Consider the following 72,089-nt stretch of genomic DNA (forward strand, 5'->3'; position numbering starts at 1 on the left):
AAAATAAATTTATCAAAAACATGTAATATATGAGAACATATTATAATATAAACAAGTATTGGATTTAGTGGTAAAACATATTGCACCCTAAGAAAATAATATAGGTTAAAATCTTGAAGACGATATTGTTGAGAGATATAACCAATGAATCATGAACCCTGAATATAAACAGTAAAACAGAAATAAAACATTTAAAAACATATAATACATGGGTAAAACGACCTCTTTGGTCCCTTATATATTCAAATTTAAGCAAATTGGTTCCTCTAAAAAAATCAGAGCAATTTAATCATGTCAATTTTGAAAGCAAGCAATTCAGGACAAGTACTCACAATGTTGATGCTTTTCGTCAATTGTACATAATTTTAATTTGTATAATAACAATTTTAGCCCTATATGTTTACATATTTTGTTAATATGGTTTTTTTCTGAAAAAAAATCAACAAATTTAACATCAACATTCGCACAAATAATACAGGCTAAATTTGTTAAATCATGACCAAATTAATAAAATGTGTAATTATGAGAGCTAAATTTATTATTATACCAATCAAATTTGTGTAAATTTGACAAAAAATATTAACGTCATGAGTAATTGTCCTTAGTTGCATACTTCTGAAAATGACATAGATTAAATTGCTTCAATTTTTTTTTGAGAGAGATCAATTTACTTAATATCAAAATTGACTTTGAATTAGGTTGATTCATGTTATTATACATATGAAATGACTATCTGGTTGATGGATTGACTATGGTGAATTGTGTTATTGAACTATATTTGGAATTGAATGGCTATTACCCTATTAACTGTTTGGGCAGGGTCGGATATAATTGGCATGCCATAGGATATCAACTATGGGTTACTTTGACCACGTGTTGATGAGTGTTGGGCACAACTTTTACTTCAATTATACCAATGAGAACTGGGCACAATTTATTTACTTCGAAATTGTCCGATAAAGCATTGAGTGCCAAACTGGTTTGTTGGTTGGATCCGCGTATCCGTTCAGGTCTGAGTCAAGTTAATAGGGACTTTAAATGTAAAGTCTAAAAATGGTGTTTGAAATGAGCTTTTTTGATGAAATATTTTGTAAAACGAATTATAAGCTCGGAAGATTGATATGAATTTGGACGAATCAAATGATTCGATTTGGAATATGATATGCTAATATGATTCCTCCTAATTTAATTTTTTTAACATGATAGATTGAATCATATGGCATAAATGGTGCATGTAGTAATATGCTTTGCATTTGATAAAATGACATGATTATTGATTTGTATACATTAGCTTAATTGCAATTGTTATTTGAATTGTAGAAATACTATTGAATTTATCACTTAGTGTACGATTTTGTTAATTTCCAATGCACAAGTTAAATTAAATATAACATCCCTAGCATTGACTTCAGCATCCAAATAGAATCCAGAACTCAACAAAGTTGGTGAATTTCTTTTAGGTAAATTATACCAACAGTCACTCAACTTTGAGAAAATAACAAGACAATCACTCAATTTTCAACTCAATCACTCAACTTTAAGAAAATAACAAACTAGACACTTAAATTTCTTTTAGGGTGAATTTCTTTACTCATGTTGCAATAATAATTAGAACTTTTTATTAATACTATATTCAAATTATCAAAATAATTTACATATTAATTATGTTAATTAGTTTTCATTTTAAATAATATTGCTTTACATTAAATACATTGAGTAAATTTATATTGTATAATCATTACGTTAAAAATGTTTTAATAATGATTAATTTTTTAATTATAATATATGAATTCTTAAATAAGTTGATATATTTTAATTATATTCAAGAATTCTAATAAATAATTTTATTTTAAATTATTTATGGTAATTAAAAATAGAATATTTTAAAAAAATATTAAAAATTGAACATGGAAACTCACGTACATGTGACATAAGAAATTAAATAATTAAAATGCATGATTACTTGTATCAAGAATATAGGCTATCCACCTAAGGTTACTTACCATATTTGTATGTACCATACTTTATAATACATAAAATTACAAAATTAATAATTTATATTAGGTTAAAATATGATATAGGATTTTATACTCTTTACAGATTTAGAATTTAATCTCTATACTCTTATTTTTAAGAATTGAGTCTTATTTTTTAGATTTTAAAATTCAGGTCCAATTGTTACCATAATTAAGTTTTTTTTTTGTTAAATTTGTTAGTGTGGCATTTTAGAATTTTAAAAAAAGAATCACTTAGTAGCAATGTAATTTAAAAAATAATGCTGTAATGAATTTAAATTTAACAAAATAATTTTAACCGTGTTAATAGTTTGACCTAAATTTTGAAATCTAAAAAATAAAGTGAATAAATTTCTAAAAATAAAAATGAACGAACTAAATTCTAAATCTACGAAGAATAGATGAACTTAATAAATACTAAATAGGTAATACATCTGTCTATCTTCCAAAAAAGGTAAAAAAATCATAAAAGAATAAAAGCACATATTTGGAGTAAGTATGAGATTATCACCATTTTTTTTCTATACATTAACTATCACCATCTCCATGAATTATGTAAGTCATACTTTGCAATTAAATTTATACCGTATAGAAATAGAATAACAAATAATGAAGTGAAGTTTGACCTTAAAAAATATCTATAACATTTTATTCTTGCTTGAAAACCTCCTATAAAAAGGATGCACTTCTTTATTTTTGAACAAATTAAAATACATAATTAAAAGCATTAAGAGAGAATGGCAAAACCAAAAGTTGCATATCTTATGGTTCAACAAATTTTGAGTATAATATGCTTGATTTTAATATCAAATTTAGGTAAACACTGATCTCATTATCATCTTTATATTTCCATTGAATCTTGAAATATTCTCTGTTTATATATATATATTGTGGTTGGTGAAATATTGTATGATTGAATTGCAGGAGCAATGGCAATGGATCCTTTAAATATGCCACATTGCTTGGGGTCTTGTTCAACGATTGAAAACTGTTTCCATGACTGTGTTGCCCAAGGTTTCCCTAAAGGAGGTACCTGCATAGGAATTAGGCTAGCACATATGGATTGTTGTTGCAAATGGAGCTAAAATCCACCATTTTTCTCATTAATGTTCTATCTCCATCTTCATAACTTGTTCTTGAGATTTTATCAATTAATAAATTAATTTACATTATATTTGTTTATCATTCTCCTTATTACTCTTTTTTTCTTTATATTTCGTAGAATAATTTCTTCAAATTCAAAGTGTTTTTATTGCATATTTATCTATATTTTTTAAAATATAATATTTGCCAAACAACATAACAAATGTCGATATATATATATATTAGTTCACCACATATTTAAAAAGAATAAATCATATCAAATTATTTGATGGAATTAATAAAAACAGATTCATCTTGAACTAAAGATACACATTTCAAATATATATATATATAGAAGACTAAAAATATTATATTATATTAGAAAAACTAAATTCATCAAAAACATGTAATACATGAGAATTAATTATAATAGTAAACAAGTGTTGGATTTAATGGTAAAAGGCATTGCACCCTAAGAAAATAATAAAAGTTTAAATCTTGAAGACAATATTATTGAGAGAGACAACCAGTAAACTACTAACCTTAAATATAAGCTGTAAATCGAAAATAAAATATTTAAAAAGCATATAATACATTAGTAAAAGGACATTTTTGGTCCCTAATAATTTCAAATTTAAGTAAATTGGTCCCTCTAAAAAATTCAGAGTAATTTAATCCCGTCAATTTTGAAAGTAAGCAATTCAGGACAACTAATCATGGTGTTAATGCATTTCATCAATTGTACATAATTTTGATTTGTATAACAACAATTTTAGTCCTATATGTTTACATATTTTGTTAATCTAATCTTTATTCTGAAAAAATCAACAAATTTAACCTCAACATTCACACAAATAATACAAATTAAATTTGTTAAATCATGACCAAATTAATAGAATTTGCAAATTATGAGAGCTAAATTTGTTATTATACCAATTAAATTTATGTAAATTTGTTATTAATAGAACTTAGGGTCCATTTGTTTGCACGTAAAATATTTTCCGTGAAACATTTTCATTGTTTTACGGTTTTTGTTTGATGGAAAATGAATTACGAAAGGAAATTATTCTCTAAAAAAAAAGGAAAAAAAGGGTAAGATCCAGACTTTTTTTTAAAGAAAATGTCTTTACCAATTTTTTTTCTTTAAGATATTTTTTGAACTGATAAGACTGTTCATTGTCTTCATTGTCGAAGAAATAAAAAGGAGAAGCTCTCTTCACTGTCGAAGAAAATAGTCCCTTATGATTTAGTCCTTGAAATCTTAATTTTTACTATTCTACAATTTAATTCCTCAAAAATATATTTTCTTTGAATATTATTCTACAGTTCAGTCCTAAACCTCGTTTTGTATAGTTTTGCAAAATAGTCCACTTTCTAAAATTTCCAGATTTTTTAATTTAGCCCTTACAATTAAATTGTCAAAATTTCCAAAAATTAGTCCTTGATTTTTGAACAGTTAAACTTTCATATTCTATTTTCAGAATTGTAAATTCTCAAATAATGTAAATTGATCCTAAAACTCAAGTTTTGAAATATGTACAATTTAACCCCTATAGTTTCAAACTTTACTATTTTATGCTCAACTTTCCAAATTTTTATATTCCATAATCATATAATTTAATTACTACATCAATGTTTCACATTTCACTACTCAAACCCTTAAAATTCAAAAATCTATAAATTTTACAATTTAATCCTTACTTCAATTTTTATTAAATTAAATCATTTTTCAACTTACTCACCTAACTAATATTCAAAATAAATATTTATCCCAATCAACTTAATATACGAAATTAACAATTAAGTCTTAAACATATGTTCATTTTTTCCGGAAGGTATTTTCAGACAACAGCCTTGACCCTTTTTTTCTTTTGTTGGGCCAATTATGGTCTTCCTTTCGTTTCTTTGTCTGGCCTTGTTTAACATTTCCTCTCTTCTTCCTCTGCGACTTTGTAACCTTGTTTGTTCGTCCATGGAGGAAGGCTTTAATTTAACTCTTCCCTAACTCTCTCTCCTTATGCACAAATAAAATGGCGCAATCACCGTTCACTCTGCTTCTCCCTAAACGCCTTACTCTCTCTTCTAAAACCCCACTTAAATCCCATAACACTTTTCCCCTTCTAATTTTCACTTTCATTAAGCCAAAGCTCTTCTCTTCTGTTTCCCCACGACCTGAGGGCACCGCCAGTCACGAGCCACTTAAACCAACCTCTCTCTCTGCTCGTTTGAACTTTGTGTTCGACCAAATTGATCAAATTGAGAATCGACAACAACAACAATCGCCCGAAAACGACGCCACCCTCCAACGTATCCGAGCTTGGCGTCAATCAAGGAATGAATCTCATGCAATCCAACAGCAATTTCAACCCAAAGACCCTGATTCTGGAATTGCTGAAAATAATGTTAATGCTACTGAGTTTAGATTGCCTTACACGCCCAAGTTAACCGAGCCACAAAACGGGGATGCCCTCCGGCGAATTCGTGGTTGGAGGGAGTCCAAGTTTGGGGAGAATAAAGAGTGCATAAAAGGTGAAGTTGCTGAAAATGAGTCTAATGCTAGTGTTTTCACTATTGATTCAGTGACTGAGCTAGAGCTGGGGAGGCAGAAGGGAAAGGACTTGGAGGTGGTGCATCCATGGCCGGAGTGGATAGAGTTGATGGAGAGATTAGTGCAGCAAAATTACTTTGACCATAAAAGGAGAGACGAGGGAAAGATGGTGGAAGAGTTAGGATTTGATATGAGTGATGTTGTTGAGGAAGTAAAGGATGATGCTGGAATTGATTTCAAGGACTTCAAGATTGTGCAAACTGCTTGTCTTAATTTCGGGAAGGACCGGTTTGATATATTGAGGTTTGTAAATAATGATTGCCATTGTTTTTTTTCAAACAAGATGGATTGATTTAGTTACATATATGTAAATTGTTACATACAAATCGATATAAAGAAGTGATAGAGCTTTGTATGAAGGCTGGAATGCTCCTATGTTGCTACTGAATTGCAACAAATTGCATGATTTCATATTTTGATGCTCCTAATAGAAATGTTATTTAATCTTTATCCTTTGTTTCTTCTGTAATTGATATAATGGTGCTTGAGCTCACAGTGGGTTTTTCTAAGGATTTTTCTTGCTAACATGGATAGTAAGGGAATCACTCTTCAAGCTTTGCCGAGACTATAGTGATTGTTCCTTATGCCAAAGATGGGCAATGCCTGAGAAAATCCTACGTGATTAATGTTTCTGATTGTCTTGGCTTCATGCTTTAGCTGTTTCAGTCGTTGGTTTCTTATGTTGTTTAATGACTTCGATCTCTGCCCTTCCTCAGGCAGTTTGTTTTGTCTGTCGCTGTCTTCTGCTTCTTTGGATGACTTAATGAATTCAATTACCCCAAAAATAAGGCTTATAGGAGTTATTTGGAACATTGTTTGATTAATGCTACTTTGCTGAAACAGAAAATTATTTCAGGTCATTGTTGAGACAGGATATCCAAAATCTGGTTGGTTTTGGATGTCCAAGTGCAGACAAGAAGGTGGTTTTCTCTGCAAAACTCTTGAGGAAACATGTCCACCTTGATGAAGGAGATGTAAGTATTAATCTCGATTTCTGCTTTTTTGTTTGCTCATATTGAACAAGCATCTACTGTTGTTTCTTCTTTTACTTTTGGCTGTTTAATTATTCACGGTTGATGTTCTTCATCATGTATCACTTTTCTGCACAGAATATTATCTGTTTTTTTTTTCTCTTTTTCATGTACGCATATAGTGAACAGTTCAAGGAATTTGTGTATCAGGTTTGTAGTTCTTGCAGTTTGAGGAATTCTTGTGAGAAAGCATATCTTCTAACGAACAAAGAGGATGAAGCGCGAACTGTTGATGTTATGCGTGTCCTATTGGCCTATGCTTTCCATTACATGGACGGTTCTGCAGTAAATGAATCTGTTTTGAAACAGAAGTCTGGAAAGACTGTTATCCGTAAGTTGCTTTATGAGGTTGTTAAGTTGAGTGCTGTTCCTATAGACCCGAATCTTCCCCTTCCTGTAATAAAGAAACCTCCACCAAAAGTGAAGCAACCTCCTCCTCCTCCAAAGAAGCGAGTAGGACGGGATGATGTTGAGATGAAAAAGGGCGATTGGCTTTGTCCCAAGTATGTTGGTTCCGTAAGAGTTCTGAGTTTCAAGAACCATATGGAACCTAGTTTAATGCTTCAGATTCATCCTTTTAGAAATTTAAACACGCTTTAATCTCTTACATCATTGAACGTTTTGGTCTCAGGTGCGACTTCATGAATTTTGCAAAGAATACGATCTGTCTACAGTGTGATGCTAAGCGTCCAAAGAGAGAGCTGCTTCCTGGGGAATGGGAATGCCCCGAGTAAGTTTACTTTTCTTTCCCTTGCAAAATCCATTATAGATTTTAAGGTAAATCACATTTGCAAAAGTTCATTTATTGTGTATGATTTCTTCTCTTTAAAAGACAGAGATTCGATTTTTTTACAATTTTGTTCCTTCTGATCCTCTATTGTAGTTTAATATGTTTAATTGTCTGCGTTGCTTCTTGTTGTTATTGTGCTATGGCAGGTGCAATTTCTTAAATTACAGGAGAAATATGGCATGTTTTCACTGTGATTGCAAGCGTCCCCCTGATGCATACATGGAGAGTAAACTACAAGAAATTCAACCTGGTCCAAGAACAAGATTGGAAAAGGTTGCTCGGCAATTGGAGGTCTCTAATGGTTGGAATTTTGATTTTGATGATGATGAATCAGATGGGGCAGATGTTGCTGTTTTTGAGTTCGCAGATTCTTCAGTAAAGGGTGAAGCTTCTCCCTTGGGCACTCAGACCCGTCGAGGGAAGTTTAGAGGGCCTGAAGATGATTTCAATACAGCTGACCGGGCCTCAAGCGTCCATAAAAGAATGTATTCGGACATTGATAGCAGCAAACCTGGCATCGGGTTTGATGATTTTGACGATGAAGATGATATTGACAGTTATGAGATAGATACTCCACGAAATAATCCCAGGCAGAAAGCTTCTTCGAGTGTTTACTCCGATAGTGAGGTGTTTTCTGAATTAAAAGGTAGTGATGGTTCCGATGATAGTTCTGCTGCTGGTCGAAGAACAAGGTTTCCATCTTATGATAAGCCATCTAAGCACGCGCATAAAAAAGTAGCGTTATTTGACTCTGAGGATGAATTAGATTTTGATTCAGACGAAGACCTTCTGAACTGGAAACCGAGGCATGTAACTGACGCTATGCTCAGGGGTAGAGGTGTGTCAAAGGACTTAAGTTTTGACTCTGAGGACCTTGATTTGGATTCCAATGATGACGATGATTTTGACAGTTCCGGATCCAAACGGAGAAAAGAGAACAAAGGGAGTTATGGTAGAGGCAATTTTCGTAACCGAAGTTCTGGTTTCCAAGGTGGTTCCTTCTCTGGTTCAGACCATGAAAAAGATGCCCCACATTCCAGGAAAAATGAGTTGAGACAGAGTAAAGTAGGATCTAGCAGACGAGGAAACAATATTGGTGGCTATGGTGATTATAACTTCAGAAACAATTCACGAGCTAGACTGAACACCAAGATGGATGGTGAAAGAAACAACTCAGATAATTTCAATAGATCATATCGAGGGTCCCGAGGTGATAAGAGGTTTGGAGATGGTGACTATGGAAAGCAGAGAACGAATAATATGGAGAAATTGAAGGGAGGCAAGAAGGATGGAGCATTTGGAAATGGGTACCGTGGTAAATCTCGTGAATATAGTAGGGAGATGGATGATGATGCTAGTGAATTTAGAAATAGCAGGCGTGTTATTGAAAGATAATGGCATATTTTCCTCTCTCTTTTTTTTCCTTTTTATGGAAATTCTATAGAAAAAATTGTATTTAAGTACATTCAAATTTGCTTATTGAGTCTTAGCTCGACTGGTATCGGCATTGTTGTCAGTGTAGTAGTATGTGGGTTCGAGTGCATTGAATCGCATTATTCTCTTATTTAAAAATTAGAGAGAGGTTATAGATACTTCTAGTTATTGTTCAAAAAAAACAAATATAATAAGAATTTATAATGGGATTAATGTTAAAAAAAACTATTTAACAATTAAAGAATCTAAGCTCTGCCTCCGAAGCTATAATAAAGCTTTCTTGATAGCATAAATTTCTGCTAAACGATGATCCCACACATTATTTACATGGCCCGACAAACGTCTGCATTCCATACAAGTAAATTACGATGAAACCAAAGGCTCCAAAGAAACAATGAGTTGATACAAGCTCGAAGGGGACTGCAGATAGCCCATTTGCTGCCAAACTGCTTGAGCAATAGTACACGACACTAAAACATGATCCAAACCCTCCACACCGAGGACAAGTAGTAGCAACATTAACCCCTTTATCAACCAGCCTACCATTCGTCGGGACAGAGTTTTTCGGACATCACCAAATGAGATCTTTAATTTTTGGCGGTAGCTGTCTATTCCAATCCGCAGCTAAGGACCTTCCTCCTCTAACTGAGCTATATTAGTGTACAAATCTGTACCTCGATTTCAGCGAATAAATGCCATTAGAAGGCCAATGGCACATTGATTGATCAGATCGTGTCTGTAAACTAATTGGTACTTTGTAAACCCTACTAGAATCGTGAAGGGTTAAGATGCCCTCAACCAAAGTAGATCCTTCTTCACTCGACAAAGCCAGAACCTTACAATTCTCCACCTCCGACCAAGGAGTAGAATCAACATAGAAATTATCATCATCCCCTAGTATAGATTCACCATCTCCCATGCACCATCTAAAAGCCTTTATTAATAAGATGCTTAGTACTTAGTAGCATGAACAAAAGAAGAATTATTATCTTTTTCATCACAAAATATTTAAAAAATTATTTGATAAATTTATTAAGGTTGATAAAAAATTTGAATTGTCACTAATTTTATGTACCATTATTAGTTAATCAACTTCTATGATCTACAAAAATATTTTATTTTATGATTTTGATTCTTTAAATGTTTTTAAAAAGCACGATGACAAATAAATAATTATAATTTTATTAGTTAGGTGATATGGCAAAAGTCTCTCATATCTTAATAAATGATGAAGGGTTTGATCCTCTGCACCTACCTCTTAATGAGCCTACAAAACGTAAAATATTAATTACTGGGCTCGCTCCTATAGATACCTTGAGAAATAAAAAAAAATAAACGATTTTCATATTATTTATGAGGTTAATTTTAGTATTTAGAAAAAAAGTAAATATTATCTAAAGCAGTTTAATTTAATTTTCATTATACATTTCCCTCTTATTAAAAGCATAATTTTTTCAATAATTAATTTTTAAAATTATTGTCAACATTGATTTCTATCTAAAAAAGATTACTGACTATTAAGTATAATATTTAAAGCTATTTAAGAAATTATTCAGAATCACTAATCTATGTAATATGCTTCTATTCTTTTTATTTAACGAATAAAAAGCGTTTGAATTATATATTTAACTTTACCCAATAATTTAATTTATTACTTTTAAAAAAAAATCATGATATAATATTTTTATAGTTAATTGTTTATTTTTTTCATAAAATTATTAAAAAGTACTAAACATATAAATTAATATGTACAACTAATTCGTGTACTGTAACATCCCTAACCCGTATCCGACGCCGAAACAGAGTTACGGAGCATTACGGACTTATATCTTAATCAATCAAACATTTCATATATATTTCTTATTTTAAATCTAAAAGCATTCAAATTCATTCATATAGTCCCTAATACGAGCCCTTGAAGCCCTAAATAGACATTAAAAGTGGTTCGGGACTAAACCGAGTACTTAAGGAATTTTTAGGAAAACATGGAAAATTTTCAAAGTGTAGGGGACACACACCCGTATGGCTAGGTCGTATGTCTCACACGACCAAGGGACACGCTCGTGTCTCAAGTTGTGTGGGCATTCGAAATGGGATCATATCGTCGTGTCCAAGCTCGTGTCCGACCCCGTGTAACTCACTGACTTGCGTCATACGGCTAGACCACATGCCCATGTGCCAGGCCGTGTACCCTTCGAAATGGCCTCACACGCCGGTGTGTCTGGCCGTGTGCTAGGCCATGTGAAAACTAGAAGGTATATTGACTTCTGCCACACGGCCAAGCCACATGCCCGTGTGTTAAGCTGTGTGAAGCTACTGACTTTGTTTCCAAATAAGTATCAGGGGACACATAGCCGTGTCATTTGGTCGTGTGTCACACACGGTTGAGACACACGCCCGTGTCTTTACTCGTGTGGACAAAAATAGGCTATTTTCCAGGTCATTTTTCTTACCCAAAATGATGTCAACCTAGGCTCAACAATGCACATACAACCATGGCATAAATAAGCACTTAAACCCAACCAATATCAAGTTTGTATCATGCACTAACGACCCATACAACATGATATCCGTATATACATTCAATTGCTCACTTTAAAACATACCAAATATATATCCCAAAATAGACCTAAATGGTCAACCTCACATATGAGACCTTGTGCCTAAATTCAACATGCATACCACATTTCAACTTCAATCATTTGGTACCCAAAATACCGACTCATACCAAGGCATTCATATAGCAACCATATAACATATACCATAAGGTCATATATACACATTTACATGACCAAACACCAATCATATTCAAGCCAAATTAAATGGCCAAAACACAACAAAACATATAGGCTACATTAGCCAAAACACCTATACATGCCATTTAACCCAAAATATACAAAATCCAAAGTACCAAAATAAGAGTTTCATAGTGCGATGCGATCTCCGACAACTTCCAAACCGAGCGAGCTTCCGAATCACTATAAACACAGAAATTAAAACGGAGTAAGCAATTAAGCTTAGTAAGTTCGTATAACTAATAAATACATCTTACCAATTCATCTAGAATTTAGATAAGCATAATTAAAATATAGGTAAATTCCAATTCGGCCCAAAGCCTAACACATAATCACAATCATGTTAGCCATGTATAAATACATCAACTATGACTTACTTCCCATATTCCACATGAATACCTGTATTGGTTCGTATCAACAACCTTGTATCATTATCTATGCCCATTGAACCATTTGGAATACTATCGGATAGTCAGGTATCTTGCACACTAAGTGCCAATACGTGGTCAAAACCACATCTATCTCATATCTCATATAGATGCTCACTCTCGAGCCATCAATAGGTCTGGTCACACAAGCTGTCAGTCAAGATACAACTACACGGTGCTGCTCACACAAGCTGTAAAGTAACCGCAACACATGCCAGAAACTCAGCAACTGGTAGGACGTACGAGACTAGCACCCAAAACACAGTAACACCTAATGACATGTCATTCGTATCCTATCTATTCCTAAGGTTTAACCGGGATCCATACTTTGCCTAATATTCGTCGAATAATTTTGTGGATCATACTGTCACAAACATAATAATAAAGCATTTAAATACATCTAATTTAATTCTTATCAACATACAAACTTACCTCATATTTATACGAAGACAATCGACCGATCAATCTACTATTTTATTTTTGCCTCAATCTAAATCCGAACGTGGTTTTTCTTGATCTAAATCATCAAATTTAACTAATTCAATACGTATTCTATTCAATTCAATCCAATTTCATGTTATGGCAAAATTATCATTTTGCCCCTATACTTTTGACTTTTTTACAATTAGTCCCTATGCTCGTAAAAATGAAATTCATGAAAATTTCTCTACACCCAAGCCTAGCCAAATTTTTTAGGTGCTCATAGCATCCCATATATTCTACAATTTCATACATTTAACACCAAATTTTCATATTTCTCAATTTAATCCCTAATTCACATTTTCATTAAAAATCACTTAACAAAAGTTGTTTAATTAACAACAAGAATTTATTTTCATCCATTAAATTTCAAAAACAACGAACATGCTCTCATGGTAAAACCCTAAGTTTCCATCATTTTGCAAATTGGTCCCCTAGTTAGCTAGGTTAAACAATCACGATCCCGAAAACATAAAAATCATTAAAAACGAACACCAAAATCACTTACATGCAAGGGAAACAATGGCTGAAATTTGAATCTACAAAAATGGTGTTTCTTGCTGATATTTTTGTTGGAAAATGAAAGAGAATGATGACCAAATTGTGTTATTTTATTTAATTTAGTTTTTATTACTTAATTATCATTTTACTCTTACCTAACTTTAAAATTTTCACAAATATCTTGCCATGCACATCCACTAACTCAATTAGTGGTCTAATCACCACATAAGGACTTCCACTTTAAATTTCTATAGCTATTTAACACCTTTAGCTAATAGAACACAACTTTTGCACTTTACGTGACTTAGTCCTTTTTCACAAATTAAGCATACAAACGGTAACATTTCTTAACGAAATTTTTATACCATAATTCTAACATGCTGTAGACCATAAAATAATATTAAAATAAATTTTACGATATCAAATTTGTGATCCCGAAATTACTGTTCCGATTTCATTGAAAATAGGCCGTTACATGCACTACGTAAGTATGTAAACTATCATTGATATATTATCAGGTTAAATCATATTTAATTAATATTAAATCCATTATTATCATATAATAATAAATATTAATATATTAAATATATATAATCTTGAAGTATTTATGAAAAATATAAAAACTTATGAGATATTTTAACTTTTATATTATAATTACAAATTTAGTAAATACTAAATAGGTAATACAGCTATCTATATCTCAAAAAAAAAGGAAGAAATTATAAAAAAAAATAAGAATAAAAGTAAAGATTTGGAGTATTAATGTATGTAATTATAGTAGTATGAGATTTGCTCTATTAATTTTTTATACATTAATTACCATCATCCATATTTATAATATCTATCTATGAATTATGTAAGTCATACCTCAGGATCCAAATAATAATAAAATAAAATAAAAAAATAATGAATAGATATTTGACCTTATAAAAAGTCTATGAAGAAAATTTACAACATTTTATTTTTGGTTGATCTTCAGTAAAAACCTCTTATGTATAGATTGTATTTTTTTTTATTTTTTTGAAGAAGTTAGAATACATAATTGAAAGCAATAAGAGAGAGAATGACAAAAGGAAAAGCTACATATATTATGGTTCAACAAATTTTGACTTTGATTTTAATATCGAATTTAGATAAACACTGATCTTTTTATTGCTTATATATCTCGCTTGAATCTTGAAGTATTATATAGATATATGACTATTTTCCTTTGTTTTGATTGATAAAATATTGTATGTATGATTAGTTGTAGGCGCAATAGCAGTGGATGGTACAAACTTGCTAACTTGCTTGGCACCTTGTTCAAAAATTCCGGACTGCAGCCTAGCCTGTAAAACCCAAGGTTTCCCCAAGGGAGGCTTAGCCTTGGAATTTCCCTATCAGCTTTGCAATGTTGCTGCATTCATTTAAAGCTGATATTTATAGTCAAAATGTCTTCTGTTGAGAAAGGTGTCTAGGTGGTCGAAGATGTGTCTAAGGAGTTAATTGATACTTTTGAACAAAAAAATGCATCAGGTGTTTTTGTGCATTTTAATTTGTTAAAATACTCTTATGTTATTTTCGGAAAAAAATAATAATAATCATGGACTAATAAAAGTGCTCTATATTTATTATATTTCTCTCATGTGTTTACCATTTTCTCTTCTTTTCTTTTCTTAATAATTATATCTTTTTCCAAGTCCATTTTATAAAAATTAATTTTTTATAAAGATTGAAAAGGTTATTTAATTCTTTTTAAAATTTCAAAAACAATATATAAAATATTGTTTAAAATATATAAATTTGAAATTTTAAAAAATAGAAAATGTAAATTTATTTTTTTTTTCAAAAAATAAGAAGTAAAAATTATTGAAACTTATAAAAAAAATTCTACAAACAATTTGTTTAAATTGACCAGCGATCGAAAATGAATTTTGAAAATTGGTCAACATTAGTAAATGCTAGTCAAATCCGATCGAAGTCAGTAATTTGTTGAATTTATATTTTTTTTTTATTTTTTTTCTTGTAACTCAATAATTTTTTACTTCCTTTTTAATTTTTTTTTTAAATTTAGCTAAAGTTTTATTTTTATTTTTAAAATTTAGTTGTAACTTAAATGAAACAATGCGTTTAATAAACAAACTTATAAATATTTTCACTTCTTTTTTTCATTTGCCCGTAATTGTTGCTTCATATTTTTTCTCGTCATCGGCAACCATATTGCTTCTTTTTCATTCGATCGGCAACCTCCATTTGTTGGAATCTTTTCGCATAATATGAAACATTCACTCTTTTAAGATCGTGATAGTATCGAACAAGGTTTCCTAAATATAAATACATTTTTCTCTTTTTTTTTCACATTATCTTTTTTCCATGCAATTAATAAAACGTTTAAAACCATAAATTTTAAGAACAAGAAGGTACAACCCAACATCCTTTCCTACACCTAATGTCATTTTTAACAAACTTCTAATAGCTACAATATTTGTTAACAAGTTTCACGTTAACGGTACAATTTTTTTAATTTATGACATGGTTTGATCTAATAGCTACAATATTTTATTTTGTGTCTTGTAACCACAATTATTGATTTAAATTGAATCTCACTTATATCGCCCCAAAGAAAGATCCTATCTTAAACATTAGTGGCATGTATAAGAAAATTGTCATTGCTAATAAAGCTTTGATAGTGTTAGTAAAAATTGAAGTTTTGAGATCTTTAAATTCAAAAATTCAATTTTCACTATAAGTATTTATGCATATATGGACTCTCAATCTCATATTATCAATCACATAAGCTTTTATTTAGAGTACATCATTTGTTAAGAGTGTGCAAAACTCGATTTAATTTGAAAATTTAAAAAAAAAATTAATTTTTGAGTTAATCAAATTGAGTTATTCAAGTCAACTTGAATAAGTAATTTGAATTTCTAGTTCAAGTCGAGTTAAATTTTACAATTCGAATAAGAAATTAGTATAAATACTCTTTTAGTCCCTGTCAATTTTGAAAATGAATAAATTGGTCTCTCTCCCAACAAAAATTACAAAAAATTTCAAAATATTTTTAAAAATTTCAAATTTTACATTTTAAAAAAAATATAAAAATCTAAAAAATATATAAAGAAAGTTAAAATTTTCGAATTTTTTTCACTCGATTCAATCGAATACTCACTCCATTACTTTCCATCACATCATATCATCTCTTGCCACACTCAAGCTTTCCCTTGGATTTTAGGAATAGATTAATTCAATAGGACAATTGTTCCAAGAGGATCACATTACTCTCTTCCTTCTTAGGGGTGAATGTTCGATTGGATCGAATCTAATGAAAATTTTTCGAATTAATCAAGTTGATGAATCCTATTTTATCATCCTAACTCGATTTGAAATTTTCTGAAATCGAGCCGAATGAGATGGAATTTAAATCCAATTGAATCAAATATATTTGTTCGAGTTAAATTAAAAAAATAATTTTGGTGTTTTTTATTTTTATGTAATCCTTTTTGAAAATATTTTTCTTTAAAGTTTTTAAATATGATAGTACAAACAAAAATTAGAGTAAATAAATGAACAAATAAAAGCAAGTGATGAAGAAGAACAAGAGGATTTTGATTTTTGGGGATACGGGGAAATAAAGAGATAGTTTGGTATTCAGTTTATATTCTAATTATTCAAATTTAAAAACTCAACTTAACTTAAACTTGAAATTCAAAAAAAAACTTGAATTTACTCGATAAACTTAATTTGAATAATTCAAAATTTAATTTTTTTTTAATAATCGAATTTACTTCACTTTATCTTTTACCAAACATGATTATAAAAAAACTCAAAAGACTCCACCGGTGACTTCTGCCAACAAAGTCTGTATCAATGATATCATCATCGCTAATTTTCCACGACTTTTCTTCATTAATTGCTTAAAAACTTACCATGAAAGTTCTATCGGACCATAAAAAATGGCAAAGAAAATAAGTTATGCACTTCGAAGAAACTTCAAATAAAGTTATACTCGCTTTATCTTTGTTAATGGACCTTCATTAAAGCAATTTTTTCAGTCATTCAACTTCCAAATATTTTCTCTTCAGTTTCTTTGCATTCCCCACAACAAACCATTTACTTCACCATCACGTATAATTAATATATATTTATGTATGCTCTAAACTCTAAAACCACGCTAGTCCCTCGAGAATCTCAGCTTTTTCACCTACTTAAAACTGTTTCGATTCAAAAACAATGCAGGCAACGAATCATGAAATCCGCATATTTCTTCTTTCAGCCATCTATCTCTCATCCTACAGCCTCTTCCCAATCTACCAAGCCTACACTCATGGTGACTTCTCCATGGTGGCTTTCACAGTATTCGTTTACATTGGTTCTTTCTGTCTCATCTATTGCATTAAACAACTCCAAGATTCACCTCCCATGGACACTTCACTAAGGAAACGTTTCTTGAAATATGTCATCTGGTTTTTAATCAGTGTTATCTCATTCGGATTTGCTTATCGATTCTCCACCTTTGCTCATCCTGTTGCAGCTGTTTTTGTCTTTGCTCTTGCAGTTTCTGCCAGTTCTTTCCTTTTCTTCTTTTATTTTGTCCGACCCAATTGCAAGAGCGGAACTCTAACAACTGAGCTATATCCTACGAGTCAAGTGGAGAATGCATGACGGAGTCAAATGCTTCTTCTATTCTTTTCCTTGGCGCAGCTGGACCATCCTACACCAGTTCTTTCCTCTGCAGCTTATTTTATTATTACTTTTAAAGTATTCATCCTTGTTACCATTCATTCAATTTAAAGAGTGAAAAACCAGTAAAACCAAAATCTTGAGAGTTGCAGACTTGCACTGGTTTTCACAGTGGACTTGTTTATAGCTTATGACAGTTAAATGACAATTTTAAATATAAATACAATTTGATTCTTTTCTATTGAACAAAAATAATAAAGATGAGGTGATTTTGGAATTATATCCACTTATTATATATATATCCATCAGCAGCCCTCTTATCCTTCCCTTTAATATAAAACAAGGTTTTCAGAGCGAAAATGAAGCAGAACTAGAGCTCAGAGGACCCAAAAATGGAAAAATAAAACTAACCAAGCCAAAGAACAGGGACAGGGTCCTTTAAAATATGGAGATGCGGGGTATCGATCCCCGTGCCTCTCGCATGCTAAGCGAGCGCTCTACCATCTGAGCTACATCCCCCTTGCGACCTTACTGTTCCGTTAGTCTATATGTCGTGAAATATGAATTAAAGATGCGATTATGCAGCACTTTTTCAAGTATATAAAAATCACTTACTTTCCCCGAGTATGGTTTAAACTTTGTAGGCCTATTTTTTCAAACATAAAACCCAAAGTGTTATATATAATTGAAATATTGTTCAAATAATTTATTAAATTATGAGCAATTTAAATGAAAAATATATCAATAATTATAAAATGATTGTTGATACAAGGATTAGAAAATGGTTAGAATGGTAAGCTTACCTTCGTTAGAATGGTTAGCAGATTGTATGTATTCCTCCCCTCATCCTTCCTTAGGTTCGGGCAGGATTATTTGGACACACATATCTTCAGGGTCCTTTTTGGTTTGCAGTGCCTTTTGGTCTCTTAAGGAGAATTTTTGAAATTCTAGGGATACCTTCTGGAAGAACAGTTGGATATATCTGGGATCGAAAAAAATTAATTTTTTCCTATGGTGTTAGCATCTAAACAACAGCTTCTGACCAATCTGGAGCGTACTAGGCAGGGAATTGGTCACAATAGCTATTGTCCTGTTTGCAATTGCAAAATAGAGGATACTCTCCATGTGTTTCGAGATTGTTCGGCAGCGAAGAAAGTTCAAAGGCATGTTATACCAATTGATAGGCAATGCCAATTTTTCTACGAGTTTCTTCAAGATTGGTTGATTTCTAATCTTGGATGTCATGCGAGGTTGTCTGGACGAGAGGTAATTTGGTCTTATTTTTTCGGACTAATTGTTTGGCGTATCTAGAAGAACAGAAGCCTATTCATCTTTCAAGGCATTACTGGGACGACTCTTGAGACTATTAAGGTTTCCTTTAGTTGGGCCCTGCAGTTTGAATTAAGTCATAAATGTTACCAACACATCCCTCAATCTAATGCTTCTCGGGCCCCCATGGCAAATACATGGGTACTGTAACACCCATAACCCGTATCCGTCGCCGGATTAAGGTTACGAGGCATTACCAAACATAAGCACAATTCATCACAATCACTTATTACAAATCATGCACAAATTTATATTTACTTCTTTATAATAATTTTGTACTCAATTAGCAACCAAACACTCATCCATATAAGTCAAGTCTGCATATACAAACCACATGAGCAATATAAATCGAACATACATTATTAATCATATTACAAAATTAATCCATGCTATAAAATTTAACCATATCAATATCATTATCTTTTGTCAAATTAAAATTTCAATTCAATTAATATGTATCAAACCTTACCACATGTGTCTTGTCGAAACCATTTTATTTGAAAACGGGAAACGACTTTGTTCGAAAGTGAAAATTAAAACGGGAGTCGCCACCGATCTTTATTAGGTGTGATCGGATCACCTTTGTTTTAATAAAACATTTTAGTTTACTAAAACGGTGTTTTTGGTCTACGAAACTCGAGAGAAAAGGATTCAGGAGTCGGTTACGTGTGAGGAAGGATTAGCACCCCCGACATGCCCAAAAATTGGTGCCGAATTGATTAGTTAGTGTCTTAATGTCAAAAGTTAAAAAATCGGGAATGGATTTGAAATACGATCCTTTTTTATTAACATTGATCTTAAAAATGCTTGAATTAGCTCAAAACGATTGTTAAAGATTTCCTTATCTCGAGATATCGGAGTATCACATCCCGTAAGTTAGGACACAATACCATGAACTCCCGAGCGCAAAGTCGTCTTTCATTTTAATTGGAATTTCGAGTATTTTGAAACTCAAAAGGGTATTTGGCTATTTAGAATCAACGAGAAAATCAAAACCCCGTAAGTTAGGGCACAATTCCTCGACGTTTCAAAACGCAAAACATTGCCTTATTTTGAAATTTTTTCTTTTGAATAATAGCGAGTATAATATTTAAACGACGTGCGTTATTTGTTTGGATTAAAATTAAACGATTTATTGGATAAACGTAACGAGGTTTGATTCATGAGGCGATGATATGAAATAGAAATATAGTAATAAGCCTAGAGTAAGGATACATGAACACAACATTATACGAATGAATAACAATAATGCAAAAATATGAAATAGGCGAATTGAAATACACAATGGTGACAATCACACAACATACATTATTTAAATACTAATCATTAATAGTAAAGAAATGAAATAAATAATATAAACGATTTAGAATAAATAATAAGACAATTCTAAACAAATAATACATAAAAAAACAAGTTTAAAATAGGTATTACGAAAGCAATTTTTAAATAAGTAAAAACAATATACAAAGCAATTTAGAATAAAATAATATATAGACAATCTAAAATAACTAATTTAGAAAAATAATCTAAAATGGCATATAAAAGTTTAAACTAAATAATATAAAAAAGAAATTTAGAATACATAATATATAAAAAATATATAACAGTTTAAAAAATAATAATGTAAAAGAAATTCAAAGTAAATAACATATAAAATAATTTGAACCGAGTAATATATATAAAACCTTAAAATAGACATGCATAATAGTTTAAAGTAAACAATATATATAAAATTTAAAATGAATGATGATTCAAAAAATGTAAAAAAAAAAACTTAATATACATAATAATAATATGACTTTTAAAATGAATAATGTAAGACTACAAACTTAAAATAAATAATAAAAAATAGTCCCAAAAAAATTGAATAAATTAATTAATTAATTAATTAATAGACTAGGACTAGGCTGAAATTAAATAGAAACTTAGAGGTAAAAATTATAAATAAAAAAGGCATTAAGGACCAAAGTGAAGCGCACATAAAAGAACGAGGGATTGATTAGGAACATATTCCCAACCCTCTATGCGCAGTGTTTCAAAGGACTAAGGTGTATCAAAAATAAAATTGTTTGGCTAAAATCTAAAAAATTAAAAGAAACAAACAAGGGTCCGATTGCAGTGCACCCCAAAAGTGGAGGGACCACGTATGAAATAAACCCCAAAAGGATGAAACACGCAGATCCCCTTAATGGCGGGTCGGGTCGCGCACGGGTGGTCCAAAACGGTGCCGTTTTGGCGCCTGGACACACACCCAAAAACGGCGTCGTTTTATGGGTTGTATTTAAACCCAATTTTTTTTACAAAATTCATTTTCAGCCTCAGTTTTTTTTAAAACAGAAAGCTTCTTTGCTCTCTCTCCCTTCCCCTTTTCCTCTGGTCAATGAGGATGCGGTTCACCTCTGCACCGGCCGCCATAAGCGGTGGTCGGAGGTGTGATAATAGGCCCTTTAGCCCCTTTTTAAACGTGCCTAAAGGCCCCTCCCTTTTTTAGCCCCGAAAGGATCGAGAAGAGAAGACCCCTCTCTTCCTTTTAGACTCAAGTCCAGTGACAGAGAAGGAGGCTCTGATGGCGCGACCACGGAGTAAATTGGTAAGTTCCCTTTCCTTCTTTTTACTTTTAGTTATTTTTGTATAAAAAATAAATAAAAAATAGAATAAATGAACTCAGAACTTAAAACGAAAATGGAAATAAAACCAACCTTTTTTGGTTTTTTGCTATTTTGATTGCTTAATGCGTGTAAAAAAATACAAAGGGAACAAAAATGGCTTTTATAGCCGAATACATACTCGTTCAATTTCTATTCTTTGTCTGTTTCTTCGTTGTTTTTTCTTTTGTTTGCTATCATTTTTGTCCTCTTGTTCGTTGTTTCTTTTTGTTTGCGTGTGAATCCTTCTTTGTAGGTGTCAGACACGCGTGGTGGCCAGCGATGGCGGTGGTGGCGTGCGTAGGGGGGGCTGAGCGGCGGCTACAGTGCTAGGGTTCTTTGTTTTCTGAAAGTGTTGTTGGGTTAGGGTTAGAAATGGGCCTAGGTAGTTTGGTTTTGTATTTGGTTTTAAAATTTGGGCTGGTTTGGTTTGTATGGGTTTGGGTATTGTATTATTGGGCTGATTTGGTTTGTAAAATGGACTTTAATTTGGTTATTTGGATTTTATTTTTTATTTATTTGCCTAGGCCAAAAATTGGCCATTACAGCTGCCCCTCTTTACTCATTGTCATATAACGAGAATGGAGCAAAGACTCCAAAATGGCCAATTTTGCCTAGTCTCGCCGAATCTTAACTTCTTTGATAGCCTCGTTCCAGTCCACTAAAACTTCAGGGAGATAAGATTCGCCATGATAAATTTGATCCGACCTACTGCAACTTCAGAGGTTTAGGACCAGTAACTCATAGCTTTAATTCGTTCCACTGCAACTTCAGGGAAATAAGATTCACTAACTTTAGTCTGCTCCACTGCAACTTCAGGGAAATAAGACTTGTAATTTCAACCTGCTCCACTGCATCTTCAGGGAGATGAGGTTTGTGACTTTAATCTACTCAACTGTAACTTCAGGGAGATGAGATTCGCCATGGTAACTTGATTCAACCTACTACAACTTCAGAGGTATAAGATTTATAGCTTTAATCTACTCTACTGCAACTTCAGAGAGATAAGATTTGCTATATTGAGTCTGCTCCACTGCAACTTTAGGGAGATAAGACTCTATGACTTTAATCTGCTCCACTGTAACTTCAGGGAGATGAGATTCGCCATGGTAACTTGATCCAACCTACTGCAACTTCAGAGGTATAGGATTTATAGCTTTAATTTGCTCTACTGTAACTTCAGAGAGATAAGATTTGCTATATTGAGTCTGCTCTATATTGAGTCTGCTCCACTGCAACTTCAGAGAGATAAGACTCTGTAATCTGTAGCTTTGATCTACTCTACTGTAACTTCAGAGAGATAAGATTCGTGACTTCAATCTGCTCCACTACAACTTCAGGGAGACAAGATTCGCCACTTCAATCTACTCCACTAAAACTTCAGGGAGACAAAATTCGTCATGGTGATTTCAATCCGTCCCACTGCATCTTCAGGGATGTAGGATTTTGATTTTTTTTGGTCTGTTACACCATTCTTGGAGAACATGACCTATTGAATCTATTTCATGGGCCTATTTATGCCAAATGATTAGAACGTCATGATCAGAATGAATCAAATGCTCCTAGCTAAATGTGTATGAATGATGTTTGCATGAATACAAAAATGTCATTTTTTAATGCTTAATTTGATATCACTTGTCATTCATCGAGGCTTTATCATTGACATATTACTCTATCTTTTTCTTCAACTGGTATCTTTGGCAGAAAACCCGAAAAAATAATCACAATTTGGGCTATTATTTCCCCAATGTTTCCAACCTTTGAATACAGGGTGATTCAAACTAATTAATCATGTTTCAGGTCCTTGTATCATTTAGAAGCATTTCAAAGTAATATACAGAACTCTTTTTTTGAATATTATTAGTCCATTAATCATCATTTCAACGAAAAACGCTTGAAAAAGATTATCGCATTAGACAAAATGTAATTTTATTGAGAGCAAAGCTCAAAATGAATAGGGTAATCGAGATAGCAAATTTACTAAGATACAAAATGAGAATTAATAAATTAATCAAGATAGCATATTCTGCCAAAAAATACAAAATGAATGAGATAAGAATAAGTGCTCTAGATATCGTAGTATGAGCTTCGTAACACAAATCCTCTTGAGGAACTTTTAAAACTTGGTATGTGTTTGGATGACCAAGGGTACTTTGTTGATGCCCCAATATGTAGCATCCCTCCTTCTTGTTAATTCAGAGAAGACAAGACTACCGCATGTCCCATCTTCGATCAAAATTTGAATTGCCCATTCATGGGTTTTCAATTTAACCCCTTTGGTTTCAAAGCGCCCTTTTACGGGTTTTCGCCTTGGCCTCTCTATTTTTTTTTTAGGTAAAGTACCTCTTGACCGAATCTGAATTCACAGGATTAGGCAGGCTTTTGCCATCCATCTTGGCCAAAATCAGGGCTCCTCCAGAGAAAGCCTTTTTTACCACATAAGGTCCCTCCCAATTTGGCATCCATTTCTCTCTGAAGTCCTTTTGTATGGGGAGGATCTTTTTCAAAACAAAGTCTCCCTATGGAATTCTCTAGGGCGAACCTTCTTATTATAAGCCCGCATCATTCTCTTTTGGTACATTTGACCATGACGGATAGCTTTTAGTCTCTTTTCTTCAATTAAGTTCAGCTGATCATATCGAGACTGGACCCATTCTGCCTCATCTAACTTTAGTTCTGAAAGCACACGTAAAGAGGGAATCTCGACCTCAATAGGCAGAACTGCCTCCATTCCATAAACTAAAGAGAAAGGCGTCGCCTCGGTAGAGGTTCTGACTGACGTTCGGTAGGCATAAAGGGCAAATGGTAATTTCTAGTGCCAATCTTTATAGGTCTCGGTCATTTTTCCTATGATCTTCTTGATGTTCTTATTGGCCACTTCCACTGCAACATTCATCTTTGGGCGATACGGTGACGAGTTATGATGTTTGATCTTGAATTGGCTACAGACTGCCACTATCGTGATATTGTTCAAGTTCAGTGCACTGTCTGATATGATCCTTTCAGGCATCCCATATCGACATATGATTTCTTTCTTTAAGAACTTGCTGACTGCTGACTTTGTGACGTTGGCGTAAGAAGTAACCTCTACTTACTTGGTGAAGTAATCTATAACTACAAAGATGAATCGATGTCCATTAGATGCTTTCGGTGATATCGGTCCTATGACATCCATGCCCCACATGGAGAAAGGCCATAGAGAAGTCATGACATGAAGGGGTGAAGGAGGTACATGAATTTTATCTCCATAAATTTGGCATTTATGGCACTTCTTGGCATAGTTGATACAATCTCCTTCCATAGTGGACCAATAATATCCTAATCTCATGATCTGTCTGGCCATTGTGAAACCATTAGCGTGCGTTCTGCAAACACCCTCATGAACCTCTTCCAAGATTTGCTTAGCCTCAACAGCATCCACACATCTTAGGAGTACCTGATCCTTCCTTCTTTTATATAGGATCTCTCCATCTAAGACATAGTCACTGGCCAACCTTCTTAATATCCTCTTATCATTTTCGGTCGTTTGGTCTGGGTATTAACTATTCCTCACATATCGCAAAATATCTTGATACCAAGGACGATCATCTTTTTCTTCTTCTTCGTCGATGTTGCAGCAATGAGCGGAGCCTCATAAATACTCATTTAGATGGGCTTTATATCCTCTTGCTTGTTCACTTTAATCATAGAAGCTAAGGTTGCTAAGGCATCAGCGATCTGATTTTCATCTCGTGGGAGGTAGCAGAAAGTGATATCATCAAAATCCTCAATTAACTCAAGAACCAGCCTTCAGTGATTGATCAACTTGGGGTCCCTTGTCTTCCATTCACCTTTAAGCTGATAGATCACTAATGCAGAATCTCTGTATACTTCTAATACCTTGATCTAGCGTTCTATGCATGGCTGCACGGATGCCCATGATGCATGCCTTGTATTCCGCCATGTTATTTGTGCAGTCAAAATCCAATTTACTAGTGAAAGGATAATGATCTCCATTTTGGGAAACCAAAACTGCCCTGATTCTGTTACCCACAATATTTGAAGCTCCGTTAAAATTTAGCTTCCAAGGATGGCCTTCTTGAGAGTCCTCTTCCATGGTCGCAATATACATTAGATTCTCATTCGAAAAATCAAACCTCAACGGCTCATAATCTTCTAGAGCTCTACTGGCCAGAAATTCTACTATTGCATTCCCCTTTACAACTTTTTGGTTTACGTAGACTATATCAAACTCAGAAAGAAAAATTTTCCAACGAACCATCCTTTCGTTCAAAGCATTTGACTCCATCATGTACTTCAAAGGGTCTACTTTTGAGATGAGCCAAGTCGCGTGGTATAACATGTATTGTCTCAGTCTTCGGGTTGTCCAAATCAAAGCACAACACAACTTTTCGATTGATGAATATCTCATCCCACATTCCGTGAATTTCTTGCTGAGATAGTATATCTCTTTTTCTTTTCTTCCCGACTCGTCATGTTGGCCTAGCACACATCCCATGGAGTTTTTGAACACTGCCAAGTACAATATCAATGGTTTATCCGGGCAAAGTGGCATCAATACTGGGACATTGGACAAATAATGCTTGACTTTGTCAAAAGTTTTCTGGCACTCCTCATCCCAAACACCTGGGTTATGCTTCCTAAGGAGACGGAATATCGGGTCACATTTCTTCGTTAGTTGTGAGATGAACCGAGCGATGTAATTTAGTCTTCCTAGGAAACCTTGAACTTATTTTTGAGTGCGTGGCGGAGGTAATTCTTGTATGGCCCTGACTTTATCTGGGTCAATCTCAATCCCCTTTTCACTGACTACGAATCCTAACAGTTTTTCTAACTGGGCCCCAAAGGTACACTTTGCGGGATTAAGCTTTAGCTGGAACTTCCTCAACCTTAAAAATAATTTCCTCAGGACTTGCACATGCTCCTTTTCTATTTTGGATTTTGCAATCATGTCGTCAACGTAAAATTCGATCTCCTTGTGCATCATGTCATGGAACAAAGTTACCATGGCTATCTGATATGTTGCTCCTACATTTTTTAGTCCGAATGGCATCACCTTATAACAAAACGTTCCCCACATGGTTACAAATGTCTTTTTTTCCATGTCTTCAGGATGCATTTTTATCTGGTTGTATTTCAAGAAGCCGTCCATGAAGGAGAAAAGTGAGTAATCTGTCGTGTTATCTACTAGTGTATCAATGTGAGGCAATGGGAAATTATCTTTTGGGCTGGCTTTGTTCAAATCCCGATAGTCCACGCACATTCGTACCTTCCCATCTTTCTTAGGAACTGGGACTATGTTGGCTACCCATTCTGAGTACTTGACCACTTGTAAGAAACCGGCGTCGAATTACTTCTTGACCTCTTCCTTTATCTTCAACAAAACATCAGGTCTCATCCTTCAGAGTTTCTGTTGAATCGGCCTGCATTCTTCTTTTATGGGGAGTCGATGTACCACGATATCAATGTTCAAACCGGGCATGTCTTAATATGACCATGCGAAACTATCTTTGAATTCTCGGAGTAACTCGATGAGGTTTCACTTTGTTTTTGCAGTGATACTAGCTCCAATCTTCACCTCTTTTCCTTCTCCTAAGCTACCAATTTCCACCGACTCTTTGTAAGGTAGGATTTGTTTCTCCTCTTGTTCTACCATCCTTAACAAATCAAGAGATAGGTTACAATTTTGGTCATCCTCAAAATCCTTAGTGTCATCCATACAAAAATCTTGCTCGAAAGGAGTCTCTGAGTTAGTGGCAACGTTACTCATATCATTGATATCTGGAGACCTGTTATGGATGAAGAAAGAAATCCAAATAACAAAAGAATCTAAGAATATTTGATTTGTGTGGTATGATTATGAATGAAGTAGAAAGAATAAAAGAATATTTGCTTAAGATGATACGCAAAAATGTATTTTTTATTGAAATAACGATATTTGGACATATGCCTATTTCATAAAAGAATTCTTATTGCCCCTAGGCTTAGAGCAATAAGCTTATTTTGAACATTACTCTGAGTTAATCCTAAAAGTTACAGGGATTTCCTCCGCGATCCAATTGCTCAAAACACTTCCAAGGATGTAAAGGCGAATTCCAGATAAATTCTCTTCAGTTTTCCCTTCGGATATGACATTAATGCTCAACTGTTTAACATTTCTTCGGAAGACTCTTTCCTTGTCGATCTTCTTTTGGAGTAAATAGTCCTTCCTAACACGAATGTTCTAGATAAATGAGGAAAGGTCATCGGCTCCCATTTGACCTCCTCACCACGCAGACGCGCTCTTCTCATCTTTTGCCTTTTCTCCAGCTATTTCTTCTTTTGCTTCACATCTGGCTTAAATCTTAAGCCAAGGCGGTCTCATTTTTCCCTTAACACTAGTACCTCTATCCTTCCTTGGAGGCATCTTCCAAGTCCTCTTCCTGGCAGGGCTCATTTTTCGACTGTTAATCGTAGGCCCGTTCTCGTAGTTTTGGATATTTTGGGCATTGGAATCTTGTTCCTTTCGACAATAAATGTAGCATTGACAAATTCTAGTGATCGAAAGGAACACTCTATCGCCTCATCGTCCGTACCCATGTATAGCGCGTTACTGGTAACAGATGCAATGATGTCTTCCTCCGTGTTTATCGTTACCAGCCTATCCTCAGTTACCAACTTTAACTTTTGGTGTAGTGACGACGGCACTGCCCCCGCCGAGTGAATTCATGGCCTCCCCAACGGGAAATTATACGAAGGCTTGATATCCATTACCAAGAAGTCCACATCGTATGTATTTGGGACAATCAAGAGAGGTATCTCGATTCTTTCCATCACTTTTCTTTCAGTACCGTCAAATGCTCTTACTATGTTTTGACATGTCTTCATGTTAGAGCTGTCCACTGGCAATCTATTTAATGTGGATAAGGGCAGGATATTCAACGCTAATCCATTATCAATCAGTGCCCCCAAAAACGTGTGTCATTTGCAACGAGTGGTGATATGCAGGGCCTTTGTAGATCTCATACCTCCCGGTGGTATTTCATCATCATTAAAGAAAATAAAATTATCAGCACTGATGTTATTGACCAGACGATCGAGTTTGTTAACAGAGATATCATCCGCAACATATGTTTCATTTAACACTTTCATCAATGCACTGCGATATGTCTCTGAGCTTAAGAGCAAGGCTAGTACCGATATGTGAGCTGGCTGTTTGTGCAATTGTTCCACAACGCTATGCTCGCTGTGCTTCAAGAATTTTAAGAATTCCTTAGCCTCTTTTTCAGTCACAGGCTCATTGACAGGTGATTCTGGTCTGGTTATCTTTTCTCTTCTTTGTTCAACAACCACGGATTTTCCTTTAACTGATTCTGCTTTTGTATTCGGGGTATAATGCCTTCCACTTCGTGTATAGAAACCTTCATCTTGACCTTCCTTTGAAGTGCCAACCGGGTTCTCTTTTTCCGGGATTGTCACGTTACAGTCATAGTTCCAATGCACACTCTTGCTATCTTTATAAGGGAAAGCAACGGGCTTTTGGATTATGACCTTTGGCACAGTCGGTACTCCCACTTCACTGATTCTTGGTCGTGATATGATTACCACTGGGCGATTGCCCCTGGGGACTTTGTTGGTTTACCCTCCTTCTGAAGCGCGTACATCTTCTCCTTCCAGGCTCTCAATATACTCAAAGAATCCAATCTCTTTATTTTCCATCAATCTCTGTACCAGTGCCTTAAATTCATTGCACTTTTGGATCTCATGCCCCTCCTCGTCGTGGAATTCACAGTAGTACTTTGCTCCTTCGGGCTTTTCCCCTAAATCTTGTGTAACTAAACCTTCTTCCACCATTTTCTTCCAAACCAATCTCAACGGAGTCTTCACCTCTGCTACGTCTATCTTGGCTCTTTTCTTTCTATTTTTAATTATCGTATTTATCGCTTTGTCTGAATGATTGGGTAACGGATTCCCTGCCACATTAGGTCCTGTGGGATCATCGAACTTCACAATGCCCATCTTTATGAACCTTTCAACTAATTTTTTGAAAGCAGTGCAGTTCTCAATCATGTGTCTTGAGATTCCTGCATGGTATTCGCATTGCGCGTTTGCATCATACCACTTGGAAAGTGGAGGTTGCATAGGTTTTAGGTAAAATGAGGACACAATATGTGCATCGAACAGATTCTGGTAAAGCTCCCTATACGTCATTAGGATTGGTGTAAACTGAACTCTTTCTGTGTTAGGCCTCAGGTTGGAGTCTTGTCTTGTAGAGCCCTAATGGTTAGTAGTTACTACCCTCGGCTGGCTCACTGTGACTCGCTTAGAATAACCTTTATTGTATACGCTCGCATTGTTCATCTCGTTTTCTTTCCTTCTTGGAGCCGATCTCTTGGCACTTTCCCCTACTTCAATATTCCCACATCTTACCCCGTTTTCTATCATCTCCCCAAACATCACTATGTCCGAGAAGCTCTTAGTAGCACTTCCCAACATATGGTTAATGAATGAGGCCTTCAGGGTATTGATAAAAAGCATGGTTTTTCCTTTTCCAAGAGAGGTGGTTGAACTTGCATCGCTATCTCCTTCCATCGTTGGGCATACTGCCTGAAGCTCTCACTTGGCTTCTTTTCCATATTTTGTAATGTAATTCTGTCGGGTGCTATGTTTGTCACGTGACCGTATTGTCTCATGAAAGCTTGAACGAAGTCCTTCCACAAACCAATTTGAGTACGACTTAGCTGGTTATACCACTTGGCCGTTGACCCGATCAGACTGTCTTGGAAACAGTGAATTAATAGCTTATCATTATTAGCATATCCTGTCATTCTTCGACAGAACATCGTTATGTGAGCTTCAGGGCAGCTAGTCCCGTTGTACTTTTCAAACTCAGGGGTTTTAAATTTTGGTGGGAGCACCAGATTTGGGACCAAGCTTAAGTCCTTAGCATCGATCCCGCTACGATAATCAGCAATCTGCATTGCTTTAAATTTCTCTTCAAGCCATTTACACCGGTCATCAAGTTGTTTTGCCAGTTCTACTTTTCATTTCTCCATTTCTGCCATATCATCAAGGTCCGGGACAAATGGATTAGCTGGATTATCTTCGGGATTAGAGCCTGAACCTGTAGGAACATTCATCAATGTCGAGGCACCGGCCTAGTACTGCTGGGGCCTAATAGTGACATGTACCGTTCGTGGGTGCTCCTCCGGTTGTGGTTGAGTGTTTACCAGAGCAAAGCTTGGAGGATAGATAGGGTCTTCATTATCGTTCCCTGAATTGATCGCATTGCTCTTCCCTTTTTCACGTTCTTTTGTTAGCAACTGTGCCAACTGACTTATCATGTTATTCTGGGATTCTTGCATTTGTTCCCTCATGTCGTGTTAGATTCTTGCTAATTGCTCTTGCATTTTTGCTTGTAATTGCTCTTGCATATCCCTTTGTATTTGTTCTAGTCTTTCTAATCTCTGTCCATTATTTTAGTTTTACGATGGGTATTGTAGCTGTGTTTGATTGGTTGATTCTTGTTGGTTTCCAGATTAACTGAAATAATTTTGTTTAATCAGGGTCTTTTCATGAAATTTAATGCATATGATGAAATGTAATGAAAATGAATGAATGCAAAAAGAGGCGTTGATTCCGATCCAATTTCATTAAAAGAACTTTACTAGAAGAAAATTTTTTTTACATAGAACGAATGATTACATATACGACTTTGCCCTAATGCCCAAAGCCTTAACCTTCCTAAGAAGCCAAGCTAAGCTTCGGCCTCGATCTGATTCTGACTCGTACTTTAAGCTAATACATCAGCCTGAACTGCCAAGGTTTGCAAGTGATCGGCTACCTCCCGAACCTGAGCCACAGCTTCGCCCATGACATAGTCTCTATCTCTAATCTGGTCTTGAGAACGGTGAAGCTGTTCCCTGCAATGGTCGTTGTTTGCCTCAAGAAGTTCCATTCAAATTTTGCTATCCCGTAGTGCAGTCTCGAGTTCCTCTACTTTCCCTTTCAACTCTTCGATCCTACTCAGACTAGCCTTCAGCTCAATTACGGAATTACGGCTACGATGTTGATGTAGTGATCTTTCCAATTCAGCCACCCGAGCTCGTAAATTCTCCTTTTCGTTTTGGCTTTCTAACAAACTCTTTTTCAGAGTGTCTTTTCGTACTCAGGCATCTTGAAACCTTTTCTCCCAATGGTCGGCTCTAGTCTTTTCCTCTTTAATCTCTTGACGCCATTGCTCTGACATTTTACCTAAACCGGCTATTCTTATCGACATACGCAGCTTCTTGTAATCAGTTTTCAGACTATCCAAATCTTCATCGTCCTTGTTCTTTCCGTTCTTCAATTTCTCGGCCTCTAACTTGTGGATATCGACGTCTAATCCCAACTTTATTTTCTCTTCTTCTAGTTACTCTCTCTTCTTCCCCAACTTCGAGTTCCTTTTCTCGAAGTCTTACTTAATGATCTTTAACTCGGATGGGATGACTGGTAAATGCTCCTCTATTGGTTGAGTGTTCCCTTGATTCGGCCTAGGGATGTTGTCGTTGACTCTCTTACCCTACCACCATTCATACTCAGGGGTCGTCATCGAACCCGTGGTGAATCCTTTCATTCTTCGAGTTCGGTTCCAAGCATCTAATATCTCACGAACCTTCCTCTTATAATTGTTGTCTTTATAGGGAAACTCACATTGTGCCAACCCTTGTGCCACTGGTATAAACTGCCTTGATCGATACTGCCTGAACACCATCAGTGGAGCGTATCTAACGGCTTACTATATTCTAGCCAGAGGGACCCAGTCAAAATCACCACACTGATATAAGATCTTGTCAGGGATCAACCACGAAGCCCTCCATTCAACATCTTCGGCTCACAAATTCTGGAGAATATTTATCCATTTCTCTTCTGAGATGTCGTCTCGCCTCGCTGTGGCCATTAATTCCCTTAGTGGGGAATAGTCCTTGGAGAAAACCCGATAGGAGACCTTTTCCACCTTCCAAAAATGGCTATGGAACCAAGCTAATAGAAGCTGTGCACAACCAATAAATCTTTCTTCGCCCACTCTCCGACATGCATTCAAGGATCTGAAAGTTTCTGCTAAGATTGCCGAGACCGGTGTGGTACCTTTATCAAGTCGATCGAATAAATCTGAGACAGCTTCATCTATGTGTCCTAGTGCTTTAGGAAAGATGATCAAACCGTAGAGGCTTAAGGTAAAAACGTCAACCCTTTTCTTCGAATCCGGGTGTGCAAGGATCAAGTCCCTCAAATTTCTCCAAGGAATACACTTACTATCCCCTTTTTGCTTGATGCGAGAAGCAACTCATTGCTCGCTCATCCCCGTGATATTCATCAATTTCTTCGAAAAGGGAGGGATGTTGACAGGTCTTGAATAGGCCCTGTCGGCCTGAATCTTTGGGCAATTAAGTAACGCCATGTATTCCTCCACAGTAGGTACTAAATCGACTCTTCCGAAGGTGAAGCAACTGTAAGCGGGGTTCCAAAACTGCGCGAGGGCCCGGAACAAGTACTTGTCCAATTTTACGTCGAGCAAATAGGGTAGGTCGCCGTAGTTACAGTAAAAAAGTTACTTGACCTCGCTATTCCAACTATTCCATATATCCCTTAATTCTTGCAGGTCGTTCTGAGTCACACTGATGCGAGTGAAATCCCACAACTCCGATTCATATCCCTCGGTCAAACTATCTCCTTTCTCTTGTTACATTCTCTTGGACCACACTCGGACGGCCGCATTATCCTCCACTCTATCAAGAAATCATTTTTCCATGTTAAGCTTTTCTATCTAGTAACCGAACGTGAATCAACATATTTTTATGATGAGATGTCATGCAATAACAACAAAACACAACAAGTCAGTATTAAAAAAAAGAATAAAACTCAAAGCAAACAGGAAATAATTAAGCACCTATTCGGGTAACCACTAAGGTTTGGTGTGGTTTTACCTAGGGTAGGCTCTTAAAGCTCATTACATGTGGTTCGGTTCTAAAGTAAAGGTACCTGAACCGGCAGATTCCTCGATCCTTACCCATTATAGGCTCATACGGACCGAGTTCAATTCAGGGGAATACATTTTCCTACGACTATACGGAGATGAAAACCTCACGAAGACATAGGTACGGATGTATCCCGAAAGCGACCCACTATCCTATACGGAGGTGAAGACCTCACGAAGGAGTAGTTTCTTACTCCCACTTAAAGGGGTAAAATTGACCAATTATGCAGTATGATGTGCAAAAGTATACTTAAAAGAGTCAAACAAAAAGCCAATCATATAAAGAGACAAAAACCACACAGAGGAAATGCACAAAAATGATGCAATGAAATGATCGTGAGTTTAAAACGAATTTTTAATTTTCGACGAAGGACAAAAACTAATCAATTTATGGCTCGACTCTCCATATTCCCCAATGGAGTCGCCAAGCTGTTGAAACCATTTTGTTTGAAAACGGGAAACGACTTTGTTCGAAAGTGAAAATTAAAACGGAAGTCGCCACCGATCTTTATTAGGTGTGATCGGATCACCTTTGTTTTAATAAAACATTTTAGTTTACTAAAACGGTGTTTTTGGTCTACGAAACTCTAGAGAAAAGGATTCGGGAGTCGGTTACATGTGAGGAAGGATTAGCACCTCCGACACGCCCAAAAATTGGTGCCGAATTGATTAGTTGGTGTCTTAATGTCAAAAGTTAAAAAATGGGGAATGGATTTGAAATACGATCTTTTTTTATTAACATTGATCTTAAAAATGCTTGAATTAGCTCAAAACGATTGTTAAAGATTTTCTTATCTCGAGATATCGGAGTATCACATCCCGTAAGTTAGGACACAATACCTTGAACTCCCGAGCGGAAAGTCGTCTTTAATTTTAATTAGAATTTTGGGTATTTTGAAACTCAAAAGGGTATTTGGCTATTTAGAATCAACGAGAAAATCAAAACCCCGTAAGTTAAGGCACAATTCCTCGACGTTCCAAAACGCGAAACATTGCCTTATTTTGAAATTTTTACTTTTGAATAATAGCGAGTACAATATTTAAACGACGTGCGTTATTTGTTTGGATTAAAATTAAATGATTAATTGGATAAACGCAACGAGGTTTGATTCATGAGGCGATGATATGAAATAGAAATATAGTAATAAGCCTAGAGCAATGATACATGAATACAACATTATACGAATGAATAACAATAATGCAAAAATATGAAATGGGCGAATTGAAATACACAATGGCGACAATCACACAACATACATTTTTTAAATACTAATCATTAATAATAAAGAAATGAAATAAATAATATAGACGATTTAGAATAAATAATAAGACAATTCTAAACAAATAATACATAAAAAAACAAGTTTAAAATAGGTATTACGAAAGCAATTTTTAAATAAGTAAAAACAATATACAAAGCAATTTAGAATAAAATAATATATAGACAATCTAAAAAACTAATTTAAAAAAAAAATCTAAAATGACATATAAAAGTTTAAACTAAATAATATAAAAAAGAAATTTAGAATACATAATATATAAAGAATATATAATAGTTTAAAAAATAATAATGTAAAAGAAATTTAAAGTAAATAACATATAAAATAATTTGAACAGAGTAATATATATAAAACCTTAAAATAAATATGCATAATAGTTTAAAGTAAACAATATATATAAAATTTAAAATGAATGATGATTCAAAAAATGTAAAAAGAAAACTTAATATACATAATAATAAAATGACTTTTAAAATGAATAATGTAAGACTACAAACTTAAAATAAATAATAAAAAATAGTTCAAAAAAATTGAATAAATAAATAAATTAATTAATTAATAGACTAGGACTAGGCTGAAATTAAATAGAAACTTAGGGGTAAAAATTATAAATAAAAAAAGGCATTAAGGACCAAAGTGAAGCGCGCATAAAAAAACGAGGGACTGATTAGGAAAATATTCTCAGCCCTCTATGCGCAGCGTTTCAAAGGACTAAGGTGTATCAAAAATGAAATTGTGTGGCTAAAATCTAAAAAATTAAAAGAAACAAACAAGGGTCTGATTGCGGTGCACCCCAAAAGTGGAGGGACCACACGCGAAATAAACCCCAAAAGGATGAAACACGCGAATCCCCTTAGTGGCGGGTCGGGTTGCACACGGGTGGTCCAAAACGTTGCCGTTTTGGAGCCTGGACACACCCAAAAACGGCGCCGTTCCATGGGTTGTATTTAAACCCAAATTTTTTTACAAAATTCATTTTCAGCCTTAGTTTTTTTAAAAACAAAGAGCTTCTTTGCTCTCTCTCTCTCTTACCTTTTTCCTCTGGTCACCGAGGATACGGTTCACCTCCGCACCGGCCACCATAAGCAGTGGTCGGAGGTGCGATAATGGGCCCTTTAGCCTCTGTTTAAACGCGCCTAAAGGCCCCTCCCTTTTTTAGCCCCAAAAGGATCGAGAAGAGAAGACCCCTCTCCCCTTTTTGGACTCGAGTCCGGCGACAGAGAAGGAGGCTCTGATGGCGCGACCACGAAGTAAATCGGTAAGTTCCCTTTCCTTCTTTTTACTTTTATCTATTTTCGTATTAAAAATAAATAAAAAAATAGAATAAATGAACTCAGAACTTAAAACAAAAATGGAAATAAAATCAACCTTTTTTGGTTTTTTGCTATTTTGATTGCTTAATGAACGTAAAAAAATACAAAGGGAACGAAAATGGCTTTTATAGCCGAATACATGCTCGTTCTATTTCTATTCTTTGTCTGTTTCTTCGTTGTTTTTTCTTTTGTTTGCTATCATTTTTGTCCTCTTGTTCGTTGTTTCTTTTTGTTTGCGTGTGAATCCTTCTTTGCAGGTGTCAGACATGCGTGGTGGCCAGCGATGGCGGTGGTGGCGCGCGTGGGGGGGGGGCTGAGCGGCGGCTGTAGTGCTAGGGTTCTTTGTTTTCTGAAAGTGTTGTTGGGTTAGGGTTAGAAATGGACCTGGGTAGTTTGGGTTTGTATTTGGTTTTAAAATTTGGGCTGGTTTGGTTGTATGGGTTTGGGTATTGTATTATTGGGCTGATTTGGTTTGTAAAATAGACTTTTATTTGGTTATTTAGATTTTATTTTTTGTTTATTTGCCTAGGCCAAAAATTGACCATTACATGTCTCATAAAATATTCAGGCATAAGACATTTTTAAACATTACCTATTAATCAAATATAATTATGTGCATTACTAATTCAAGTGCAATCCACTATAATATCTTTAATCATTTTCGAACATCAAAGACATTTCATAGCATACCTAATCCGAATGCTCAAAAACCAATGTAAACCAAATATGCCTAGCCATTTTAGCTCATCACAAGACTATGCGCATAAGACCATATTAATTTAAATCATATAGTTCTCAACTTATAATATTCACACATTTGCATTACTTCACCAAAAAAAACCAACATGATTTTTACCATTTATAAAACATATAATCATGTTTTAGAAATTAAACATATCAATAATATTTATTTCATCATTTTACCGATCTCATTAATATAAAACATATCATATCACATATACTTTATATTTCTATTAGCCGAACATATTAACTAAATAACATGGCAGTTGAACTCTTAAAATAATCATTAATCATAATTCATTTTCACGTGCTCAACTTACAACAATACATTCATTTATAAGCTTTCCCACATGCGCATATTCGCCTAAGTTGAACTATACCTCATGATTAACTAAGCAAAATTTTACAAACACATACAAGCATATCTAAATAACCAAATTTCACTTGCAACATAACCAATTCATACATTGCTCACTTGACTAACATTAATAATTTTTCATGTAGTTTAGCCAAATCAAAACATATCAATTTCATATGCTATAAATCATACTGAAATTTTATATACACAACTAAATCAATTTATATATATTTAGTCATTTAATATGACTTCCATATAACAGTTAAAACATATTCATTCTTGCCATCGTAAACCAAACATAAATAGTCAAATATCATAGCCGAACATACAATAACATATATATATATATAAAACAATTTGACCTTTACATCCCAAATCACCAAAATTCATGGCATAGGTACATATGTATTCATTTATCTATCATTAACCAAATATAATAGCTCATCACTGCCATTTCCCAAACTAATAAATAAACAAATTACATTCAAAATGTAATTCAATAATAAACCATACCCAAAATACATCCAACAATCATACTTAATTCACTTGAGCCAAATTATAACAACCACAAATGCATATCATACCAATTAACAATCTTACCAATATGAACTAATTATAAACCATACTTATCATTACTTCATACCAAATCATATATCAAGCACACCACAAACATATTTCATGAAACATAATTCCCAACATGAACTTATACCATGACTGAAAATGTATAAACATAAGCATCATTACTAGCCATTTTCGCATGGCTTTACATTTACAATTTCAAAACTAACCAAAACACAAGCTAGCCTATACATGCCATAGATTCAAAGTTCAACTTTAAAAAAAAAACCGAAATAGCGATCGATAGTGCGACGAATTTCTCTGACGATCCCCGAGCTCGTAACTAGCTTTCAAAAAGTCTATAAAACAATGAACAAACACTCACACAGTAAGCTTAAATAGCTTAGTAAGTCATAAGCAAATAATTTATTTTAATGATATACATAATTTAATTAAACTAGATCGAACCAAACAAATTTTAACCAAATGTACATGTATTATGCTTACAAACTCAATCATTGTCTCATAAACATTAACATTATAATATTAATGGCCGAATGTACATATACTGACAAACATATATAATTCTCACTTTTATAATGCATATTTCATATATAAATCACAGGTACACATTTACCTTATTTTCCCAATCATTTAACTTAGCACATACCTGACTTCTTAGCTCAATTTCACATTCGATCATTACTCAATATTGCCCGTGGAACCTTTCGAAATTAATAAGGATACTCGGATAGTCGAAAAGCTTGTACAATGCCAACATCCCAGACGTGGTCTTACATGAAATCAAATACGATATCAATGTCCCAGACATGATCTTACACATAAATCACAAATCGATGCCAACGTCCCAGATGTGGTCTTACACGAAAACACATATCGGAATCCTATGTCATGACATATGTATCCTAACTATTCCTGAGGTTCATATGGGGCTTTCGGACGTTGTAACTCGATCAATTCGGACTCGTAAATACTTCTCCCATACTTATACAAATTCGGCTTGAACATATATATACAAGTAATAATTCAATTCGACACAAATAAAACATATACAATCTAATTTAACGACATTTATTTACTTATGAACTTACCTCAGACAACGACGAAAGAACCGGGACGATTATTCGACAACTTTAGATTTCTCCCGATCCAATTTCGATTTCCTCTTTTCTTGATCTAAATTAATAAAAATTTAACTTTTTTATTAACATATTCATTCAATTTGGTCCGAAAACACATAAATGGCAATTTGTACTTTTTCCCATGACATTTCACATTTTTCACAATTTAGTCCCTATTTCACAAAACAAAAAATATTCAAAATTTCACCACACCCATGCTTGGCCGAATTTCACTAAGGTCCCTAGCAGCCCATTTCTTTCATTTATTTCAAATTTTGACCACTCAATTTACAAAATTCACAGTTTAATCCCAAATATGCATTTTTACTAAAAATCATTTAATTAAACATGAAAATCTATTAACACATATTCATTTTTCATCATCAAACACAAAAACCATCAAGTTTTCAACAATGGTAAAACACAAAATCATCATCAAATTCAAAAATTCAAGCATGGGTTAGCTAATATTCAAAGCAACGATCTCAAAAACATAAAAACTATCAAAAACTGAGTAAAAACAAACCTTGAATCAAGATTCAAGAGTGCCGAATATTCAAAGCTCAAGAACCCTATTCTCTTTTCTAATTTTCTGTGAGAAGATGATGAATAATGGCTTTCATTTCTTTTGTTTTAATTTTATTAACTTATATTTCTAATTTACAATTAACCTTGCTTAAAACATTATAAAATCACATATATTAAGCCCGTTACCGTCCACTAACCGTAATAGTGGCCTAATTTCATTTTAAGGACTTTACAATTAATAAACCATAGCAAATAAGTACTTTAACAAATAGAAAGTCACTTTTACATTTTACGCGATTAAGTCCTTTTTATTAAATCGAGAGCGCAAACGATAAAATTCTCACACGAAACTTTGACACATATTCACATACTATAAACACAAAAAATAATTTTAAAATACTTTTCTGACTCGGATTTGTGGTCTCGAAACTACTATTCCAAATAAGGTCTAAACCGGGCTATTACAGATGCATTTGTTCACTGGCGATGCAGTAGCTAATGGTAATGGGAGTGCTTCTACTGGGGGTGTGTTGCAGGATCAACATGGGAATTGGATCTTGGGGTTTAACCACTTTTTAGAGCGATGCTCAATTTTCGAAGCTGAGTTATGGGGAATTTTAGATGGTTTAATCGTACTGGTTAGTAAAACGTTTAAAAGAGCTACTATTCAGACAAATAATCTGGTGGTTGTAAAGGCTTTACAAGAAAATTTGTTGGCAGACTCTAGTATTACACTGCTTAAGAGGGTCCAAAGGATAAAGGACAGTGATGCATTAGATATGTACCTAAAGAAATCAATCAAGTTGCTAATTGTTTGGTTAAGCTGAGTTTAACGAAAAAGACAAGTCCTCAAATTTTGAATAATGTCCCGAATGAAGTTTTAGAGTTTTTTCAACAAGATAAGGGTAGTGATATTTTTGCCCAATTTAATTTGATGTATTTTTGTTTTCTTGTTTATTAGATAAAAATAAAATAAATTAATTAATTAAAAAAAAAAAGCAAAGTAGTAAGAGGAAGATACGGGAGTTGTGGTGCGAAGGAGCAAGGCAGTGGATTGCAACCTCCTCAAGTGCACAACATTATACATACAAGTCATCTCCTGTCTAGTAGTAAATCAATGGTAAGTAGTCAGACGCTACAAGGCTAGGTAAGCTGGTTCTACCGTGCTTTAATTGATCATTTTCAATCTCAATTTTAATCATGACAAATGGTATGATTAAATTCAATTTCGATTTTCAAAATAAAGGTAAATATCGTATTTTTACATTAATTTTAATTTAATGTATAATTTAATATATAAATTTGAGTTTAATAAATATTATACACATAAAACTTTAATAACAATTTAAATATATATAATTTTAATTTTAATTCACTTAAACACATTTAAAAAAATAAATACATAAATTTAATTTTATAAAAAATAAATATAATTTTTTGCATAAGTTTCGAAAATAAAATAAAACAATATGCTATTGTAAAATGGTGATATGTTTGTGTTAATAATTTATGAGAATCAAAAAATTAATTTTTAATGTATAAAATTATACAAAATAAAAATTCATGTACAACTTTAAATATTATCCCTTCAAAATATGGTGCAACAAACATATAATTGTAGGCTGTTATTTCCACGTCACTAAATAGGCTGTTATTTCCACGTCACTAAAAAACTAGTTAATAGATTCAATGAATGATTGTTGTTTAAAGTAAGATCGAAATTTTAAAATTCATTTAAAGAATATAAACTAAATCTACAACTTTACACATAATACAAAAAAATTCAAAAATTCGTAAAATGCAAAGACTAAAATTGGTAAAATTAAAAACCAAGAACTAAATCTATAAGTACAGGTCAAACAACAGAATTTGACCATTCAAAATATTTTACCACCTTGCGAATATGTTTGAAGCACACTTTTTTAGTAGAACTTTCTTATTTCTTGCCCTCTCAGTTGTTCTTGTCATCAGGGATCAATAATCATACAAATCTGGGTGATTTCCTATTGAAGCTCAGTCAGAGATGAACAGGGAGAAGGTAACCCAGAGCTTAGCTTCAGCTATGCTTTTATAGTTTGTCTATAAACCAAAAGATGAGCCTAAATTAACTATTGTGCAGCAACCAGTGCTTAAGTTGTCTAAACCAATTCATATGTTGCATGATAAAACCAACCCTCGCAGACTGGACTTCTTGTGCATAGAAACATTTAGAGATACATCGAAAGCATCACAAATTAGAAGAGAACAAATGCAACTCAAAACCATTACTTGCAGCAATAAAAATCCGTACTTGATGATTTAAAACCATCAAGCAACAACATCCGAATCAAATCCTTAAAACATACCAACAAAACTCACTTGTATCTATCTATCTATCTCTATATATGATGATCAAAACAAAAGGATGAGCCAAATTGACCCATTGTGAAACTCATTTTGACAAAAACCATATCAGTCACCCTTTTTCCTGAAAGAGCACCCCTCGGTGAGTCTAGCTTTACCTCCTGTAGGCTGGCAGAGAACAGTCTGGCAATTGCCACACACCACCACAGTTTGAGAGTGGCTAAACACAGTTTTTCTGTCCCCAAACCACAATCACAAGTATGTCAGGAATCATCAAATGGATACCATACATAGCTCAATACATAAAACGTAAATTTAGAGACCCAAAGACAACTTACATGTTGAAGCAGCCTTGACATTTCACATCCTTCACCAAACAAAAGCCAACGCCCAAAGAAAAAAAGTTAATCCCAACACATACATATACCTATATATGTACAGAGAAATGGGTTTTTTGAATATTACCATGAAGAAGGAATTGGGAGTCTGGACTAGACGCTTGAGTTTGTGCTTCTTCTTCTCAAGTTCTGCTGGAGGATTGAGCAAATCGATGTCGTTTTGGAGACCCTAATAATTTCCAAGTAATAAACAAAACTCAAATCTCAGGTTCAGTAATAAATAAATAAAAACCGACATAAAAAGAAAACAATAACAGAACAGAACAAAGAGCAACTTCAACGCACCATTTTCGGTTTGGCGGCTTGGGTATTTCAACAGTAACTTATAAACCCTCGAAATCTTGAAAGGCGGCAGAGGTGAAGATGGGAGAAAGCAATGACAATGTAATCTTTTATATCTAGAGGAGGAGACTGCCCTAAGTCGGGTTCTTTCTTTCTTTTTTTTTTTCGGCCAGGCCCTAAGTCGGTTTAGACTAATAATCAGTATCATATTTGGTTTATTCGAACTTTTAATATGATTTTTTATGGTGTATTTTTATGCTAAATAAATTTATGTATTAAAAATTTGATATTTACATTAAGGATATTTTTTAAATGTGTTATATTTTTCTAAAATGATAAAGTAATTTTCAAAATAATATAATATATTTTTTATACAATGTTTAGTACTACTCATAAATTGGAGGATAATACTTTTCAGCGCACTCAAACTCACGTCTTCCTATATTGGTAACAATAGCTATGTCAATCGAGCTAAAAGCCAAACGGTCTTTTGTTATCTAATTAAGTTAGAGTTTAGTTGACTCGTGACATCAACTTAGTTAAATGTTTAACATATAATATAAACTAGATTTATGGCACATCCACAATGTAGTGAAAATTTATGTAATATATGTTCAAAAAAATTCATATAAAAACTAATTGATGTTTTGGTCATGATAATAGAAGTAAATGTTTATTATGTAATATTTTGAATTCAAATGATAAAAACTTTATTGATTTAATATATATAAAAAACATTCATAAAAATATAATATAATTTTTGTACATGATAATATTTTGATAATTTTACAATTTGATTGACCCGTAAGACTATTTCAATAAAAAACTTTAACATGTAAGTGTAGATAATATATGTTAAAGTGTAGATAATATATGATATATACAAAGAGGTAATAGATTTACAAATACAAGATTAAATCCTCAACCTCGTATCAATTAACTTAAAAAAAAATTGGTGAATCATTGACATGATCTAGAGTAAACAGATATCATATACATATAATATATAAATCAAATATTCAAAAAGTATAAAGCAAATCAATAGGAAAGTTTTTATTAATTAGATTTAGTAATTCAATTCATTGGATAATATTTTAGAAATTACTTGTATTGCTATCTTGTATGGATATAAAAGCTTTTGGTTTCACTAACAAGGATTAAAACAAACTTAAAAGACTAACAATCAACTCTGAACTTTCTCAATTAAAAATGCAAGACTTCATTTATTCAATATCTGCAGAATGTAGTTTGCACCAGAATATACATACATATATATAGAAATATTTATAGATATATTGCTTAGCCAAATATAAAAACATAATTGGATCAATAACAAGCAAATAATGCAGCATCACCAAATTCTTTTAATCTTTTTTTTCCTCAGGAAAAAAGACTATAATGTATATGACGAATGAAAATAACCACCCATTTTATAAATACATCCCAACAACATACCCCCATACACTTTAGCCCCTCCTTTTTTTTTCTTTTTTTCTTTTTTTTTTTGTCCCATTTTTTCCCCTGTTAGCAGAGATTCACGAATGGGAGCTGCTCCAGCAGCAATTGTTGAGTCGACAACAATTAGGGTCATGGAAATGGGGGGGGGGGGAATTGAAAGACTCACAATTTACAGATCTTTCCTTGCTCTTTGAAACTTCTATCCTAAAAATGGTGGGGCTTTAGAGTGATGAAGCCCCCCACCAATCAAACGACAAAGAGTAAAAACTAAGACCACTCAGCAAGGGAGCACCGGACGAAGGAGCAGAAAACAGAATTCACAGAAATAGTAAAGCCCTCTTCAGAGAATTACAGCTAGACCTTTTCGAGCTAAACACCAAGCAAGAACCTAAACACATCACTCAATGAAATGATTCCTTCTACTCGCTTGCTGCCGGCTTCCACAATCACAAGTCTCCTAACCCCTGTGAGAATACAAGCAACAATGCAGTATTAGATTGTATTGGAAAAAAAGATGAAAAGGAAACTTCCTTCTTCAAAGTAATTATAAGAGAAAAAAAAAGAAGAAAAAAAAGAGAGAGAAAGAACAGATAAAATGGATACCAGGACTCGCCAACCGCTCCATCACTTTGTGCAGAGTATCTGACCGTAGACACATCTGACATCTTTGTCCATTGATAGAATTTGCATCTTGACACAGTTGCAATGCCTGCGAGGTTCAAGTATCACAAATTTCTTTCAAGGTATCTGACATTATCACCAGTAAGAAAAGCTCTTTCTCTACTTAGATTTAACCTTACAGGCGGTCTGCATGCATAAACAACGTTTTCCAATTACCTGATGAATACTCATTTCGTCAAGACGAATTTGTGCATAAGCTTTATCCTTTGCCAAAGCAGTTATATCACTGTCAAGCAAACAACCAGAGAAAAACTTTTGTAAGGAACATAAATTATTAATTTGGCTCCAACAGTTTCTTCTTTTATAGTTCTCATTTCCCACTTGAAAAAGAAACAGAATACCTCCGTGAATATACGTCAAGCAATGAGTCATTTTCATCCACTATTGGTATGGAACTTACATCGGCTGCAAAAGAAGATGTGATCTTGTAAGATGATTACCAACAACAAATAAGAAATGGTAAAGAGAGGATAGAAAGACCGGCGCCAAAGAGACAAAGACCACAAGCACTCAACAGTCACTAATAACTCTAACAGCATTAAGTCATTCGCTTGCTAAAGAACATAAAGAGAAAAGGAGGGAAGAATGCTTCTAAAACAAAAAGGACTAGTAATAATGCAATAACTTTTCAACAATACCAGTCCTTGATACTTCCAATGAACTTATATCAGTAGTCAAATGTAACATATAAGCGTTAACCAAGAAGCTAAATAACAAGTTTGGCATGCAATGAAAAGATGTAGGTGCAAAAAGTAACATTACTTATTCAACATTATAAGAAAGCGTGCTTAAAAATTCTATTATTTTCCATTTGTCCACAATGTTATAATTTCTATCTTATTGTAGAGACAGCAGCAGCAGCTTGAAGCCTTAAGCATAAAGGCTTCAGGTTACCTTGAACTAACAGTGATAAGGCAGCACCAAGAGAGGCATTTGGTCGCAGCATTGCTAACAACTGACCATTTGATTCCCCAATTTTCGGTACCCAAGTACCCAAGGGAATTGAACAAACTGGTTGTTGAAGAATGGGCAAGGAACTAGATGAATGTTTAAAATGTCTCAATATACCTGAAAATTAAGCTCCAGTTAGAAAGAATTCATGCATCCTAAACAAACAAAGTAAAAGATCAAGTACCATCGGCCAACAACAAAAAACATACATTTTAGTACTTCCGACAAGGTGGCAAGATTTAGCAGTTGTGGAAATGAACCATCCTGTGAAGCAGAATGAATGATGGGAACCATTGCCACCTTACTTCTTAAAATCTTCAGCACAACATCCTTCAACGAATCATAAGGCCCAGCCTGCATACGATGGTACAAAATGTTATCATAGCGATTCAAAAGTAACCTAACCTTCTAAAAGTTGGCTCTAACTTCAGTTAAGACCATTGTTCTGGCAAATATTAGCAAAAGAAGTATTCTAGCTACAACAAATATTACCTTAAACAAACAGGTACGAGTTGATATATGATAAATAAAAGTACAATGAAGATTCTTTGGAAACGTGGGCTATAAATGCCCCAAGAGCTTAAAAATAGGTAACTCATTCTATAATAAATTCTGGGAGAAACATCAAGACTGAGTGACCTCAGTATCATGAATACAAATAATATCATTCAAAATCTGGAATTGCACCCTAAGAAATCACTCTTTTTTCACGATAGATGCCAGAATAGTCTAATATAGAAAAGCAATAGGTAAAGATTGCAGAGTCAAAAACAGCTCATCCTAATAATTTCAACAGTTAACAACTCATCTTTCTAACCAAAAGCAGTAGGTGTTTCATTTAACATACGAGCAGCGAATTAAGTACTAATGAGGCAACTTTTCCACCTTCATGTCCAAAAAAAAAAATGTAAAATAAATCAAAAGCAAACCCAAATGATTTAGAGATGCTAGATAATACTGGAAATGAAGCACTTACAGGAACAAGACATCTAGGGTATGATCTTGCATTGCCATCAATTTGTCTGCTGAGATGCACCTTTCCCTCTTTCCAAGCTGATATTGTGTGTGTCTCTAATTCTTCCTCTGTCAAATTCGAACCATGATTCCCCAACTGTCCCTCAAAGGGTTATACATGTTAAATGTACTCAAGCTTATTACAAGTTAAGGAAAAATACCATGTATTTCCACATTTCAACTAGTATGTATCAGAAAGCTTAAAAACTCATGAATACTCCTAAAATATATGTTACCTTAACTATTGAATTACACTTATTTGAAACATACAGTTAGACACAGAAAAAAAATTTAAAAAATTACCGATAGTCTGATAGAAACATGTATTCAAGGTTAAAAAACTTTAGACATTTAAAATCTCACCAATATTTTTAGAATGAAAAACTTTAATTGATTCTCAAACCATTATCTATCAGATATGGGTAACATTTAGTCCATCATTGTTAGGTGTATTATGTAAGGAGGCTCGTATGGTGATTTGTATGTTGCAGTTAGGTGGCTCCAGTTTTCTGTTTCTATCTCTTGCCAATCTTGGTCACCCACTAAGTTCAGCATAATAAGAAAGAAGCATGGTTAATTTCATGCTAGAATCCCAGTAAACGTAACAGCAACTCATCTATTTCATGAAGGTACATTTCTCTTGATAAAGTTGCTAACCTGTATTCCAATTGGAAATAAAGTTTTCTGAAATTTTATCACAGTTTCGATTTGACATGTGAATGAAAAACTGATCTTTTGCTCCCAAACTCACCTCTCTTAGGATAAGAATGAAGTCCAGCGCACTAAGAACTCCAACAAACTGGCCCTTGAAAGAATCCCAGAGAGGAGCCATGGGGATTCCCTGAACGTAGCATAAATCAACAAAGATAATAACTGAGCTTACAATCAGCAGGGTTAAAAGTAAAGCCCATACAAATTGAACACAGCAGCAAAGGGTAAAAACCTAAACAAAATGCAGATGATATATAACAAAGAAACTAGTGAAGGAAAAATTTCTTCAACGAAGAAGTGGAAAGTCAAAACAAAAAGGGAGAGAGAAAAGGAAACTAGCAATAGAAAGAACAATCACATGCACCATGAGGTTATCTTCTCTCTAGATGAAAACCAGGAAACATTAGTGGAACCTTTAGCTGTAGTGCCTGTGCAAGTCCTTTCACTGCAGCATGTTTTTTTGAGTTCATAAAAAAGATTCACCTGTTCATGCAGAATATGGAATGCTTGCTTCACAGCTATATTGACATCCAAGGCAATAACCTGCAACAATGAAATCATTCAGATAGACCAGGCCTGAAGCCACCACCCTAATAAGTTACCACATAAAGAGCTCCCAGAGAAAGGTAATACATTCAAACCTTGCTTGAGTCCGGAAGCAACTCATACGCGGTATGTCTTGACAAGAAAGTGGCTGCACGCTGCCGAGAGACTTCTAAATCTGCATCTGATATAGTTGGAACTGGTTCCTACAAGTTACCCCCAAAAACTGATATAAGTGCTTATACATCTAAAATCTAACATATCACGGTAACTTAATAAACGAATAATGTAAACACAAAGTAAGATTAAGTTTTTAAAAAGCATACCGAACGAATAAAAACATCATCAACATCCATGTGGGATCTACTCGGGGCCTCAGGACTAAGACTTGGAGAAACCACATCCAGTTCCCTAGCTATAAAGACAGTGTTAACCACACCATAATTACCATTTACAAAGGGTTGCCGCTCATCATGCCGCCATTCACCATCAACAAAAAACTTAAACTGCCAGGAAACAGAAATGAAACCTGAATATCAGTTTCAAGTTGAGAATAGATGTGCATTTCAGAGTTAGGACTACAATGCATACCGCATACAAATGATTAAAGATAGGAGCTTTGATTCATGCATTCTCCTACTCAAGGTTAGTAGACAACATGGATTAAAAGCCAAAAACATTTACAAAGTGGTCATATCTATATGATGATAAAATCTCAACATGAATCGTGAAGCCACACAAGTTATTTTGGAGTTATAGCTTAATGAGCTTAGTTTACCATTAACAGGATGATCTCCAGGATGCAGAACTTAAGAACTCAACTAGGATCTTGTTAATAGAACATAAAGGTCACACCATTTACTTCCAATGATTTATCAGTATCATTTCCACAATTATCTCGATTGGAGAGGAAGGACTAAAAATTCAGTATAGTATGCACCTTACAGAAGAATAGGATTAAATATGTTGCTTATATAGGTCCAACTCTTCTAATCTAGAACAGGTATCATAAAACTGTTGAGGGTGTTCTGAGTGCCAGACTTCTTGCTTTTCAGTTATTAGTGACTTGGCAAGCAACTAATTTGGTGACATATTTGTTTACTATCTCTTCCTCTCCTTCAAAAGCAGCAATGGAAGATATATGACCAGTGTATTTTCATTATTAACAGATTCAACAAAATTTAAGGATCAGATAAAAAAATATCAGAATTGACCATGATTTTAATATGAAAATCTACAAAACCATTTAGCAAAATCAAGAACACTACATTACATTGCAAATTAGAAGTCAGTTCCAAATATGGCTTTTTCCATCTGAACTACAGATAGTAATCATAGAAGCTGATTAACCTGATGATATCCAGGACTCAGGCTACAAATTACTTGAAATACAGTGGGGCAACCCTCCATTGGAGACATCGGTATATGCTCTGACCACCTGCGCACATGCCAATACAATCAATTGCTATTTCCAGCCTAAATTCGCGAGAAGTCCTTAAGGTATAATAAACTTAACAAATAAGTCTAGGAAAAATCAAATTTGATCTTCTTCAGCTCTCACCTAGTAAAAGAACCAGTTAGAAACACTCTACTTCCCCCATAAGGCCAGATGAAGCGCATTGGAACCAAAAGTGACCTCGAAACTCCCCTGTTTTCATGGCCAGTTTCTGGACCAGAAGCAAACATTTCCGCCACAATTTACACAAATACAAAATTATGAATCCACCAAAACTAAAATTCGACAAACTTCCCACTTGATTTTTCGTCTTTTTTATCCAGGATAACACTAATATCCAAGCAAGCTTCACCGAGCTTATCAAGATTGGTAAATATCATAAAATTTTCGGGTTTTTCAATAGGGATCCTCTACAATAGGGGGCAGAGGACCCCGTAATGGTTACACGTTAAAGCTACGAATCAAACCCATACTCAAAAAATTTTACCTCTTTCTTTTTTTCTAAATTAATACCTCAAAATGAAACCCTAAAATCTCCAAATCAGAAACCCTCTAAAATTCAACCTTGGATTCGATAATCCTTTTACATGTAGCACCACCCAAACCCCAATCAAAACCTCCAGAAAATCAACAAATTCAATCCCAAAAGTCCACAAATCAAAACTGTTATCAACAAACCCCTCAAACTGTCAGCTGGAAAAAAATTAAAGGACCATCAAGTACCCAAAATTAGAACTCTGATCTGACATTAAAAGCAAGAATTCGACACTGAATCAAATCCGAAACCCTAAATTGTAGAACTAGAGGAAGCTGACAGAGTGGGTTTTTGAGTAAACGACTATAGAAATCAGAAATTTTCAAGGATTAAAAAGGGAGCTTGAAAGGAAGAAAACCCTAGCTTTGATAGAGAAATATCAGAGAGTTGGCATTGGTTGGATCTTCAAGAGAATTTGTGACCTCTCAGTGAAGAATCTGACTATGAATTTTAAAATATTTTTATGTAAATTAATAAATAAAAAGTTTATAAGAAGAAGGAAACGAACAATACAAATAGTAAATAAATTTATAATAATTGCAGTAAGAAACTTTATGATAATGAAATATTTTAGATTTATTTTATACCAGTTTACATATCTTTTGCTTAACTTATAAATAAGAGCGCTTTAACCTACTCGAATTAATTTTTTCGCGTATTGATAATAATATCTATCTCATTAAATTAAGATTTGATTTGCATTAATTTAAGCATTTAAATTTTATTATTTAATAAAATATTATAATTTCTTTAAAAATATGGTTCTCAATTGTTTTTTAAAATTTAATAAAAGTCATTTTCGCCTAAAATACCAAAATGAGAAATGAATAATTCAATGTTGACTTAATTAAACTTACATAAATGACTCATTAATAACTTTTAGTAGTTGATTTTTGTAAAATTAAATAAACATTAAATTTATAAAATTAAGTTTGATTTTTAATATTCATAATATTTTAGAGCATTTTATATTTTAATTGAATTAACATTTAATTTTTAAAATATATTTAATAACTCTGTTTGAAGGAATTATTATAAATTTTTTTAAAAAAATGCTCATCAAGATAAGTGTGTAAAGTTGAAAATGTCAAATTGACTTTTATTTCTAAATAAACTATATATTTTTTTGTTAAAAATAAAATATTTAACTTTTATTGAAAATTATCTCAAATAATATAACATATTATATTATATTAATAATATTAGATCTATAAAATAAATTTTGAAAAACCAAGATTTATTTTTATCAATAAGGTAATTATATTGGGTACTTAATTTTACTAATATATCTAACAAGTTTATAATATAAATACATTATTTATAAAAATTTTATAAAAAAATGATTAATTTTTAAACATTTATTTTTTAAAAAAATTACCTTTATTTTTATAAAAATGTTAAAAATTATTATTGTTTTGTGTGCATAAATTTGGTAGTCACTTTAATGCTTTTATTAATGTGAATAAACGTCAATAATTTGTTGTTTTCTCAAAAAAATTACAAAAATTAAAATTTAAACAATTTTGATTGATTAAAAAATACAAAAATAAACTTAAAATGATTTATAAATACAAAATTATTCTAAATTTAGTGATATAAATGAAACGTGATCTCAACTTACCTAATTTGCTTTTATATATTTTTAACTTGAATCTAAGTATTTTAGGTTAAATAAAATATTTTTTGAATTATAATAATAAACGTAACTAACATGACTTGAACTGAAATCCTGCTTAAAGAAAAGAATACGCTTAACTATTATACCATCACGTTATATTCAAATAAAATATATCTTATTAAACCTAAAGTTACTCAACAAATTTAATTAGTGAATAGTATGGTATTGGGAGATGATTTGATTGAACGGTGATGAAGTGACATTCAAGTGAGAAATGTAGGACCCACATGAGATCATTGTGCCAATAATAGGTGGGGGCCACAGCTAAATAAAACTGAAAATCTCACTTTTCAATTCTTTACATTTTGGTGAAATTATGATTTTGATTTATTTATTATACTTAGAGGTTTAATTTTATATTATTAATTTTTTATTTTAATAATATTATTAATTTTATCGTATAATATTTATAACTTTATAAATTCTGAAGGAGATTAAAAGGTAATTTTTCATTTTAGAAGAATAAAGTCTTACCTACCTTTACTTTCAATTTAATATTGTAAAAAAAAAAACTGTAGTTGCCTTGGATAATTATAATTTTAAAAAAAAATTAAATTAAATATCAAAAGTAACTAATTGGCTTGGTTAATTAGTTTTTAAAAAATATTAAAAAAATGCTTTTCAAAGTTTTTTTTGCTTATTTATATATAAATATTTATTTTTATATTAGAAGGAATTTAAAACTATATATAAACTAATTAAAATTAATGAAAAAGCGGTTTGAATTTTTCAAAATCATGAATAAATCAGTATAATGTGTAAATATCGAGTGCTAAAATTTTTTAATTTTTAAAATTATGATTGAATTTGATAGAATATATAGATATTGAGGGCTAAATTTATTGTTATACTAATAAAAAAATGCCATATTAATATTCTACAAAAAATTATTATAATTAGATGGCTAAAATAGAACTACTGTAACAATTAGATGACCGTGTGTGGAATTTATCCACAAAGTAAAGTATAATGGATTAATTCCAAATATGGAGGGAGTAAGACCAAACTTATGCTTTCTTTCTTCAATTTCATATATTTTTTATTTTCTTATAGCTTTCAAACAACACTAAACTTTATTAGTTTAATACAAAACAATCTGCATCAGCAATAATATTTTAAATTGTTAAGACTACAAATTTTTAATTAAGATCAAACATAGCCAAATGATTGAGATCTTTTAAATAACATATTTTTATCCAAAGTTCAAACAATTTATACAAAATATTCATGTAAATGAGAAAAAAAAAGTTTTGCTAAAAGCTTAGAATCTTTATTTTTTTTTAAAAAAGAAGTTGTTGGCTAATTATAATTACAATTATAAATAATATATTTAAATAATTATAAGAAAATTTATTCATTTTAGAATAAGATCGAATTGACCGTTAGAATATAACTAAATAAAATATGCATATATTTAAAAAAAATGATGTGACTCGAATTTGGGATTTTAAAATTTAAGATCTCAAATATTTTTTATTTTAAAAAATTACAACAATTTCAATACTATGAATCATTACAAATATTAAAGTGAATAATTAACTTAACTCTAACTAACTAACCAAAATAAATAATTAACACATTTATGTACTATGAGTAGGGATGAGTAAAACTTTATTCGACTAGAAAAATCAAAATTTTTTCGAATTTTGAGTTAATCGAATCGAGTTATTTGATAATTTGAGTCAACTCAAATAAGTAATTTGAGTTTCGAGTTGGAGTCAAATTGAATTTTACAATTCTAATAACTTGAATAATTCAAATAACTTAGATAACATATAAGTATAAATACCCATTTGGTCCCTGTTAATTTTGAAAATGAACAAATTGGTCTCTCTCACAACTTTTATGAAAATATTTATAAAAATTCTAATATTTTTAATAAGAAAATAAAAATTAGGAACTCTAAAAAAATTCTAAAGAGCATATAAATAAACTTATAAAATAAAAAATCTCATGTGATAGCCTGATAGTTAAGGGTGTTCATCGCCTTTGGTGTGGCCTGGATTCAAGTCGTACTAGTTGTGTTGGTTGTTCAAGTTTTACTCTGTTATTGTAATTCACCAAATAAAATTAAATAAAATAAAAATTTTGAGGACCTAAATAAGTAAATTTCAATTTTTTTTCTCTTATTTTGCTTTAAAAGAGTTTCAAATATATATGGTTTTAAATTTATGTGCTCTAATATAGAATTAGTTATATTGTAACAAGATTTTAATTTGACACGTTTAATTTTTTAATTTAACTTGAATAATTGTACTCAAATCAATTCGATTTGAAAAAAAATTTTAAATCAAGTTAAGATAATAAAATAAAACATGTCAACTCGTTTAACTTAAAATTTTTCACCCAATTCGATAGAATGTTAACTATTAATTATAATACCCGAACATTATTAATTAGTTAACATCAAGATCTCAATTTTTTTTATTTTGTACTTTGAAAATATACATAGAGTGTCTTAGTTGACAAACTTGATTTGGCAATGGGAAAATCATGAAAAAGACCAATTTTTTTTTTTTCAAATTCAAAGAGTGGGGCTATGAATTATGCATGTAATGGCATTGTCTTTTTCTTTTGGTCAAAATTCATGACAGTTGGCCCCCATTTTTGTCTCTTCAGAATTAAGTCATTTGTACATCGACAGATCTGATAATAGCCGATACTTGGTTTCTAACGGTGTTTATATTTTTTAGAGGTATTGCGGTTTTATTGGTAAATGGAAAAATTACAATTTTTTAAAAATAATATTTTATTTTATTTTATTTTATTAATCTCAATGAAAATATATATTTATTTCTTAAAAAAATTAATAATTCAACTTATAACTTATAAACACAAAAATTTTATAATTTTATCTAAATCCTTCTATTTTAGATATTATAATTTTTGAATTTAGATCATTTAACCAATCATAAATGAAAGTGTGTTGTACCTACTAGTTGATTTTGTCTGATTCATAACAATTAAAACTCTCTTTCATGTAGGGATAAGCAAGAAAAATTAGGAAAAAAAAATTTGAATTGAGATATTTGAATAGTTTTTAGAATATAAGTTAAGAAATTACAGTTATATGATTCAACATAATTTTATTTTTGTTTTGAATAAATGTCAAAAATACACATAAATTTTTATTTAATGTGTAATTTGATACATACACTACAAATAATTTGTCATATACCAACACTTACTTTTGCTAATGATCCACTTCCATAAGTATAAGTAGCTCTATACCAACAAATTACTTATCCATCAATAAATGATGAACCTATACCAAAACATTCTATTATTGTCAGTATAGGAGTATCTATAATGACAGATCAAATTTATTCGTCAGTATAGATCTTATATATATTAACAGTTTTACTATTACTATTTGTATACAAGTCTATGTAATTTTTGTAAATTTAAAATTTAGTCCATTTATTTTTTATATTTCAAAATTCAAGTTTAATTATTAACGCTATTAAAATTATTTTGTGAAAAATATAGGGACTTTTAATCATATTTTCAATGGATGTTAATTTAAATTTTTTTAATAAAATATCTTATATCAATACATTGTTTCATCAATACCATAAAAATTTTAGGGTAAACTAAATTAATATTGTTAAATTTATTTCTCATCTATTGTCTGTTTCAGCCACGGAGTCCATTTTGATTTTAATTTTGATATTTAATAAAACATGTGCATTTTATTCATTTGTTGTAGTTAGTAAATTCTTTTTCTACCACCGAATACCATTTTAGTACCTTAGAAAGCACTTCAGAAAAGAGTGTCAAAGGTTTACTTTGCTCCTTGGAAAGCACTTCAGAAGAGAGTGCCAAAGGTTTACTTGGCTATGAGAGGTACGCTAACTATACTTTTATGTTGTTTGGACAAGAATGGGGGGAAGAAAATCATAATCAGAATGAAAATATGTTTGATTTTCTTTTGTCATTTTGTTTGTGTTAAGAACAAAGAAAGAAAGCAAAATAGAGAATTAGCAATTCAATTTGGCTTGCTATTTTTCATAATCAAATTTCAAATACAAGTTATACAATATATATTAGTTGATTCATGACAGAACTCAACTAATCCCACTAATACAATCTTGAAACTTGAAATACATTTCTTGTACACAAGTAAATTAACCAAATCATTACCTAAACACATAAAAAAAAAACTACCAGCTAAGATTGGTTTTATCAAACACACGTAACATACTAGTGCAACATGCACCAAAATATTTTCATAAATCCGCAGATACATTCCGTAAGCATACTTCGCCAATACACTTCCAATGTGTTCAATCTACCAGGCTCTTTGCAGCTTATGTGCCAGCAAGCTTATTCTCACTTGGACAACCCACTAAGCTCATCGAGTATGAAGAGCCTGCCAACATTCTTGCACTTGAGCTGTCCACCAAAAATTTCGCATATCGACAGTTCCCGAGACAGTTCGCCAAATAATTTCCCATCCAAGTGATTTGTATTTGGATTGTTGACCATTTGTACGAGTTGTTGTAGGGTTAACCATTTCACAACACTCCTCCTTGACCACTATGCTGCAAACACCAATTTCATTTCTAAGCTTTTTGAACCTCCCCTTTCCCAGAGGCTTGGTTAGAATATCCGCTTGCTGATCTTTAGAGCTGCAATAAATCAAAGTCACTTTCTTACTGTGTTCAACTTCTCTTACAAAGTGATAACTTATCTTTAAGTGCTTTGTCCTCCCATGAAAAACGAGATTCTTTATAATTGCAATAGTGGATTGATTGCTTTATTCTAAACAAGATTCAAGTCGCCAAGAAGTTTTCTTAGCCAAATAGCTTGATTTATTGCTTCTGCTGCAACTATATACTCTGCCTTTGCTGATGACTGAGCAACAAGCTATTGCTTCTTGAAGCTCTATAGGAATACATCAGATCCAATTGAAAAGAGATAACTAGAGGTACTTTTCATGTCATCCACCAATCCTGCCCAATCACTGTCGGTGTAGCCAATCAGCTCAATACTTCAACCATTTCAAACCAAATGCCAAGGTTAGTGGATCCCTTGATGTATCTTAGCACCCTCTTAGCAGCCTTAAAATATAACATGTTGCAGCAGTGCATAAATCTTGATAACATGCCCATTGCATACATAATGTCTGGTTGAGTTGTTGTTAAATACAACAAACAGCTAATGAGACTTCTGTAATTTTTCTCATTGACCTACTCATACTCATTATTGCTGCTAATCTTTTCTCCACTAACGTGCTAACTAGTTTACATATTTTCATGCAAAACCTCTTCAAAATTTTCAAGGCAAAGCTCTGTTGACTGATAAATATCCCTTCCTGGGCTTGTAGCACCTCTATCCCAAGATAATACCTCATTTCTCCAAGATCTGACATCTCAAATACTTTTTCCATCTACAACTTAAAATCATTTACAGAGTTATCACTACTCCTAATTACCAATAGGCCATCAACATATAAATAAACGATTAGTGTTATGACCTTTTCAACTATCTTCACATATAAAGTTGGTTTACTTAGGCTTTTCTAAAATCCTAAGTTCTACAGGTATTCATCAATCTTTTCATACTAGGCCCTTGGAGTCTATTTTAGCCTATACAAGGCTTTCCTAAGCTTGTAAACCTTCTCTTCACTTCCTTTGACTGTGAAACCAAGTGGCTATTCCGCATAAATCTCTTATTAGAAGTAGCCATTTAAAAAAGCTTATTTAATATCCAGCTGATGAATTTTCCATCCTATTTGTGCTGCCAAAGTTAGAAGTAGCTTGATTGTATCCAATCTTACTACTGGTGCAAAGGTCTCCATGTAATCAACCTCATATTGCTGACTGAACCCATTCACAATCAACCTTGCCTTCAACCTGTAGAGTGAACCATCAACATTAAGCTTGGCTCTGTAGACCCACTTGACGCCAATAACACTCTTGTGAGATGGCTTGTCAACAAGATCCCAAGTTTGGTTTTTGTGATCATTTTTAGCTCATTTTGCATTGCTTCTTTCTAGCTTTCTATTAATGCACCCTCTTCATAATTGGCGGGTTTAAAAATTGCCATATCAGCCCTTTCATAAATTTCACTGATATGTCGAATCTCCCTTACTAAAAAATCATCAATATCGATCTCATTTAGTTCATACACTTCAACTTCATTAGTTATAACCATCTGACTTCTATTATCTTGTATTGGTTCTAAATTTTCCTAATTCCATACTCTATTTTCATCAAACACAACATCTCTACTTGCAAACACTTTGTTAGATGATGAATCAAAAACTTTATAGCCTTTATTGTTGTTGCTATAGCACAAAAATACCAAGTTGTGCCTTCTTCTCCAACTTCTCCCTATTGACAGTTCGAATATAAGCATAACAGATGTAACAAAAAATCTTCAAATGAGAAACTGAATATTCGAAGCCAAACCAAGCTTCAAACGGATTCTTTTCCTTCACAGCTTTGGTTGGCAACCTGTTCTAAAGATAAATAGTTGTGTTTATAACTTCATCCCAGAAATCCTTAGGCAAAATTTTCTCAAACATAAGGCACTTGGCCATATCCATCACGGTTTTATTTTTTCTCTTACTTACACCATTTTACTGAGGTATATAAGTGTTAATGAACTAGAGTTCAATCCTTGAATCTTAACAAAACTTCTCAAACAACCCTGAGATGTATTCAGTTCCATTATCTGACATCACAATTCTAATCTTACACCCAAATTGAGTTTCAACTACTGACTTGAACTTCTAGAATACATTAGAAACCTCAGACTTCATTTCCAAGAAATAAACCCAATAAAACCTTATGCTATCATCAATACTCTTGAAAATGCTTGCATCTGAGGTCATGTGATTTATACAACCACTGTCAATGAGCCAGTGTTTTCTAATGTTGCTGTTAGTAGCAAGGCAAGATGCAGTGAATATAAGCTCCTCCTAAGATTGGCTTCCATCAATTGCCTGTGCCTGAGCATTTTATTGTTGCTGCTATGGTCACCCCTTATTCTTGTACACATTATCTATATGGAAAAGTTTCTTACAGGCTCTATAATTAACATTAGGTCTGAACTAGCAAAACCTTTCTAAATGACCTATCTTTTTACAATGAAAACATGGCGGGTACTTCTTCCTTCCTCATATCTTTTTGGTTTTTTTCTCTCTTCTTTGTCAAGACCTTCTTTCCTTTATAATTTGTGAAGCTCGAGCCTTTTTTACCTCTTTCTTGAAAGGCTCCCTCAATAGGCTCATCTTGTATTAATGCTCTCCTATGTTATTGAGTATACAACGTATTGATCAACTTTGGTAGTGAGATTGTTGACAGGTCCTTCAAGTATTCAAAAGAGGAAATCTGTAACACCCTCTAACCCTTATCCGTCCTCGGAATAGGATTACAGGGCATTACCGGTCTGTACAGTTCAATTATAGTCATTAAAATAAATGTTTCTAACCCTACAAATTAAAACTTCAACTAAAACAATTTGCCAACATTCAAATAATCCAAATACACTTAAATATACTCAAATCTTACCAATCTAAAACATTTTATAACCTATCCAATGAATCTTTTTAAGTATATCACTTACTTTATCAATTATTTCAACTTCATACTATATACCATTGCCAACCATAATTTACTTATTTCATCAATACTTTCACAACCTAAGTGACTCTCATAAGACATTCTAGATACATGCCATTACCAATACTCAACATACTTTACCTCATTGAATTCGGGATCGGCTTGGGATGCTGATTCAATGGTCTAGCCTTAACTTAACCTGCGCACGGAAACAAACCGTACGCTGAGTATACACTCAGTGGTATTTCTATAATCTGAACACTTAAACAATTATAAAACATATTATTTATATATATTGAGCTATTCAAACTCAATGAGTATTCAAACATTCACTTTCCAACTAATGTTTTGGTCTACTTTAAATTCAAAATCATTTTTTATTTTTCAATAGTAATTAATCAATCAGTAATATTCATTAACAATCAGTCAATCAGAACAATTATTTATTCAGTATCAGTCAGTTATTCGGTAACAATCAATTATTCAATAATAATAAGTTATTCAGTATCAATCAATTGATCGGTTATCCAGTAACAGTCAATTATTCAGTAAAAATCAGATATACAGTAACAATTAAATTATTCAGTAACAGTCGATCTTTCCAGTTCCTTTATTTACCCCTATTAACATGACTCGGATCTAGATGGATACACGGATCCAACCAACACACCAGTACGACACATAGTGCCTCATCGGTCGAAGCCGAAACAGTAACAGTAACAGTAGCAGTACGGTACATAGAGTACCTAATCAAAATAAATCCGGAACGGTAACAGTAACAATACGGTACACAGAGTACCTCATCGGAACAAATCCGAAATAGTAACAGTAACGGTAACAGTAATAATATCCGACACACAAAGTGCCGAATTGGTAACAGTAATGGTAACAATAATAGTAGTCGGCACATAAGTGCCTGATCAGTAAGCTGGCAAAACCCGTACTCTTCCATATCCTATGGCATGCCAACTATATCCGACTAGCCCGACTAGTTAATAGGGTATTTAATTCACTTTTCAGTTTTCAATTAATTCATATTTTAATTAATTAACTATATATTTTCAATTCAATATAATTCCATTAACTTTTCACTAATAAATATTCAATTTCACAATAATCACATTTTTCTATCAATTTCATCACACTTCCAACTACATATATTTTCCAATATAACAAATATTTATTATTCAATTTCCACATCAATATTCATTTCAATTCAAACATTCATATATATTCATAAATCAATTCAATATAATCAATATTCAATCCAATTCAAATAATCATCTCAAAATACCTACTATATACATATATATATTAAATAATAAATCCAACAATTTAAGTATTAAGTTCGGATTATAGAAATACAAACTGTCATTTCCGAGCTAACTCTCGTTGTCTTTGTCTTTTTCCTTGCTTAGCCGAGATTTCCCGAGACAACATTAGCTACGGGAATTAAAATAATTATACCATTAATTTTCAGCACTCATTATAACAAATAATTGAATTTCTATTCAATTTACACCTTATTTTCAATTAGGTCCTAACTAATTCATTCACTTTACTAACTTAATTCATACTCTATTTCTATTCAAGTTCTATCCAAACTCAAATTTAACTACTAAATTTTCAGCTTATTTCACTAGTTTCGAAATTTCCTCAAATTAGCCCTTCAACATAAAACTTATGAATTACTTTACAATTCAATAGTTATTTCATTTCTAACTTGAATTTCTATCAATTTAACCCTTATTTCATCATTTTACTCAACATGAACATTATCTAGAAATCTAATAACTTTCAAAATATCAACTTAATTTCATCAAAATCTTGTTCCAAAGCTTCTAAAACATTAAAATTAAGTAAAAAGGGCTAAATTGACTTACCTATTAAACTTCTAAGCTTTAAAATCCCTATTTCTCCTTTTTCTTTCTTTTCTTCTTTCTTTCTTTCCTTCCCCTGCTTTTCGTTCCACATTATGTTTCTTTCTCTTTATTTCATTTGTTTTGTTTATATATATATATATATATATATATATAATATAATATAATATAATATAATAACATTAATAAATATCTATTTAATAATCAATTATTTCTTTTACATTTGTATACATATATATTAATACACTTGTATCAATTTATTTTTATACACTTGTCTTTATTTAATTTATTTATCATATAAATATCTTATAACATAATTATTTAATTAATAAATATCTTTTATAAATAATAAATACTATTAATACTTGAATACAAGTATTACAAGTGTATGTATTTTTATTAATACATTTGTATCCAATCATTGCATACATTTGTCTTACTTTTATTTGTTTATCATATAATATCAATTTAATAATAATAAGTAAATACAGACATGTATTACAAATGTATGTAAATTATTTATCACACATGTATTTTGTTTTTATCATACACTTGGCACTCACTTTGGCTTATTTACTTATTTAATTTCCTCAATTTTATTTATTCTATAATTGAACTTTCACACTTCATTCAATTTAATCATTTTATCCATTTATCCTTAATTAAGCTAAATTCACTTCATTAAACTTTAATTAACCACTCATTTAACTTCGTAAATATTTTTAATAAATATTTACGAATCTATTTTTCAGAAATAAAGACCCGAAAATACACTTTTCCTATAACCGTAAAGTTCGGGTCATTACAAAATCTTTGACTCATACCTCTTTGGAAGTGTGGTTATTGCCTTCTCAACAACCGTACTATCATTGAACTGGTTTCCAAGCAATCTAATGCTTGTACATTTCTTGTACACAAGTAAATTGACCAAACATTTCAATCAATACCCAAAGACATAAAAAAAATCTACTAATTAAGATTGGTTTTATCAAACACACGTAACATAACTTGTGCAACATGCACCAAAATATGTTCATGAATCCGCAAATACATTCTGCAGGCATATTACATTGATATACTTTGCATCTTTTTGCAACTTATGTGCTCGTAAGCTTATTCTCACTTGGACAATCTGCCAAGCTCGTCAAGTATGAAGAGTCTGCCAGCATTCTTGCACTTGAGTTGTCCACCAAACAGTTCGCATATTGATAGTTTGTGAGACTGTTCACCAAATAATTGTCTGTCAAGTGATTCACATTTGGATTGTTCGCTATTTGTGTAAGCTATTGCATGGTTAGCCACCTCACAACATATTTCTTTTCTCTTTTTAAATATTTTTGCCACTAATTTTGAATTTTCTCAAAAAATTAAATTTTCTTTAAGTCCCCTTCAATATACGTCAAATTTATGTGATCTTATATCAGGTAATGGATTTAGAATAATCAATTATTCTATGGCAGAAGAGTGCATTCAGTGATTCCCTTGTCTCTTAGCATAAACTAGTAACCATTACTAAATTGAGGCATCTGAGTTGACTCAAGAAATTCTTTAAGCATTATAGGTAAAAATATTCAATTTTTATTTCTCTATTCTTTTATAATTTTCGACTTTAGCTGTTTAAAAGACATCCCCACTTTAGTAAAATATTAGTTTTTGGAAGTAAATGTACCCTATTTCCCAAGATTTTCAATGTTTTTATTGTTGTTAATTTATGTCATGATTTTCATTTTTTGTATGTTCTAGTATTAATATTCAATAAGAAAAACTCATAAATTTGGTTGAAGGTGATTGAAAATTTGAGGCTTGATTCATTTTTTTCAGGTGATATTCCACTAGTTGCTTCTGAAGTTGTAGAGCTTACAGTGGTGGTTGCTTGGAAACCCTTTTTCTAGAAACAATGCAAGGATTGGGCTTGATTTTCTGTCATGATCATGATATTTTTCGGTTTGCATCTATTGTACTATTGATAATCAATTTCATATTGGATATTATGAAAGATAAAATAGTGTGGCTTACTTTGTTTCCCCTGTACGAATGATTTCTTGTTTAAGTCTTTTAGTACTTGTTTTTTAATGAAATCTTCTTTCCTATTGTTAGCCATATTGTCTTTTTTTTTTGGTGAAACAAATAGGTTCCAATACAAATTATAAGTTGTAATTTATACATATTTTTATCCCATGCTTAGCACATTTTTGGATGAATTATCATTATATTTGTGGAATTTGATGCTCCTAATCCTTTAATTTCATGTTCTATACTTAGTTGAGCATAGGAGAGTCAAAAAAGCGAGAAACAGGCCAAAAATAGAGAAAATGGGTCAACGTGGGAAATCAACACGGCTTGGACTTCCTCACATGGGTAGACCACACGCCCGTGTCTATTTAACAGACTTTAACATGGTCTAAACCACCCCACACGGGTGTGGCACACGACCGTGTCCCTGTTGAGCCCAAGTCTAGTTCTACTTGAAAAAGACCACTTTTAAGGGTTTTGAAGCATCCCAAAGCCTATATAAACACCCGATGAGGCACCTAGAGAAAGACATGGAGTGGGAGGCAATGAATTACTTGAAGAAAGTCGATCGATCCATCTTAGAAGCCGGATTCTCCTTCAAGACTGAAAATCTCCCTTCAATTTCCTTTAGGGGTTTTTGGGTTTTTTTGTGTTTTGTTATTATTATTCTTCTGAGATGTTTTCTTTTACACATATGAACTAAATCCCCTAAGTACCTAAGGGGGATGAAATCTAATACGAATCTTGTTACTATTTTCTGAATTATATGATAAATACTTGATTTGTTCTTAATTATCTATTCTTAATTCTTGCTTTAATATTCCAGGATATTGATTCAAGTATTGATGTGCTTATTCAGAGGAGAAAAAGTCCTTGTCTGAGAGTAGATCTAGCATAATTAAGCGGAGTTGATTGCACCCCTAGACATAGGGCGACATAAATCTGTCGGATTAGGGTCAAACCTAATAAGGGAATCCATAAATCGAGTTAATGCAACACTAGGGGTTTTAATTTGAAAGAGATTTCAATTAATCAACCTAGGGTTAGACGTTGTTAGTCTTGAGACAGATAATAATATAAATTAGGGATTTCTACGGATCGAGTCAAGTGAATAAATCGTCTAGTTCAGAGTCAAATAACAAGTGAAGTCTAGGTGGATTCTTCCTTGGGTATTGTCTAAATCAATCAGTTTTCCCAAAAGTATTTCCCCAATTTACTTCCTATGCATTCTTAGTTTAGTTAATTAGTTTAGATAAAGCAAATCCCCTTATTTTTAGCCTAGATAATAAAAAGACGGTTAATACTGGTACTTTTAGTTCCTATGGGTTCGACATTCCAGACTTGCTATAAGCTATACTATTGTTCAATAAGTGCGCTTGCCTTTATCGTGATAATAGTTAGTTTTCAAGTACGATCAATAGGTGCGCTTGCCTTTATCGTGATAATAGTTAGTTTTCAAGTACGATCAATCATAAATATAAAACTAAGATATTAGGAACACTTAATTTTTATTACTTTAGCCATTTATTTTTATTGCAATTTATTTTTTTTCCATAAATTATTAAATTTCTCTTTTATTTGCTTCTGACAGGTTTTTTTATAGTTTATGACTAGAAGAAACCTGTCAGGACCTCTACTTTTTGATAGTGAGATTGAAATCACAGCTCGTAGAAACCGAAGAGAAATAAGACGAAGCCTAAGATACATAGAGGAAGGGCAAGAGGACGATAGTCAAACTACAACCGAGGGGATGGCTAAAAATCAGAATAATCAGCTACCTCCTGTGGTTGCTGCAGATCCAATAAATCAGAATCCTCCTTGTACTATGTATGATTATGCTAAACCTACTTTAACAGGAGCTGAATCGAGTAGAGTTAGACCTACTATTGCTACAAATAATTTTGAACTGAAACCTAACACGATTCAAATGATACAACAGTTTGTTCAGTTTGATGGTTTGCAGGACGAGGATTCAAACACTCATTTGGGGTATTTTCTGGAGTTCTGCGACACTTTTAAAATTAATAACGTTTCTAACGATGCCATACACCTTCAGTTGTTTTCATTCTTATTAAGGAACAAAACTAAAAAATGGTTGAACTTGTTACCACGAGGGTCAATCACAACTTAGGAACAAATGATCGAAAAATTTTTACTAAAATATTTTCCGCCGGCTAAAACAGCTAAACTAAGGAATGATATCTCTTCTTTTGTGCAGATGGTCTAGAAACCCTGTATGATGCATGAGAGAGATACAATGACCTATTAAGAAGGTGCCCTTACCATGGGTTACTTCTATGGCTGCAGGTTTAGACTTTTTACAACGGTGTGAACCCCTCAACAAGACAACTCATTGACGCAGCCGTCGGTGGAACTTTAAACAACAAAACACCTAAAGAGGCTTATGAATTTATTGAAGAGATGTCACTGAATAACTATCAGTGGCAAGTCATGAGAACAAAGCCGACAAAAGTAGCTGGTGTTTTCAACCTCGATGTGGTTACTATGCTATCAAACCAGGTAGAACTATTAAATAAAAAGATTGATGGTCTGTATGGTTCTATTCAGGTACATCCAGTGATGAGGTGAGATTCAAATGGAGGAGGAATACACACAAAATATCAATCCTTCAACTCTAGCACCGAGGAGGAACAAGTTCAATATATGGGTAATAATAATTCTAGACCTCAAAATAACCCATACAGTAACACTTATAATGCAGGTTGGAGGAACCATCCCAACTTCTCGTGGGGTGGCCAAGGAAATCAAAGGCCACAACATCCCCTAGATTTTAAACAACCACCTTAGCAGCAGGAAAAGAAGCCAAACCTTGAGGAGATGCTAACGAAATTCATCTCGGTGTCAGAAACTCGTTTTTAGAATACCGAAACAGCACTTAAGAATCAATACGCGTCAATCCAAGGGCTCGAAACTCAGATAGGCCAGCTTGCTAAATTGATTTCTGACCGACCACAAGGTAGTTTGCCGAGTAATATTGAAACTAACAGAAGGGAGCAGCTTAATACGATTACCGTTCGAGATGAGGAAGGGTTAGTTGAACTTAACTAGAATCAAGACAATAACTTGTGGTAAGGATGAGGTGGACCACAGTGAACAAAAACCGGTAAGTAGAGAATATAAACATCGTGTGCCATATCCAAGTGCGACAAGGAAAGACCACACGGATGAACAATTTGGTAAATTTCTTAAATTATTAAAGAAATTACATATTAACTTACTTTTTATTGAAGCTCTTTCGCAAATGCCGAACGCAGTTAAATTTTTAAATGAGCTTTTAGCAAATAATTGGAAGTTGGATGAGGCGTCGCATGTAGAATTGAACGCGGTTTGCTCAGCCATTCTACAAAATAAACTACCCAACAAATTGGAAGATTTATGGAGTTTTACGATTCCTTGTTAAATTGGTAGTTTAGATGTTAACAATGCTTTGGATGATTTAGGGGCGAGCATTAACGCCATGCCCTACAAAATATTCAAGCAACTAGGTCTTGGGAAACCCAAACAAACTAGGATGAGCATTCAGCTGTAACACCCCTAACCCGTATCCGCTGCCAGAACAGGGTTTCAGAGCATTACTACCATTTGCAGATCACTAAAAAAATTAAAATACTTACCGATTCAATGCATCATAGAAAATAAATATATTACCATTCAATCAACAGTTTGGCACTTGTATAAGCATCAAACAACAACATTGTTAGTATACTTGCACATATCTCATATAAATTCAACATTGATATATCTATTTTCTCGACATGTTGCACTTGAGTTTAATAATAGTCTCAATTACATAATTTCCTTGTATCAACATATCAAAGATAATCATATATGTACATGTCATGAAACATATCATGCTCTTACCGTTTCTTCACAAGCATATATCATTCATTTCATTATATCAATATTTTATGCTTCATCTTTTCCATATATTTTATGTATATTTATTCTGGTAATAGCTTATATCAAACTTAACATAAATTATATTCCATGTACTTATGCTTATTTCGTTTATCCATTTTCATAATTATTTCATACAACGCAATTGTACATATATTTCTATATGACCAGTTCTTGTAAACATTTCACACAACCATTTCATATAACCATTCGTCATTTGATACATTTTACCTGAATATCAATTGTTCAACAGATGTTATAGCGTCTTATTTATCTTTAACGTGATGCCATAGTGTCTTTCAACTATGGTCTTACTCATTTTCTGTCATGTTGCCATGGTATCTTTCAACCATAGTCTTATTCTTTTCATGTCACGTTGCCATGGTATCTTTCAACCATGGTCTTACACATCTCACATCAGGTTGCCATGGTATCTTTCAACCACGGTCTTACACATTTCATATCAGGTTGCCATGGTATCTTTCAACCATGGTCTTACACATTTCATATCAGGTTGCCATGGTATCTTTCAACCATAGTCTTACACATAGGTTGCCATGGTATCTTTCAACCATGGTCTTACACATTTCATATAAGAGAGCACATTCCCACGAACCTTATCCTTATAGTGGGATTACCAGTACAGGCTAAATCCCCTGTAATATAAACTCATAGAGTATTGTCGGGATTACCAGTCCAGGCTAAATCCCCTGCAACGACAATTACTCTAATGAGCTTGAATCTGAATTACCAGTCCAGGCTAAATTCAGACCCTAATTCGGATTACCCATCCGGGCTAAATCCGTTTTACACATATTCTTCGGGAGGGCTATATCAGGATAGGATCACCCATCCGGGCTAGATCCTTTTTACCGTCAATTCCTTTTTAGAGATCCATCGAATTTTCCTTTCATTCAACCGGGATTTCTTCTCCTTTTATCAAATTTATCAATGTTTTATAAATTTTCATACAATGAACATTCAAATCATATTCACATAAGTAACATACAATCTCAAGCATTTAAGAATATAATTCAAGTTACACGAACTTACCTCATTGCTTGTTTGTGTTTATAATTTCATTAATCTGATATCTTTTCTTTTCCACGATCAAGTCTCATATTTGAGTCGTCCGGATCTTTATAAATAAATTTGATCATCATTTTCATTCATTTCATATTCTAATGCATTTAATTAATGCTCTAGGCAAAATTTCTATTTTGCCCCTAAACTTTAAATTAATGACGATTTCATCCTTAGAGTCAGGAAAATAAAATTCTTGCAATTTAATCCTTATTTCCAGCTATTATTCTTATATATATTGATAACAATCCATGAATTCTATAAAATATCAGAATTTTTCATAATTTCAACACTTTTCAATTTAATCCTTAAAACATGTTTTCCCCCGATCTTGAACTAAATTAATAATTTCATTAAATTTTGTAATTTAAATAATAAAATAATCCATTTCATGCAATTTGGTCATTTCTGACATGTTTACAAAATTGTCCATAAAGTTTTACTTTTATTCAATTTAGTCCCTGAGCCTAAAATATGCAAATTAGCCATGCTAGATGAATATTCATACATATTTTTCCTCCTCCTTTTCTTCATTCCACATCCTTAATGTAGATAACACACTTGTAAGTAACATTATCCATAATCTTTATTATTTACTTTTATGAATATTCAAGCTGTCTATCTGCATCATAGTCACTAAATTATTTATATCTAGACCTATAGAACTCCAAATTAATATAAGATAATTTTACCTGAATTTAGACTCATATATATTCTTACCATAAAAATTTCAGAATTTTTGGTTTAGCCAATAAGTACAGTTTATTCTTTAAAGTTACCCCTGTTCTGCTGTGTGACAGTTCTGACCCCTCTTCACCAAAAATTAATTATCTCCTCATACAGGATTCAAATGATGTTATTGTTTGTTTCTTTTAAAAATAGACTCATTCAGGATTTTATAAATATAAATTTAAGCCCTTAATTATTTTGATTCAATTTTTTATGATTTTTCAAAGTCAGAACAGGGAAACCCGAATTCATTCTGACCTTGTCTCACAAAATTCATTATATCTCAAAATTTACAAATCCATTGCTTACAATATTTCTTTTATGAGAAACAATACTCAATAAGATTTAATTCCATATTTTTTTCATCTTCTAATTCGATTTCTACAATTTATGGTGATTTTTCAAAGTTAGTCTACTGCTGCTGTCCAAACTGTTTTTGTGCAAGCTATTAATTACCATGTTATAACACCCTTATTTTCTTTTTCTACACCATTTCTCATCACTTTCTCTTATTTTCTCTTCACTAACATATCAAAAACATAAGACCTTATGTAAGAAAACTCTACTATAACATTATTTCCATGCTTTGTCAATAATAACAAACTTAAAAACATATTGAAATCTTGATATACTTACCTTGTTCTATTGATACTAATCTTTAACTTGATTTTCTCTCTCCTCCAGCTTCTATTTCTTGAATCCAACTTGATATTCTAACTCCCCATGCTCTCCTTAACATTTTTGTCTCTTGGTAGCTATGAAAATTCATTTGATTTTTGGGTGAAAATGGTGAATTTTTGGTAAAAGGACCAAATTGTAAAGAAAGCAAAATTTTACTTCGTCCTCTCTTTCTCTCACGTTAGTGCATGAGAAAATATGGATGAGAATTTCTCATCTTTCTTTCTTTATATACTAATAAAATAATAATAAAATATCTTATTAAAATATTAATAAAATAATATTTATCTAATTAAATAATTATAAAATATCAAAATATCTCTAGCATGATTATTACTTTCTAGATTTCTCTCTCTTCCAATTGACCATTTTTCCCTTTATTATCTTTTAAAATTCCATCCTTGAGTCATCATTTAATTTGGTAAAATTGCAATTTAGTCCCTCATAGTTCTTTATCTATTCAATTTGGTCCTAATTCATCCATTTTCCTTAGTTTCTAGATCATTCCACTCTTAAATTATTTACATTATTGGTCCTTCAACTTTTCATATTTACACTTTAACCCCTCAAATTATGAATATTTACTCTTGTGCAACAAAACTTTTCTCACTTTTACAATTTAGTCCTTTCTTGAATTAATATATCATAATATACTTCTCAATATTGACATAACTCAAAATTTCCCTTTTTGTCACTTTATTTCCTTATTTTACTATATCAAGGATAATATCTTACTGTAAAAATTTTCAGGGTATTACATCAGCTAGCAGATAAAACAATCAGATTTCCTAGGGGTATCATTGAAGATGTACTTGTCAAAATCAATAAATTTATATTCCCAATTGATTTTTTTGTTCTAGACATGGAAAAGGATATTGACGTGCCTTTGATTTTAGGACGACCCTTTTTAGTAACTGCTAGAACTATTATTGATGTTGGTACAAGTGAACTCACATTTCGTGTGGGTGATGAAACAATCACTCTTCAAGCTAGTAATTCGAGTAACATATCAAATATTGAGGGAGGTTGTATAAATCATGCTACTAATATGAATCATGTGGTGCAACATTCTTTGTAGGAAACACTTTCGAAGAGCATACATGAGCCATGTTCAAGTAACAACAAAGGACCCATCTATAAAGAGCAAAGGTTACAAATCGAGGAACTAGATGAATGGCGGACACAGAAACTGAGAACGCACGATAAACTAAAACCATGCCATGATGGACTCAATGTTTTATCAAATCAACTTAAGGTTGGAGACAAAGTACTATTAGATGCATCAGACACTCGTATTACCACTTCTAAACCTAATAAAGCAATCCTTTTTACGGTACTTAACATTTTCCCATACGGTACAGTCGAGGTAACTCATTCCAAATTCGGCACTTTTAAGGTAAATAGTTCTCGTCTAAAATCTTATTTTGATAAGATTGATAGCAGGAATAATGAGTGTCAACTCCTTGAACCACCATGACTATGCGAAATCGAGGTAAGTCGAGCTTAGACTATAAATAAGCGCTTCTCGGGAGGCAACCCGAGCACTAACGGTGTTGATTTCTTTAAATTTTAGTTTTTAACATCTAAATCATTAACTGAGTCCTTGAACATAGGTTTTCCAAATCCACACGGCCAGGCACACAGGTGTGCTTTAGGCCGTGCTCATACCACGGACGGTGACACGATCATGCGATACGACCGTGTGAAAATAGAGTAAAATTTTTCCCAAAACACGGGATTCGATACGTTGCCACGGCTGTACGACATGGCCGTGGGCAATCTTACTAAATCAACACGGGCGCGCAACACGCCCGTGTCTACAAGCCATGGTAGAAACTGAAAAATTAACACGGGCAAGGCAACACGGGCGTGAGACACGCCCGTACCCACCACCCGTGGCCAAAACTGTCAAAATGACATGAACGTGCACATATATACATGGTTGGGGGAGAAGCGAACAAAGCAGGACACGGCCGTGCGACATGGTTGTGTGCACCAACACGCCTAAAGAACACATGCGTGGACCGAATTCTGGACGCGCCCAAATTTGAAAATCACTAAACACATGAGCTGAAATAAGGGCGTACGGGTGTGCCCCAATATCTATATAAACCCCCACTATTCATCATCCATTTTCTCAATACCCTAACCTTAGCCGTCGCTCTCTTCGCCGTCATCGCCACCCTCCGACCATAACCCCAAAATCCACCCTTTCTCCTTCCTTTTCCTCCATACGCATCAAAATCTTCTCTCTTATCCTCCTTTCCCTACACATTACTTCCTTTTTCTCTCTTTCTCCACACTACAAACCCCCATTGTTGCGCTAGTACCACGCTGCCGTCATCTGTCGTACACCGACACCGTACCCCTCTTCCATCAAACACCACCATCGTTCATCAATCGTTTGTTTCCCTTTTACCCTATTACTTTTATTACTTTTATTTCTTTTAC

The 72,089-nt window shown here is 32.9% G+C and overlaps 3 protein-coding genes, 2 long non-coding RNA genes and 2 other non-coding genes across 7 annotated transcripts; 2 read left to right on the forward strand and 5 right to left on the reverse strand.

Annotated features, from left to right (window-relative positions):
• Positions 1-4,960: 4,960 nt before the first annotated feature.
• LOC107887521 (uncharacterized) lies at positions 4,961-9,119 on the forward strand. Its single transcript, XM_016811784.2, has 5 exons — positions 4,961-5,949; positions 6,563-6,680; positions 6,888-7,240; positions 7,369-7,467; positions 7,674-9,119. Exons 1-5 carry the CDS (start codon positions 5,129-5,131, stop codon positions 8,920-8,922), a joined length of 2,640 nt encoding a protein of 879 aa, XP_016667273.2. The 5' UTR covers positions 4,961-5,128; the 3' UTR covers positions 8,923-9,119.
• Positions 9,120-18,273: 9,154 nt separating this feature from the next.
• Positions 18,274-18,346, reverse strand: TRNAA-AGC (transfer RNA alanine (anticodon AGC)). The gene has a single exon. It is a non-coding gene; the product is annotated as a tRNA-Ala (tRNA).
• A 17,309-nt stretch (positions 18,347-35,655) lies between these two features.
• On the forward strand, positions 35,656-36,909 carry LOC107887531 (uncharacterized). The gene is made up of 2 exons (XR_001681208.2): positions 35,656-36,334; positions 36,647-36,909. It is a non-coding gene; the product is annotated as an uncharacterized lncRNA (long non-coding RNA).
• Positions 36,910-38,186: 1,277 nt separating this feature from the next.
• On the reverse strand, positions 38,187-39,804 carry LOC121209335 (uncharacterized). Its single transcript, XR_005904451.1, has 3 exons — positions 39,715-39,804; positions 39,159-39,243; positions 38,187-38,405 (listed from the first exon to the last, which is right to left on the reverse strand). It is a non-coding gene; the product is annotated as an uncharacterized lncRNA (long non-coding RNA).
• A 2,161-nt stretch (positions 39,805-41,965) lies between these two features.
• On the reverse strand, positions 41,966-42,937 carry LOC107887537 (40S ribosomal protein S27-2). Its single transcript, XM_016811797.2, has 4 exons — positions 42,743-42,937; positions 42,525-42,626; positions 42,398-42,426; positions 41,966-42,294 (listed from the first exon to the last, which is right to left on the reverse strand). Exons 1-4 carry the CDS (start codon positions 42,743-42,745, stop codon positions 42,168-42,170), a joined length of 261 nt encoding a protein of 86 aa, XP_016667286.1. The 5' UTR covers positions 42,746-42,937; the 3' UTR covers positions 41,966-42,167.
• A 1,146-nt stretch (positions 42,938-44,083) lies between these two features.
• Positions 44,084-50,685, reverse strand: LOC107887544 (sucrose nonfermenting 4-like protein). The gene is made up of 13 exons (XM_016811802.2): positions 49,659-50,685; positions 49,448-49,535; positions 48,424-48,603; positions 48,196-48,303; positions 48,038-48,097; positions 47,595-47,684; positions 46,806-46,940; positions 46,039-46,183; positions 45,773-45,946; positions 45,220-45,283; positions 45,035-45,104; positions 44,801-44,906; positions 44,084-44,661 (listed from the first exon to the last, which is right to left on the reverse strand). Exons 1-13 carry the CDS (start codon positions 49,781-49,783, stop codon positions 44,567-44,569), a joined length of 1,440 nt encoding a protein of 479 aa, XP_016667291.1. The 5' UTR covers positions 49,784-50,685; the 3' UTR covers positions 44,084-44,566.
• A 14,730-nt stretch (positions 50,686-65,415) lies between these two features.
• LOC121210479 (small nucleolar RNA R71) lies at positions 65,416-65,521 on the reverse strand. Its single transcript, XR_005905595.1, has one exon. It is a non-coding gene; the product is annotated as a small nucleolar RNA R71 (small nucleolar RNA).
• Between the last annotated feature and the right edge of the window lie 6,568 nt (positions 65,522-72,089).

This window comes from Gossypium hirsutum, chromosome A11, assembly GCF_007990345.1.
Source record: "Gossypium hirsutum isolate 1008001.06 chromosome A11, Gossypium_hirsutum_v2.1, whole genome shotgun sequence".
In the NCBI taxonomy this organism is placed as follows: Eukaryota; Viridiplantae; Streptophyta; class Magnoliopsida; order Malvales; family Malvaceae; genus Gossypium; species Gossypium hirsutum.

Bases quoted from the DNA above. Each gene is read 5' to 3' on its own strand.
- LOC107887521 (XM_016811784.2), top strand. From the start codon at position 5,129: ATGGCGCAATCACCGTTCACTCTGCTTCTCCCTAAACGCCTTACTCTC. The intron at 7,241-7,368 runs GTATGTTGGTTC...TTTTGGTCTCAG, and splicing joins GGCGATTGGCTTTGTCCCAA to GTGCGACTTCATGAATTTTG. The intron at 7,468-7,673 runs GTAAGTTTACTT...GTGCTATGGCAG, and splicing joins GGGGAATGGGAATGCCCCGA to GTGCAATTTCTTAAATTACA.
- LOC107887537 (XM_016811797.2), bottom strand. The intron at 42,427-42,524 runs GTAATATTCAAA...TGTTTGGTGAAG, and splicing joins CTCCCAATTCCTTCTTCATG to GATGTGAAATGTCAAGGCTG. The intron at 42,295-42,397 runs GTAAGTTGTCTT...GTTTGGGGACAG, and splicing joins TGTCAAGGCTGCTTCAACAT to AAAAACTGTGTTTAGCCACT.
- LOC107887544 (XM_016811802.2), bottom strand. From the start codon at position 49,783: ATGTTTGCTTCTGGTCCAGAAACTGGCCATGAAAACAGGGGAGTTTCG. The intron at 48,604-49,447 runs GTTAATCAGCTT...GTTTCCTGGCAG, and splicing joins TGAGTCCTGGATATCATCAG to TTTAAGTTTTTTGTTGATGG. The intron at 47,685-48,037 runs GTGAATCTTTTT...TGCTACGTTCAG, and splicing joins TCCATATTCTGCATGAACAG to GGAATCCCCATGGCTCCTCT.